Consider the following 72,089-nt stretch of genomic DNA (forward strand, 5'->3'; position numbering starts at 1 on the left):
GCACAGAGTAAGATTTCCCTTTCTGCCTTCTGATATTTGGGTGGCCATGAGACGGGCTTTGGCAGTGAAATGTGAACAGAATGTCACATGTCACTGCTGGACCCAGAATAAAGAACTGTTTGCCACATTCTGGTTTGCTTCCCTCAGTGATTATGAAGCTCAGAGATGGGACCTCCCTCAGCTTAAGCACGGAGGATGACATAGAGCAGAGCTCCCTAGACAACCTGTGATGGGCTTGTGGCAAGGGCAAGAGATGGATCTTGGCCTTTTGAGCCCCTGAGAATTTCCTGTGGTTCGTTAAGGCAGCATCGTCAAACCTGTCTTGCCTAGTGTGTATATTTATGTTTTTAAACCAACAGAGACCTGCTGTTCACTGTATTTCTTTTGAGTAACACCCACATGACAAAAGTGGCTGAAAAACAACATGGTTGAGGGGGGGTCTAGGTGGTGATATGGGTGCAAGCACTTGACTAAAAGGTAACCAGATCTAGTTTCAATTTTGCCACCACCTACCTACCTCTGGGATCCTGCAATTCAAATCATGTGATGATCTAACTTAAATTAGACTGTGGTGGTTTGGATCCCCTTGACCCTGAAATTTCCTTCACAACCATTAGCTTTTTTTAAGTGCATTTTTTTTTACTGTTTATTATAATAATAGGAGCAGGCAGATGTCAGAAATAATAACTTAAAGTTTAATTCTTGTAGAATAAATATTTACTGTGGCTTAAATTATTCTTAATGACATATCTTTTCATGACATAGTTTATGGGGTTACAGACTTCAAAATTTTAAATGTTGATATTCTACTTATTAAATATATTTATCCTATGAATTAAAAAGTTTTATCAATTTCCCACATATTTTACAGTTCTTAACTTTTAAGAAGCGATTTGGCTTCTCTGGTGACTCAGATGGTAAAGAATCTGTCTGCAATGCAGGGGACCTGGGTTTGATCCCTGGGTCGCGAAAATCCCCTGGAGAAGGGTATGGCTACCCACTCCAATATTCTTATCTGGAGAATTCCATGACCATAGGAGGCTGGCGGGCTACAATCCACGGGCTGCAAACAGACATGACTGAACAACTAACACTTTCACTTTACCCAGATAGTAAGATTTATTGGATATTATTAATCTTGAAAACATTCATCTAGCCATTTACAACATCTGGGTATGTTATAGTACCCCATTTCCCAAAAAGATCTTAACCAGCTATTTCTGTGTGCCAATTATTTTTTTAATTGTACTGTAAAATCATTATGCATAAGTAATATAAAATAGCTCCAAGTCAGAGAAGGCGATGGCACCCCACTCCAGAACTCTTGCCTGGAAAATCCCATGGATGGAGGAGCCTGGTAGGGGTCTCTAAGAGTCAAAAAAGTCAGAAAGTCAGATCTTTTGGAAAAGCATTCAGTTTTCTTTTCTAGACCTCTATGATAATATGAGACTTTTAAATTACTTTAACATGTACAAGTTAGTTTTTTTTATGTTTATGTATAACTCAGAAGGATATTCAAATGATGAATCAGATCAGCATGTTACTAATCATCTGCTTAGTTACTTATAACTTAAAGGCAAATAGCATCAATGTATAGATTAGAAACATCATCAATATCATAATCCTAAGAAGTAAGTTACCTAGTTAAAAATGAAACATGCCTTTGTAATAGGAAAGCATTATCTGAAAGACAGTGTATGATATGGCATAGTCAGATTTTGAGTCAAATATGAAGAGTCATCTGCAGCTGTTATGGTCTGCATTGCTGTCTATATAGATAATAGTTTATGTAGTCAAGACATATCAGAAATACAGCCTAACAAATTGATTGACTCACTGCACAATTATCAGAACTTTTTCTTCTCTGTAAGTTCCGTTCCGTCGCTCAGTCGTGTCCGACTCTTTGCGACCCCATGGACTGTAGCCTATCAGGCTTCTCCGTCCATGGGATTCTCCAGGCAAGAATACTGGAGTGGGTTACCGTTTCCTTCTCCAGGGGATCTTCCCGACCCAGGGATCGAACCTGGGTCTCCCGCATTGGAGGCAGACGCTTTAACCTCTGAGCCACCAGGGAAGCCCAGGTGGCAAATATGTAAGAGACCACATTTCCATTTTGTGTGTTTTCTCTTAGTAATATTAAAATTACGGTAATACATGGATCTGTGCCACAAATGGTGAGGCATATCAGTAAGTTTTATGCTAACAAAATAGCCTGGGCTAACTTGATGAGAAAATGAATCCGATTGCAGTTTGCCCATATGATCATGCTGAAAGCCAGGGGGTCAAGAACAGAAAGTAGATATGGACAAATAAATGAAGGCCGGCTGGAGAGCAGGAAGCACATCTAGTCACGACTCATGAACACTCCAGTTGGTGGCCACTGGCACTGCCATTTGTAGGTACCAAGGCTATTTTTTTACTGTCTCTGCCAGACCATTCAACATGGGACATTCAGGTTGCTGCCTTTAGACTGCACCTTGATCTCTTTTAGAAAGTTGAGGCGGAGGCTTCTGCCGTTAACAGTTTCTCAGCTGCTTGCATCTTTTGAAATCTTAGTTGGTCAAGCTTGGGTTCTGAGCCTATGGCCAAGTTACCAGGAGGGCAGGAAGAAAGTGTCTTCAGTCACTTTGGCTTCTGAACCAGGAAGCCACACTTATATAAGTTGAGAATGCCCCATAATAGGCAGTCCCTGGGTGCTGGTTACATAAAACAACCAGTATCCACCAAGAAAGCCTACCTGTGTCAATTTTCAATGCAATAGGAAGGACATACAACCAACTGAAAGGTGTATTATAAATATTTCTACTTAAAAACATATTTTTATTATTCTATTACTATTATTCTATTTATTATACTACTATTCTGAAAATAGTAGTCTTTTCCCTTAAGTGTCATGTCATAAATTAATGAACTTCAGCTTAACATGATCTCTTAATTTTCATAAACTTGTCCTCTTCTAATTATGATTATGCAAAAATTCAGTAGTTAGATTCTGCTTATTTTAAATACTGTCGTGAGGAAGTATGATGCATTTTGGAGTGATCTAAATTGCATGTTAAAGTTATAGCTCACTTTGTGTTTCAGATTGCATTCAATCACTCGTAAATACTTCTGGAGCACCTGGCCACTGGGGATAGACCAGGGTACACCGCAATCAACCCTGATTCTCGCGGAACTGATTATTTCCTTTGCTTATAATTATGTCCAGTTTTGGTCTTCCCTGTAGCTCAAACAGTAAAGAATCGGCCTGCAATGCAGGAGACCTGGGTTTAATTCCTGGGTTGGGAAGATCCTCTGGAGAAGAGAATGGCTACCCACTCCAGTATTCTGGCCTGGAGAATTCCATGGACAGAGGAGCCTGGTGGGCTACAGTCCACGGGATTGCAAAGAGTCGGACACAACTGAATGACCAACATTACTACTGCTACTACTATGTCCAGTTTTAATCCTGTGTTCCTTAGACCCTTCAGACTCAGGTGTGGGACTAAAACACTGCAGAGTCATTTCCATCCATTGCTGGGGAGTTTACTTCTTATCTGGGCAGCTATGAAACTGGCACAGGTTCTGATGTTAAAACTGAGTGAAGCGAGTCTTCTCAAGTTACCATAATCCTACGTGTTTTTCCTAGATTTGCCTTTCCAACTGAGTTTCTTACTGTTTTTAAGGATCTTATTCTTTGCATTAGCAGGTACAAGGCTCTGAAAAGAAGCAGTGCACTTGAGGCCAAGAACAGGTGTGATGTAATTGCATGAATTTGGGGCATGCATTTAAGCTTAGTTCTTCTTCCCTGGCCCCTGTCCCCATTAGTCCTCACCTGTGTGTCAGGAATGATACTATTTCAGTCTCCATTATGGAAATTCTATAGATTGGAGCGATTTTATTCACCAGCCATTCCCCCCACCCTTTCTTTTTAGTCTGTGAGATCTGAGAATAGGGCAAGGAACGGAAGGAGTTCACACTGGCAAGAAGATGGCCTGAAAAATCAGGTATCTTTTTGTCTTTAAAATATTCCTCTTATGTTCATCTTCTTAATTCTATGTTCAATCGTCCTCTTATTAAAGAAATGCATTTAAAACTTATTTTCTTCCTCTTTAATGTTTTGCATTTTTAATATGCTATGCCTAACTGTGAGGTTTTGCTTCTTTTACTTTCTTCTTTTTTCTTGATAATCTCTTTGCACTGTAGTGTGGCATATTGATCAAAGAACTCATGTAATTTTTTTCAATTCTGGAGAATTTTCATTCATTGTCTCTTCAAAACTTGCCTCATTTCCATTTCGTCCATTTTCCCTTTAGGACTTTTAGATATATGCTGGAATTCTCATTTTACAAATCATGGTAAATTCTATAATCCTGTGACTCGACCAGAAATTTTTAGCTCTGAAAATGCATGACAGACCAAAAGAGCAGAGTTACTAAGTTGCTAATATTTATCACTTGCCTTTCCTGAATAAGAATGGACTGCCTGTCCTGAAAGATACAAAATAAAGCTTCTATTTCCTCTGATTTCCTTTTTCAGCAGATATTAAGATAGCAGATGTGATGACTCTCTTGTCAATGGTAACAAAGTGTGGACAACCCAAGAATGTTGTCTTAATTGGACAACTGCCCCCACTAGTATACAATGTCCCACTCTCTGACCTTGATCTGTGTGCCGATGAAGTTTCCACCACTTACAATGACTAACTGGGTTATATATCTTGTTGTAGGGCTTTGAGTGATATGTGTGCATCTTAGCTAAGGACAGAAGTCAAGTCTAAATTACTCCGAGACAGACAGAAAAAAAAAAATTCTTGAAAACACTAGGTTTTGTGGAACAGAATACCTTACCCACCTGATCAACTTGGATCAGAGATGTTGATAAACCTCTTCCGTTTTTTCAATTTATTTTTTAAACTTGGTATTTTGTATTGGAGTATATCCAATTAACAAATCATACTGTGAGTTACAGGTGACTAGCGAAGGAAGGGATAGTTAGGGAGTTGGTATGGACATGTACACACTGCTGTATTTATAATGGATAATCAGCAAGGACCTACTGTAGAATACAGGGAACTCTGCTCAGTGTTATGCGGCGGCCTGGGTGGGAGGGGAGTTTGGGGGAGAGTGCAAACCTCTTCTGTTTTGAAATGTGATTGACAATGGAAGAAAAAGAATATTAAATGGCTTTCCTCAGCTCCTCTGCTGCTTGTGTCTGATTCAGGGTCACCTGTTCTTGACGTTTTAGGCAGAGCGTTCTATTTTAGCCCATAAAATAGAATGGGCTTCAGCTTTATAAAGTGAAAAACAAAAGAAGAATTTTAAATTAGTGATAATTTTTGGCCCCTAATTAACTGAATGGCTACAGTATTGTGTCTCCAATATTCAGAGAGGCTCAGCTCGTAACTGGGCTTATAATGTTTTTAATTACATTGAACATTTTTATTGAAGGCTTTCTATGATGTCAGCACTGAAATTTTAGTGAGAGATAATAAAAAAAGATATGTCTTCTAATAGAAAGCATCAACTTATTTACCAAACGCTTCTTGAGATCTACTGCTCTGCCAAGTGCTTGAGGGAAAATTCTAGTGTGTATAATAAGGTCTTGTATTGGTAGATGCCATGTCCTTGGCATTCAGTTCTCACCACGCCTACATAAAAGTTCACTTTGTGGGAGTTTTGAGGATGAAACAGTGTATAATCAGTAAAAAGAATGTATACTCATTGATCTTTAAAAAGCTCTCTGTGTAAATAAAACTATTTTAGAACTAACTTGAAATTAAATTGTAATTGTTTAGTCATGAGAAGTAAATGCAAGGGAGCAGGCTAGCATACACCATTCAGAAATTTGTCTTTCAAGAAATAACACAGACAGGAGGTCATTAATATTAAAGGTATTTTAATCTAAAATATATCTCTTCAACAAAAATCATCATAGCTATTTGTTCTCCATAGAATTGGTGTGTGTGTGCACGCATTCACACAAAACAAATTCAACTTACCTTTAAAACTTAAAAATTTTCAAATAATTTAAATATATTAATGTGAAATTAAAAGATTTTAAGAGGAGAGCTTTTGAAGACACTAAGCATTAAATCTGTATGTAAGCAGACTAAAGCATTTCAGTCCAATAAATTTTCTGTAATACAGTTTATCTTACATATCACGTAACGATTATATTCCACTTTCCTTGAAAGTAAGAGAACTTATACACTTTAAATGGGTTATTCAACAATGCAGAAACCTTCATAAATTATCAACTTGTAGGATGGTCTATTCATTAATGAGATAAAGTTGAGAAGGAATAAATACTTACATAAATTAATGAGAATGAAGTTTTTTTATTATACATTGACACTTGTTTTATCTGGACCTTTACTTCAGCTATGCTGTGATGTTCCTGCTCATTTCCAAACTCACTGTAGGTATGAGAGAAGTCATGTGCTGTGCTGTGCTCAGTCGCTCAGTCGTGTCCGACTCTTCGTTGCTCCACTGACTGTAGCCCGCCAGACTCCTCTGTCCATGGGATTCTCCAGGCAAGAATACTGGAGTGGCTTGCCATTCCCTTCTTCAGGGGATCTTCCCCACCCAGTATCGAACCCAGGTCTCCCACATTGCAGGCAGATTCTTTACTGTCTGAGCCTCCAGGACAGACTGAGAGAAGTTATAAATACTGATAAACTCAAATTCAGCTGTCTGCTTTCACGTGAAACACACCACGATGGTGAATCTTTGAGAAAGCACTGTAGGAACAATTCTTATACAATTATGTATGTAAAGTTGATCCTTGTTGAAGTTTCAAAGTTGATTTAATTAGTAAAAACAAAGCATTAACGTTAGTTGTTGTTTTTCTACATTGGAGGATGATTGCTTTACAATGTTGCAGTTGTCTCTGCTAGTTTTTCTTTGTAAGGATCATAAACACCTGGGTAGACTTACACCTACAATGGATAATGCGGTTATATTTTGCATTACCCTTTACTGCTAAAGCTACAGATGATTAGTTAAGCTTCTGTGAATTTTCAAGTCTAATACCTAATATATGGATCTTTTTTTTTTGGTCCAAAATATTTTATGTGTATTTTTATTTTTCTGTTCGCATTGACGATTAGGAAAGATTATTCTCCACTTGTAAAAGAATGAAACTAGAACACTTTCTAACACCATACACAAAAATAAACTCAAAATGGATTAGAGAACTAAATGTTAAGACCACAAACTATAAAACTCCTAGAGGAGAACATAGGTAAAACACTCTCTGACATAAATCACAGCAGGACCCTCCAAGACCCACCTCCCAGAACATTGGAAATAAAAGCAAAAATAAATGAATGGGACCTAATTAAAATCAAAAGCTTCTGCACAGCAAAGGAAACTATAAGCAAGGTGAAAAGACAGCCTTCAGAATGGGAGAAAATAATAGCAAATGAAGCAACCGACAAATAATTAATCTCTAAAATATACAAGCAGCTACTTCAGCTCAAGTCCAGAAAAATAAACGACCCAATCAAAAAATGGGCCAAAGAACTAAACAGACATTTCTCCAAAGAAGACATAAAAATGGCTAACAAACACATGAAAAAATGCTCAACATCCCTCAGAATCAGAGAAATGCAAATCAAAACCACAATGAGATACCATTTCACACCAGTCAGAATGGCTGCTATCCAAAAGTCTACATGCAATAAATGCTGGAGAGGGTGTGGAGAGAAGGGAACCCTCTTACACTGTTGGTGGGAATGCAAACTAGTTCAGCCACTATAGAGAACAGTGTGGAGATTCCTCAAAAAACTGGAAATAGAACTGCCATATGATCCAGCAATCGCACTCCTGGGCATACACACCGAGGAAACCAGAATTGAAAGAGACACATGTACTCCAATGTTCATTGCAGCACTGTTTATAATAGCCAGGACATGGAAGCAACCTAGATGTCCATCTGCAGACGAATGGATAAGAAAGCTTTGGTACATATACACAATGGAGTATTTTTCAGCCATCAAAAGAATGCATTTGAATCAGTTCTAATGAGGTTGATGAAATTGGAGCCTATTATACAGAGTGATGGAGAAGGAAATGGTAACCCACTCCAGTATTCTTGCCTGGAGAATCCCATGGACGGAGAAGCCTGGTAGGCTACAGTCCAGGGGGTCGCAAAGAGTCGGACACGACTGAGCGACGGAACGAACGGAACAATACAGAGTGAAGTAAGCCAGAAAGAAAAACACCAATACAGTATACTAATGCATATATATGGAATTTAGAAAGATGGTAACCTGAACCCTGTGTACAAGACAGCAAAAGAGACATAGGTGTATAGAACAGTCTTTGGGACTCTGTGGGAGAGGGTGAAAGTGGGATGATTTGGGAGAATGGCATTGAAGCATGTATATTATCATATGTGAAATGAATCGCCAGTCCAGGTTCGATGCATGATACAGGATGCTCGGGGCTGGTGCATGGGGATGACCTGGAGGGAGGATATGGGAAGAGGGAGGTGGGAGGGGGGTTCAAGAAGGGGAACACATGTACACCTGGGGCGGATTCGTGTCAATGTATGGCAAAACCAACCAATATATTATTGTAAAGTAATTAGCTTCCAATAAAAAAAAATTAAAAAAATGAAATAACTCAAAAAAAAAAAGGAAAGATTATTCTCAGACCTCTTTGCAGCTCTCTTCATATGGTGAGTTGAGTTTTTCACAAGAGTTTTTCTTGTGAAAAACTCTTCTCAAAAGGCAAACAGGTAAGACTTGAACTCCTCAGCTAAGATAACCTTCATCTATAAAGAGAAATCTTTATAAAATATCCAGAACAATTCCTGTACTCTGGGCAATTAATTGGAGGGAAGACCATAGAGAATAACAGCAATCATCTATCTTTAAAATATATAATTTGTATACAGTATTTGAACTACCGGAAGATGGGAGATCAATACATGTTGCATGTTCAGTTCAGTTCAGTCGCTCAGTCGTGTCCGACTCTCTGCGACCCCAGTATTTACCCATAAATATTGAGAAAAGAAGGTGACATATGCCATTTAAAAAACATTATTCCAGTTAATTTATCAGTTTACGTTGCCCTGAGCTTTTTTCTATTAAAATTTAAGCAAGAGATTCTCATTTAAGGAACACATAACTTCTACATTTAAAAAATGGCTTTTGAAACTAATTTTATTTTTAGTTGTCTTGGGTCTTCATTGCTCTGTGGGCTTTTCTCTAGCTGCAGCAAGCGGGGGCCATTTTCTCATTGCTGTGGAGCACAAGCTCTAGGGCGTGTGGGCTCAGGAGCTGTGGCACGTGGGCTTAGGTGCCCCATGGCATGTGGGATCTTCCCTGACCAGGGACTGAACCTGCATCTGTTACTTTGGCAGGCAGATTGTTCACCACTGAGCCACCAGGGAAGCCCCGACTTCTACATTTAAAAAGAATATTTATCATCAATACAACTAGTGATGTACTGCTGCTGCTGCTGCTGCTGCTAAGTCACTTCAGTCGTGTCCGACTCTGTGTGACCCCATAGACGGAAGCCCACCGGGCTCCCCCTTCCCTGGGATTCTCCAGGCAAGAACACTGGAGTGGGTTGCCATTTCCTTCTCCAATGTGTGAAAGTGAAAAGTGAAAGTGAAGTCGCTCAGTCGTGTCCGACCCTTAGCGATCCCACGGACTGCAGCCTACTAGGCTCCTCCATCCATGGGATTTTCTAGGCAAGAGTACTGGAGTGGCTTGCCATTGCCTTCTCCGAGTGATGTACTAGAACCAGTTTATACCAGATTATTAGCGCCAACTATCCATATGGTTTCATAATTCTGTGTTCAGTGCTGTTCCATTTGGTAGCTTCAAATCAAGGGTAGTGGAAATATTTATACTACAGAAATTAGAAGTTACTAAACCCACCACTAACTGCAGGGAGCTGGTTTACCACTATATATCATTAAATACAAACGTATAGTGAAAAAAATGTTAAATTTGCTTGGAGTCAAAATATAACATTTCAATAGGGAAACATTTTCTTTTCCAGTGAAGATTATAAAATATGAATGTGGTTCTTATCAAAATCCACTATGCTTTATTAAAATACTATCAAACTACACTGAAGTTCATCAGAAATAATAAATTGAATAGAATATGAAAAAGGAATAAACATGAAATAAAAAAGAATAAATTGGTATGTGTTGACTATTAAAATACTATGAAACTACAATGACGAAAATAGTGGGTATTGGGACAAGGATAAAAAATTTGAGTAGAGCAAAATATTATACAAGAAAATGACTGTCATCTACCACAATAACATATGAGAGAAGGTGTTAATATTTACTGTGGGAATAACTAATTGGTGTTTCATAAATTAAAATCATTTGTGCCCCTTACCTCATCAACAGTTCAAAATAGAAGAAAGTTAAATATATAACTACAGGAAAAGTAAAAAGAAATGAAATGTTCATAACTGTGTACCAAGTAGAAAACCTTCGAAGTTCTCTCCCTTCAAACTTCTGTTTCCAGAAAGTTGAAAAGTTTGTTGTTCTCATTCCAGTAACTCAAGGTTTTTTAAAAAAGAAATCTCATCAGATTGCTGAAGATACAAAGAAACATTAAAAAAAAAAAACCTAAATTCCAGAAAATGATGCCCGTTCCCAGAAAAGACAAACAGCTGCTCCCTGGCAGGACTATGGGAGAGAAAGCAGCCAAAATTTATCAGCATGTGGGTTAGTGTGACATTAAAATTCCCAAGCACCTGCCCACAGATCCACAAAGGCAACAGCCCTCATTGAGTGCCAGGAGCCCGTTAGAAGCTCTTTATAAGGAATATTGTTTATTCATCATAATAACTCTATGAATGTATTACCGAGTCTACCTATATACGATTATTTCTGTTTTACAAATAAAGTAACTGAGGTGGAGAGGTCATCAGATCAAAGTTACATGAATAGTGGAGCCAGGATTTACACTCAGGCAGTGTGACTGCATAGCTTTCAGTCTTATTATGATGCTTTTGTGTTTCTCAGTAAATACTGAGTCAAAGTTTTTTCATCAATATGGCCTGATAAAGTTATTTACTGATTGAATGAACCCGAATTTTCAAGCACTTTTCCCACATTTTCTATAAGGATGCAAACTCAAGAGATAAAATGAGATATTTAAGAGCATTGAAAAATCAGGGAAACTAGGTGGTCAGGGAAATAGATGGTTTTGTAGGTGCTATAGTTTTCTGCTCCAGAATTCTGATGCTTAAAATGTTGCCTATTTGTTTGAGATTTAACAACTCTTCTCTGCTTAAGTAGTATCCAATAATTAATTTGCATGTTAATTTAAGGTCTATCAGTATTATGTATAATTCTCTTTCCTCACTGTGGAAACCTATGCCTGGTATAGGGGATTCCCTGGTGGCTCCGATGGTAAGGAGTCTGCCTGCAATGCAAGAGACCTGGGTTTGATCCCTGGGTCAGGGAAGAGCCCCTGGAGAAGAAAATGGCAACCCACTCCAGTATTCTTGCCTGGAAAATGCCATGGGCGGAGGAGCCTGGCAGGTTACAGTCCATGGGGTTGCCAAGAGTCAGACATGACTGAGTGACTTCACTTTCATGCCTGGTATAGGGGATGGGGCAGGTAAATTAAAATTTCTACCATTTGGACCAACTCCTAGTGAAATAACTAGATATTTTTCAGAAAAAATCTAGAGACTTGACATTTTTCTGAAGCTTCTTTTATCATTTAAAACACAGGGTTTACAGTGTGTCACCCACCAGACAAACACCTACAAGGGTCACGTTTGAATAAAAATAATAACATGAATATTTTGCTTATTCAATTATTACAATCAACCTCCCAGACACCAACAGCAATAAAGTCCTTTTCAGATTTAGCAATGAGTTTGTAAAGGATTATAAAAATATTAGAACTTTCCCACATTTGATGTTTTCCCCAGATTTTATTTCTGGAAGTACTTTTTCCTAGGGGTCCCCAAGCAGAAGGAAGAAAGAATTTTGAAATTGTTGTCATGGTTTATCATTTGTTTGAAGCAAGTACAAGTAGTGAAATAATACATTAAGCTTTCCTGAGTTTGTTGTGAGTTTTCAGAACCACTTCTTGGTTTATGGGAAAAAAAAAAAAGACTCGAACAAAGAAGCAACAAAGTCAATTAATACATTTTATTAAAAATTTTATTTTTGAAGCCCATAAATGAGCAAATTCCAAAACAGCAGCAATACAATTTCACAACATTTGACATCTACTTAGCAGTCCACTTTTGCATTTTTCTTCCTATAAACAAATACACTGGGTTAAAACAGCAGTGCCCTTAACCCCAAGTTCAGTGCCTGAGTATCTCCAATATTTACTTTGAGCACATAATAAAGCAGAGGCAACTACTTTTCCTGAACATTTCATTTCCGTTCAAAGCTTAGCAATTACTTTAGCTTCACATTATTCTGTCATAAATGATAACCAAATGGCCTAAGTGGCTAAAATCATAAAACTATTTTAAGCCAAGTCAATGTTATATAAAGTTAATATAAATTGACAACTATACTGGTACATATTTGTTTTGGATCCTACTAGAAATATGCCAAAATAACAAGCTTTAGTAAAGACTGAGGTCCTTGGGTAGAGGGGGGGGAGAAGAATCATAGCATAAAAAATTATTAGGAAAACTGTAGGTAAAAAAAAAAAAAACAGCCTACAATTTAAATGGAATAAAGGAGGAAAGAAGAGCACAACACTGGGGTGATGACAATTCAGGAAAACACATTCCCCATCCATCACAGACTTGCTCACCACCTCAAGAGCACAGCACCAGGCTCTTCAGGCATTGCTACTCTCCCACTAAGTTTCTTTATGTGGAACATAAACCTACATTTATGGTAACAACAGAATTTTATAACTGCTCTTTAATCTCACAGCAAACAACAGGAAAAAATTGTTAGGGCCAGAGTGAACCTCAGAACATCTCAGTACCCCTGAAAATAGGGGCAAAAAGTGAATCATTAAGAAACAGTATCCGAAGAGCACTGTATTATCTGGTTTGATTTATAAAACAAGATTCAGTACTCTTTGATGGCAAGAGCCATAGTAGCTGAAATTTAGGAATGTTTTGATGCTGATTTTTTTTACTGATGTGGTACTCCAAGCTGTTAAGTTGGAACAAATTCCAAAATCACACTGACTTGCATCACCTCAGTTTAATAATCCAGTAAATGACAAAAAAGACAAAAAATGAGAATAGCATCATATAGCACAACAACTTCGTTTGGCTTCCTCTGGATAAAATCTTCAGTTTTCCCATAGTTTTACCTAGAAATCCAGTTGTAGAATCAAACTGTGAATCCTGTGAGAAAAAAAGAAAACATAATAGTTGGATTCTAACATTCTACATATGCATATTTGAGTAATTTAATATACAGTTATTAGAATATACTTTTAATGACATTTTCTGGAGCCTGTGAATAACTTGGATAATCAATCTGATTACTCCATGCAAAATAATTTTCTCAATAAATAAGCTCTTTCATTATCCAATAAAAATTCTTTCAGCTCCAGAGTAATTCAAAACCCCAAAGTATTTAGGTCTTATTCCAATTATGTAGATTAAAAAACATTAACAATAAAAGTAAGAGGTTTGTCTACCATCACACAGGTTTCCCCTCATTTTGTTGGAGGTATCACTCTCCAAGGTTAAATGGTTGGTTGCTTCCCAGTACAGCAAGTTATCCACTGAATATGGTTAGCAGTTAAATCTACCTTTACTTTTAAGATCCTCTTCTTTAGGGAGCTGACTTTGAAGGTCAGCAGAATCTATTAAAAGTTAAGAGACTATCATGCAGAGGTAGTAAACTGTGGTAAAGACTTCAAATATGGATGGGGAAAACTGCCACATTAAAACATAGCTAGAAAAGTCCTGAAGGCGAGAGAAGTATGTATGATTTGGAAAGACTGCCCTTTCTTAGAAATCTCAATAACCTGAGACATAAGGTCCTGACATAATGATAGCCTTTGTACAGTTCAGTTCTAGGTAGCTTAAGCACTTTATAGTTCTTCACTAGGGCTATGCAACAAAATCACCTGGCATGTAAATTTTTTTCAAAATACATATAACAAGCAACGTCCCCCTCCCTAAAATTCTGAATCAGTATATTTCAAGTGAGAAACAGGCATGGATATTTTCAAAGTTCCTCAAGTGATTCTAAATGTACAACCTTCACTAGAACATTTTCGGTGCAATATTCATTTTTAAATAGTACAATTTTAAAAGCATTTGAAGAAACTAGGGATGGTCCAGAGGAGTTTGATGTCCAAAGAAAACAGTAAGGAATGAAAAGAGCCTCTAGCAAGAAAAGGTATACCTTACTGAGCTTGTTTAGAGATAAAAGGCTTGGGGATATTACTATATTCAATCTTATTGACTTGTTCACAGTGATCCTTAGGAGATCAAGCAGAAGACAGGTTTACATTAAGTGAAAGACATTTGGTTGACTGGATATAAAGCATTTACTTGGCAGTCTGAGATCTTAAAGACGGCTTGAAATAGTCATTTGTCCTGAGTCTTTAACAGTGTTCTAAATACAAGATAAAATATACACTCACTCCTACCTCCTCCTCCTCCTCATATGGGTTAGGCAAGATGAAAAATGTAAAAATAGGGCAAAAACAACTCTTAAAGTTACTCCAAGCCAAATTTGAGAATATCCAATCAAGTTTCTTAAAGTTAAAATCATAACCACTTACCATTTCAGCTAATAATTTATTTTGATGTTTAACTTCATGCCCTATTTCAATGGAGAGCTACAAAGAAAGCATAAACATTATTACTTACCTAAATGTTTTTAAGTGTTATAAAGTAAAAACAATAATGCCATTCTAAGCATAAATATTTTCTCAAATAAAACTGCATTCTTAAAAATATAAAATATACTTTATTTTTTGCTTATTTTTCCCACTGAAATTAATAAAAACTAATTTAGAAATTCAATAGAACTGCCATATGATCCAGCAATCGCACTCCTGGGCATACACACCGAGGAAACCAGAATTGAAAGAGACACATGTACTCCAATGTTCATTGCAGCACTGTTTATAATAGCCAGGACATGGAAGCAACCTAGATGTCCATCAGCAGACGAATGGATAAGAAAGCTTTGGTACATATACACAATGGAATATTACTCAGCCATTAAAAAGAATACATTTGAATCAGTTCTAATGAGGTTGATGAAACTGGAGCCTATTATACAGAGTGCAGTAAGCCAGAAAGAAAAACACCAATACAGTATACTAACACATATATATGGAATTTAGAAAGAAGCAAATGATAACCCTGTATACGAGACAGCAAAAGAGACACAGATGTATAGAACAGTCTTTGGGACTCTGTGGGAGAGGGTGACGGTGGGATGACTTGGGAGAATGGCACTGAAACATGTATGTTGTCATATGTGAAATGAATCATCAGTTCAGGGTTGATTCATGTTACAGGATGCTTGGGGCTGGTGTGCGGGGATGACCCAGAGGGAGGATAAAGGGAGGAGGGAGGTGGGAGGGGGGTTCAGGAGGGGGAACTCATGTACACCCAGGGCGGATTCATGTCAATGTATGGCAAAACCAACCAATATATTGTAAAATAATTAGCCTCCGATAAAAAATAAAGATAAATAAATAAATTAAAAAAAAAAAAGAAATTCAATGTCCACTTTTAAATGATGGGTGTATCTAAGAAGCCGTAACAAAGAAAATCAGAAAATATTTGTAGCAGAATAAAAGTGAAGAGAATTAATCAGAATTTGTTGCATGTAGCTGAATCTGATCAATGCAACTAAATTCAATATGGAATCTTGAATAAAGGATGAAAACAAATAATGAACACTAACATAAAACTTTGTGAAATTTGGATAAAAGCTGTAGTTAATACTGTATCAAATATTAATTTCCTTTTTTTTTAAACAACATAGTATATACGGGGTTTGTAAAGTATCTTTGATATTAAGTTCACAGTTTGATATTAACTTCACATTTAAATGCTTTCTTCTCTGCAACCACCCTGCTTTTTCAATCTTTTAACTTGTTGAGGCTTTCAATGGCCAAGTCAAAGATCTCTCTTGGGAAATGTCACATTGCACTTGAAAATACGTGGGTTATCTTTTGATACTGATCTCTAACATAATTCCACAGTGGTAAGAGAACGGACACTGTATGATTTCAATACTTTCAGGCCGTCAAATTTTTGCACTTGGTCTTACATCTCTGGATATGCTTCAGCGTCTCCTAATTTATAGTCTATGGGAACTTAGAATTTGCATCCTGATGTTGTGTGAAAACTGTATAAATCTTCACTCTATCGAATTGGCTCACAGTGTTTTCAAGTATACTGTATCATTCTACTTTTCTGTCTATTCATTCTATTCATTTTTGACAGTTTGATATTGAAAATTCAACTAAAAATCTCAATCTACTTAAAAAATTAATTGTAATATAGTGGAAATATTATTTCATTCTGTATTTTCCAAGTCTCCTATAAAGTTACCTTAGTTTCATAATTAAAAAGAAAACTAATTTAGAATCTCTATTCCTTCTCAACTATAGACATTGTCTCCCTGTTCTTCATTTTTATTTAATCTTAATATTCAATTCCATCTTTTAATTTAGATACATGTTTCTCTCCTGTCCTCTTATCCTTGAATTTTTTTTCTCTCTTTATCTCATTCACACAATAGCATTTGTTTGCATACTTCTTCATTTACATTTTAAAAATGTTATCTAAGTTCCCATATTATCAAGTACAGATATAAGTAATATTTTCCTAATGAATGTGACATTACTTTGAATATATGCCTAATTATTTCGTTAGATTCTAAAGGTGTTGTTTCTTTAAAATCTGATAATAAATTGGAAAAAATTTACAAGTTAGTGTTATCCACGTCATGAAGCTATGCAGAGAAGTATCATAAGTGACTACAGCTGCTATTCAAATCAAAACCTATCCAATACTTCATATGACAAATTCATCAAAGACTTCACTTCTAAAATAGCTGAATAAATACACTACTACCAAATCTTGGAAACTACTAAAAATTATGGTAAACCACTGCAAATATTGTCCTCAACTTATTTTGTGTGGAAAGTATCCGGGGTAATATTAACACAAACCATTCTAGGAGTCTACAGATCAGAATATAAACTTTTCCCCAAAATTTAACAATTCAGAAGTAATAAAGCAACTCTGAAATTAGCCAGCCCAAATAGCCTAACTACTTACTGTCATTCATGCCAGGGAAATAAATATGCACGAGAAAAAGGCTTTCTTTTAACAAGGAGCCTAAATTATCAATATTGGAATTTTAAAAAATCATTTAATTCTTAATTTCCTCCAAAATGTTGTATTTTCTAAGTTATTAACATTATACAATATTGCTTAGTTCATAGATCAACTCCTTTTGATTTAATATGACCTTGAAAACAATACTCATTTCAGGAGATAACAGTCTCTAGGCTGAAATACAATTCTATTTTCCAAAGACTAATGAACTATCAATTAAGTTTTGGCAACATAAGCTTCCAATGAATGCTCTATAAGTGTACCACACGTTTATTTTAATGCATAATCAAAACTATGTTTTTGTAATTCCTTTATTTAATACATATTAACTCATTACACTATAAGGAAATATGTTAAGTGCTATGTAGAATGTAAAACTAAGTCCAATAGAAAACCCTGTATTCTGATAAATTTCTTTTACATACAAATAATTCCAATGCAGATCATTATGCAATAAGTGCTACAGAAATGGTACAAATGATCTGATGTTCGTAAGGAAAAGATTAGGTTTGTGTGGTGATCAGGTGAAGCTGGGAGGAGAGAAGGTGAAAGGAAGAGATGGAGCCTTTGAGATGGGCAAGGCTTCAGCCAAGGTCAGGAGTGAGAGGGCGCCTCAGGCACGGGGACTGCATGACCCAAGATACAGGCATGGGAGGGTCGCAGCGCGCACAGGACGCACGGGACGCTCAAAGCTGTCTGGCGGAAAGCACGCACACATTCTGGAGGTGCGGGAGGCAAGGTCCAAAAAGCTGCAACAAACTCTGCAAAACCTGTCTCATCAAGCGACAGAGAGTGAACTTCATTGCTTACATCATGGGAGGCCACTGAAGACTTCTGGGAGTGTAGAATGCAATTTAAAAGACACTCTAAAAACCAAAAAGATGACTGTGACGACTAGTGGGTGCAGCTCAGACCAAAACATATAAAAATGGGAAACAGGTTAAAAGGCTTTCCCACTAGTCCACTGAAGAAAACCGGGGTATAGTATTAGAAACAGGAAGGTCAAAATAGGAACAGTGGAGAGAAAGAACATAGGACTTGGTGACTGACATGAGGTCCAAAGGCAGAAACACAAAAGACTGCGATCTGTAGCTTCTGAGGCCAGAAGAAGAAAAGTCAGAAGATAAGCTGCTTGGGGGTGGAAGGTGGAATGCTCTGAGATATTACTACATTGTAATTGTACTGTAGTATTGTAAAATACTACAAGCAGTATTTTAGATTTAACTGCCAAAAAACGCTGAAGTTTAAAAAATATATACATATATACCATAAGTTTTGACTGACTACATTTTCTAACCTATACTCAGATTGTGTTTAAATTTTGAGTTATGTTGCCAAAACTTAACTGCTATCTCATCAGTTTTTGCAAAGTAGAATTGTATTCAGTCTGGAGACTGTTACATTCTGAAATGAGTATTATTTTCAAGGTCTTAACAAATCAATAGGAATTGATTATTGAACTAAGCAATTTCATATAATGTTAATAATTTAGAAAATACAACATTTGGAGGAAATTAAGAATTACTTGAGTTTTAATAGCAATATTGATAATTTAGGCTCTTTATTAAAAGAAAGCTTTTTTCTCATGGAAATTTCTTTCCCTGGAATAAATCACAGTTGTATTAAAGAAAGTACAGTACTTGGATGCAATCACAAAAACCACAGAATGATCTCTGTTTGTTTCGAAGGCAAACCATTCAAGATCACAGTAATCCAAGTCTATGGCCCGACCAGTAATGCTAAAGAAGCTGAAGTAGCTGAAGTTGACCTTTTAGAACTAACAACCAAAAAAGATGTCCTTTCCATTATAGGGGATTGGAATGCAAAAGTAGGAAGTCAAGAAACACATGGAGTAACAGGCAAATTTGGCCTTGGAGCACGGAATGAAGAAGGGCAAAGGCTAACAGAGTTTTGCCAAGAGAACACACTGGTCATAGCAAACACCCTCTTCCAACAACACAAGAGAAGAATCTACACATGGACATCATCAGATGGTCAACACCAAAATCAGACTGATTATATTATCTGCAGCCTAAGATAGAGATGCTCTATACAGTCAGCAAAAACAAGACTGGGAGCTGAATGTGGCTCAGATCATGAACTCCTTATTGCCAAATTCAGACTGAAATTGAAGAAAGTAGGAAAACCACTAGACCATTCAGATATGACCTAAATCAAATCCCTTATGATTATACAGTGGAAGTGAGAAATAGATTTAAGGGACTAGATCTGATAGATAGACTGCCTGATGAACTCTGGACGGAGGTTCGTGACATTGTACAGGAGACAGGGACCAAAACCATCCCCATGGAAAAGAAATGCAAAAAAGCAAAATGGCTGTCTGAGGAGGCCTTACAAATAGCTGTGAAAAGAAGAGAAGCGAAAAGCAAAGGAGAAAAGGAAAGATATAAGCATCCGAATGCAGAGTTCCAAAGAATACCAAGGAGAGATAAGAAAGCCTTTCTCAGTGATCAGTGCAATAGAGGAAAACAACAGACTAGGAAAAACAAGAGATCTCGTCAAGAAAATTAGAGATTCCAAGGGAACATTTCATGCAAAGATGGGCTTGATAAAGGACAGAAATGGTATGGACCTAACAGAAGCAGAAGATATTAAGAAGAGGTGGCAAGAATACACAGAAGAACTGTACAAAAAAGATCTTCATGACCAAGATAATCATGATAACGTGATCACTGACCTAGAGCCAGACATCTTGGAATGTGAAGTCAAGTGGGCCTTTGAAAGCATCACTACGAACAAAGCTAGTGGAGGTGATGGAATTCCAGTTGAGCTATTTCAAATCTTGAAAGATGATGCTGTGAAAGTGCTGCACTCAATATGCCAGCAAATTTGGAAAACTCAGCAGTGGCCACAGGACTGGAAAAGGTCAGTTTTCATTCCAATCCCAAAAAAAGGCAACTGCCAAAGAATGCTCAAACTACTGCACAATTGCACTCATCTCATATGCTAGCAAAGTAATGCTCAAAATTCTCCAAGCCAGGCTTCAGTAATACAGGAACCGTGAACTTCTGGATGTTCAAGTAGGATTTAGAAAAGGCAGAAGAACCAGAGATCAACTTGCCAACATCTGTTGGATAATTAAAAAAGCAACAGAGTTCCAGAAAAACATCTATTTCTGTTTATTGACTATGCCAAAGCCTTTGACTCTGTGGATTACAATAAACTGTGGAAAATTCTGAAAGAGATGGGAATACAAGACCACCTGACCTGCCTCCTGTGAAATCTGTATCCAGATCAAGAAGCAACAGTTAGAATGGACATGGAACAACAGACTGGTTCCAAATAGTAAATGGAGTACATCAAGGCTGTATATTGTCACCCTGCTTATTTAACTTATATGCAGAGTACATCATGAGGAACACTGGGCTGGAAGAAGCACAAGCTGGAATCAAGATTGCCAGGAGAAATATCAATAACCTCAGATATGTAGATGACACCACCCTTATGGCAGAAAGTGAAGAGGAACTAAAAGCCTCCTGATGAAAGTGAAAGAGGGAGTGAAAAAGTTGGCTTAAAGCTCAACATTCAGAAAACTAAGATCATGGCATCTGGTCCCATCATTTCATGGCAAATAGATGGGGAAACAGTGGAAACAGTGGCTTACTTTAATTTTGGGGCTCCAAAATCACTGCAGATGGTGACGGCAGCCGTGAAATTAAAAGATGCTTACTCCCTCAAAGGAAAGTTATGACCAACCTAGACAGCATATTAAAAAGCAGAGACATCACTTTGTCAACCAAGGTCCATCTAGTCAAGGCTATGGTTTTTCCAGTGGTCATGTATGGATGTGAGAGATGGACTGTAAAGAAAGCTGAGCGCCAAAGAATTGATGCTTTTGAACTGTGGTATTGGAGAAGACTCTTGAGAGTCCCTTGGAATGCAAGGAGATCCAACCAGTCCATCCTAAAGGAGATCAGTCTTGGGTGTTCATTGGAAGGACTGATATTGAAGCTGAAACTCCAATACTTTGGCCACCTGATGGGAAGAATTGACTCATCTGAAAAGACCCTGATACTGGGAAAGATTGAGGGCAGATGGAGAAGGGGACGACAGAGGATAAGATAGTTGGATGGCAAGACTGACTCAATGGACATGAGTTTGGGTAAACTCCAGGAGTTGGTGACGGGCAGCGAGGCCTGGCGTGCTGCAGTCCATGGCATCACAGAGAGTTGGACACGACTGAGAGACTGAACAAAACTGAACTGAGGTGCTTTATTATCTCTGAGTTGTTAAATCTAGTGGGAAAGCTCATATCACTGAACTATACAGTTCTGTGGGACTAAATCCCCTATGCCAATAAAAGTATACATTTTTAAACTTTTTATTTGTACTGGAGCACAGCCAATTAACAATGTTGTGATAGTTGCAGGTGAACTGCAAGGGACTCAATGGATACACAAGTATCCATTCTCCCCCAAACTCCCTTCCCATCCAGGCTGCCACATAACATTGAGCAGAGTTCCCTGTGCTACACAGCAGGTGCTTGTTGGTTACCCATTTTAAATATAGCAACGTGTACATGTCTGTCCCAAATGCCCTAACTATCCCTTCCTCCCATGAAAAAAACATACATGTATATAAATGTACAAACTAAAAAGTGTATGTTATATACTTACAGATTTTATAGCAGTTACTTTGTTCCTCAGACTTTCCGTGAGTCTCTCGTTCTCCTCTTCACAGGCGCTATACCCACTATTAGGATAGCCATAGTTGCCATAGTTGCCAGGGGGCACTCCTTCACCTGCAAGGAGCAGTCCCGAGCAGAGTTGGAGCAAAAACAAGTCCCTTCTGAAACCCTGACTAGAAAGAACCGAAAAAGACCCCTGGAGGGCGCTGACAGGCAGACCAGGTATGTCTGTAATACACTCCAAATGAACTTTAAATAGTGATAACCAAATAGAGTTCAGAACAACTCTAATAACCTCTCTTAAGCAAAGGATACTGAATTCAGCTCCATATGCATTTGTTGACTGCTTACTGATTGCCCCCAAGACTCTGAAATAGACACTGATATATAAGCATATTCTGGACCTATTTCCTGCTCTCTAGAACTATACCATTAAACACACACACACACACCCCTAAAATTAGTAACATCAACTACCTATGGAAGAAGCCCGGCTTGAAGGGAAAGGCAGAGACAGGATAATACAACAGGATGGAGTTTACGGCAGAGGGAAGGTCCTTTATGGGCATCTCTTTTAAACAGAAGAGAGCTAGAATAACTTATGGAGAATATTAACTGAGATTTAAGAGGCAGACTCATTAATTCTTCAACAAATACTTGAGAAACTATCATGCGTCAGATCCCTTGTTCTTTCTAGGTGCTATCAATACTTTTCAGAGCTCATCTAGGGAAGAGCATTGGGAAACAGGACAACAGTCCCAGGCATTGCCCATATAACTTGATATTCATCAGGCACTCCAATAGGTGGAGTGAGCCTTGAACAGTGAATACATATACTAACATGCTGGAGGACTGAGAAAGGAAAGCATGGTTGCGCTAACTGCATTTAAAAGAAAAAAAAACAAAACGGTTGACAATCTTCTCAGTGAAATAAGAGAAAAATCTGTCTTTGAAGAATGGTGATCTTTTCGGGGAAAAAACAGTAGAGAATAATGGAGGAAAATAACTGGGGTTGTACAGGATTACTACAGGGATAAAGCAATTGTGGCTGAGGCAATTATACTGCAGTGTGATTTTTCACCTGGATGTGTGATTTTTCTGCAGAAAAACTGATCAGCCTATGTCAGCCCATGAGAAGCTGGAGGGTTGGACTGAACAAGAGTTGGAGGGGAGTGTTGGGGCTGCTGAAGAACAGAGCCCCAAGATGCTGAGATTCCTCGTCAAAAGAGTAGGTGATTCTGGGGACTAGACTGGACAAGGATGTACGGGCAATGGAAGCCTGGCACTACGGAGGAGAGGCTAGAGGTCCTTGTCTACTCAGAGTGAATGAAGTGGCACACAGGAAGATGGAAGGGCAGAGTAGCAGGCAACACCGGCGACTGAAGGCAGTGCTGGAAAGCGAGCAGAAAGCTCTTTCCAGGCACAGTAAAGCTCTCACGAACTCTAAAAAGCAAAACCCTCTTTGGAATTCTTACAGCTCTGACTATACATAACACTAATATCACGCTCTGGACTGCACTCCAAGGGCAGAAACTAAATTTGCTCTGCTCATGGCTACAGATCTCCCCAAAACATATACATACAGTAAGGCATAGCCAGTAAATACTTGTAAATGAACTAATTAATGAACCGAATCTGAATTCAGTTATTCAGCTTTGAATGTGTCTGCCTTTGTCAACAGTGGGGTCATAAGCTTCTTTGAGGACAAAAGTGGCGTCTCATCCTTTTTCTGTATCCCTGTATCTAACAAGTACTTCAAGCAGTAGACACACAATCTCCATCACCACGAAAACCACAACAAAACATTAAACAAGTGTATTACTGAGGAGAAAGAACTGCCTTCCTCAAATTTCCCTCAACGGCTGATCCATCATCTACAGAGTTCTCTAAGTGTGCCATTGTACAACGCAAGGACAAGTGACTGGACATAATATTTCCCTCTACTCAACAATTAAAAGAATCATTCAAAAAATGCATTCTCACCCTATTCATCAATGATATGCTATACAAATTCTACTTTAATAAAGACCAAAATCCTTAAAGGAAATAAAAATATCTTCATATTTTATACGATTAATATGCTACAAAAATGTTCACCCATTAAGTGATTACTGACTGGTTGAATTAACCACTTGACAACTTCCCCAAGGAATTCAGATCTAAATTAGAGGCTATTTGTTTCCATTTCCTTCATTATTATTTTTGCATATCTTATTTTTATTTTTAGAGTTCTACACTGCTCCATTTATTAAAAGTGAAATTCCCATTTTATTTATTGTCCAGAAATCTTTCAAAGCACCTTCTCCTATTAAAGAGTTAATCTTCCCTCACACCATCATCCATCCCCAATATTAAAAAATATATATATTAAAAGTTAGGAGTTGTTATTCCAAGTTTAGCCATTTCTTCTGTGTGACTTACTGGCATGAAAATTTGTAGGAAAGCTAATCCTCAGACTGTGTCCATAAACAAATGCTACTTCTGGATAGTTTCTATCATAAATGAACAAAGTCACTTAGACAGTCATGTGAACTGTGGGCCTGGAGAGGGAAATAGCAACCCAGTCCAGTACCCTTGCCTAGAAAATTCCCTGGACAGAGGAGCCTGGCGGGGCCTAGGTCTTGGGGTCACAAAGAGTTAGGCCCAACTGAGGCACCAAGCATGCACATGAAGTGCGGGGGCTTCTCTACATGAATATTTATCAGATTCATGACCCCAACACACATTGATACTTAAAAAAAAAGGTCTTATCATATCATGTCACATCACACCAATATAATTTACAACAACAGACACCTAAGGAATCACCTTTCCTCCTCTCAACTACAGGGGAATTTAAAAACAAACTAAAAAAACAAAAACACCACTCTATCCCAGAGATTCTAACTTAGTTGGCCTGGGCTGGGGTCCAGGTATTCAAGCCTTGAAAGCTCTCTAGGTGATTCTAGTGTACAGTCAGGACTCAGAACCAACATCTTTCAAGTTCCCCTCTCTGCAATTTCACAGCATGCTGCTGCAGGAAACTTTCAAAAAGGCCCAAAGACCTTCTGATGAGATCCAAATTCTTTGACGTGGTACTCAAAGGTCTCCACAACGTGGTTGGTTCTGGTTCTGTCTCCTACTTCAACCATATTGGTTTAATCATAATCCCTTAAACACATCATTCATAATTCTAGATTCTAGGCCAACAACTGTTTTGGAGCAAGGAGAGGGTCACCCTTCCAACTGAAAACAAACTCTCCTACACTTTGCTATTTAAGCTGCAGTTGAGGCGTCTATGTCCACACAAATTACCAAGCACTCTCTGTGAAATCCCTGGGACATTCATGGCCTGTAGAACTTATTTGGTATTTGGTTGTATAGCTACCACCTTGTACTATAATTTATTTTTGTACATATTTCTACTACTCAACTAGATTAGAAGTTTTGGAGAGCATGAACAGAGCTACACAGAACTGCGTCCTGAATGACTCTTTGTAATCCCATGGACTGTACCCCGCCAGGCTCCTCTGTCCATGGGATTCTCCAGGCAAGAATACTAGAGTGGGTTCTTTCTCCAGGGGCTCCTCCTGACCCAGGGATCTCGTGTGCACCTCCAGCATTGGCAGGTAGATTCTCTACCACAGGGAAGCCACAAAGGACTGTATACCTAGAGCTTACTCAAATACACATTAATGATAAAAAGGAAACTCATTTAGGCATATAAAACTAAACTTGTTCAAAATGAGTTATCTTTTTTCTCTACAATTTACCCAATTTTCCTTTTATGACCCAAGTATTCACAAAAACTACATTTTTCAAGAGCTTTTTCTCATACTACAATTTACTAATCAATGTACATGCCTAGAGTTACTGGCAACTTTCACTAACTTTAAATACCTGACACTTTTGAAAAACTTTTTTTCCACCGAATTATAAGAACTGAAAAAGGTAACAAACATTATCCTTTTACAAGTATTTTATATATTTTCTCAGGTATACTGTATATAAATATGGCAGGTTTCTTCTTTTCTTTTCTCCCAGTCATCTCTTACTAGTTCCAGAACCAGAAAATGCTGTTTGAAGGCTCTGTGCTGTTAACAGCCGATTGTAAATCCTTGTGCCTAATTTGTTCTGCGGCTTGGTGAACTACTTCCTAGGTCAAAAGTCAAGAACAAATGCTAAGTCACCAGGTATTACTACATTCTACCGTCTTACCAGGGGAACAAGGGTCAGATAAGAAATGTTCTGGGTAAAATGGCCTTTGACTCCGAAGATCCACATCACCGCCTTTAACAAAAATGGCACGTGTGTTTACCTGTGTAACTCACTGTTACCAGGCTAATACGATTACCATCAGTGCGCTTTGCATGCAACACTCTTCAAACTTCACTTCTGAAGAAACTAACATTACGTCCAGTAGAAAGAAGCCGAAGACAGACTTCAGCAACTATGGAAACTCAGCAATTTCCATAACCGCGCTCAGTCAGCAACACTACAAAAAAACTCCTCACTGCGTTGGCACCTGTACATACCTCACCCCTAGTTCACTTTTCCATCTAAACCTACCACCCATAACTTGAGACAGAACCAAAGTTAAGGAACCCCCTAGGATCTGGAACAAATGGTGGTGTTTGCACTTGACACCACCTCCAAAGACCCCTCCATACACCCTGCTCTCTGTCTCAGATTCCAGAGACAAGAGGCCAGTCCGATTTACCCCACCCCGCGCCCCTGAGCCCAGCACCGCCAGTTCTAGGGTCCCGGAACCTCGAATCTCAGCCCTCTTCTTACCCAGGCCTGCACGCCTCATCCTGCCTGAGGAGCGGGGGAAAAGGCGGGCAGAGGGCTGAGTAGGAAGAGGCCACGGGCCACCTGGACCGCGTCCTCAGGACCAGGGCCCGGCGAAACAGCAACTTCTTCCTCCAGGGCGCCACGACATCAGTAGAGTCTAAACACCGCGCTGGCTGATGGCGTCACCCGAGGCGCTTACTGGCGCCCTGCGAAGCGGCTAGAATGGCATTCTGGGAAATATAGTTCGCTGCCGAGGCCGAGCGCGAGGCCGGGACTGGGGGTGAACCCGGGTGAAGAAGTGGGCGGGGCTTCCGGCAAAGGGGCGTGTGCCGCTTCAGCTGCCACTCAGGACGCGGGACTCAGACTCCGGACCTGGGGCGCTGGATCTCCGCTCCTGGACTGGCTCTTTCTCTCAGCTGCCGGACCCGGAATTTAAATTAGTACATCTGTCCTTCCCAGTCCGTGAGAGGATGGATAACTTCTCTTTCCTGATTCCGCCTCTCACTGCCTGTCACCAAGAGTTAGTTCAGGTAAAGTCAAAGAAAACTTAATCCCAGTTTCTGGTCTCACACATAAGTAATCTGAGACCCATTGAAGGGACGGAAGAGGGGTAGCCATTTGGTGCCCGGGTCACCCAGTGATGTAGAGTAACACCAAGCCTCTAGTACTAGGATCCTGCTCCGTTGAAACAGTCGATCAAAGTAACTGGGTCTCCTCAGAGGCAGTGGAGATTCATTTCCGTTACTGAGTTTGTTGCATTTCTAGAAAGAATCACGGCTATTAGTTAAGGGACCGAAGGACCTCTAAACTTCCCCCTACTTAGCTCTTTTAAACTTACACAAAGGATACCAGAATACTATTTACACATGGTAAGGTGCCAATTTAAAGAGTTTATAAGCTTATTGGTGGAGATGGAGCAGTATTGGAATGGTGGTTATTCCTAAAATTTCATTGTACCTCACAGGATTATGGTGAGCATTGAATGAAAAATTAAAAAAAAAAAAGGAATCTGATACACAGTAGATGAACAAAAGCCATTGGATCCTTGCAGTTTTATAGTTGCTGCTGTGTGACACTTAGATAATCTCTGTACCAGAGATTTCAGTTCAGTTCAGTTCAGTCGCTCAGTTGTGTCTGACTCTTTGCGACCCCATGAATCACAGCACACCAGGCCTCCCTGTCCATCACCAACTCCCAGAGTCCACCCAAACCCATGTCCGTTGAGTCGGTGATGTCATCCAACCATCTCATCCTCTGTTGTCCCCTTCTCCTCCTGCCCTCAATCTTTCTCAGCATCAGGGTCTTTGCAAAAGAGTCAGCTCTTCACATCAGGTGGCGAAAGTATTGGAGTTTTAGCTTCAACATCAATCCTTCCAATGAACACCCAAGACTGATCTCCTTTAGGATGGACTGGTTGGATCTCCTTGCAGTCCAAGGGACTCTCAAGAGTCTTCTCCAACACCACAGTTCAAAAGCATCAATTCTTTGGCGCTCAGCTTTCTTCACAGTCCATCTCTCACATCCATACATGGCCACTGGAAAAACCATAGGCTTGACTACATGGACCTTGTTGGCAAAGTAATGTCTCTGCTTTTTAATATGCTGTCTAGGTTGGTCATAACTTTCCTTCAAAGGAGTAAGAGTCTTTTAATTTCATGGCTGCAGTCACCATCTGCAGTGATTTTGGAGCCCCAAAATTAAAGTCAGCCACTGTGTCCACTGTTTCCCATCTATTTGACATGAAGTGATGGGACCGGATGCCATGATCCTAGTTTTCTGAATGTTGGGCTTTAAGCCAACTTTTTCACTCTCCTCTTTCACTTTCATCAAGAGGCTCTTTAGTTCTTCTTCACTTTCTGCCATAAGAGTGGTGTCATCTGCATATCTGAGGTTATTGATATATCTCCCAGCAATCTTGAATCCAGCTTGTGCATCATCCAACCAAGCGTTTCTCCTGATGTACTCTGCATATAACTTAAATAAGCAAGGTGACAATATACAGCCTTGACATACTCCTTTTCCTATTTGGAACCAGTCTGTTGTTCCATGTGTTCCCTTATAGTTTCTCAATAGGAACATTGACTATAGTAGTGGCAGAGTGAGTCTCTGCCCTAAGGTTGTTTTTGTAAAACACACACAAAACCATTTTTTGAAACTTTATTTTATATTGAAATACAGTTAAGTAACAATGCCTTTATAGCTGAGGTGCACAGAAAAGTACCTCAGCCACACATATACTTGTGTTTGTTCTCCCCCAGACTCCCCTTGTATTCAGCCTGCCACATGTTGAGCAGAATTCCCAGTGATATACAGTAGGTCCTTGTTGGTTATCCATTTTAAATATATGGATTTAAACTGTGTACATGTCAAAAAAATTCAATTTTTAATAAAAGTTATTAACCTGGGAAATAAGCTTAATCCAATAATGTTTTGAGAGGAAAACAGTCTTCATAAAAATATACAACCATTCTCTAAAAACATGAGAATTTAATGAAGATTTTATCAGAAATAGTTATTCCAAATAAACACTGAATTTTCAATATGAGAATTGATGGCATTTTAACTTACAATCTGTGACAGTTCCTTCTTTTGTAAGAAGTACATGTGTTCTATAATCAAAACATGTCAGAAAAATCATCTTACTTAGAAAGCTTTCTCATACTAATGTAATTTTTAAATTGAGCGTTAAGTTTACCAAAGCAGACTGTTTAAATTACAAAAGTACTTATCCTCTTAAAAACTGCTTCCCCTACATTGTACTGTGCTATGCTTAGTCGCTCAGTCATGTCCAACTCTTTGCAACCCCATGGACTATAGCCTGCCAGATGCTTCTGTCCATGGATTCTCCAGGCAAGAATACTGGAGTGGGTTGCCATGCCCTCCTCCAGGGGATCTTCCCAACACAGGAATCCAACCTGAGTCTCCCTCATTGCAGGCAGATTTTTTTACCATCTGCACCACCAGCGAAGCCCAAGAATACTGGAGTGGGTAGCCTATCCCTTCTCCAGGATAACTTTTGACTCAGGGATTGAACCAGGTTTTCCTGCATTGCAGGCAGATTCTTTGCCATCTGAGCTACCAGGGAAGCCCCCGTGCTCCTACATTATAGGGAGATATAATAATAAAATGTAAAAGGGAGAAAAAATAAAATAATGAAAAATATTAAGAATATAATGTCAGACAGTCAAAGCTTGTTTTTATTGAGCTGGTGACCTAAAAATCCAAATGGTTACTTTCTCCTTTCTGCAAAAGAAGTTCTGGTTCATGTGCTCTTTCAGGGTTGTCAGGGCCCACACTTACTCAGTCATGGACTTAACACACTTGTACTCACTTTAAAGTGAGTTTTGCTGAACTTTCATGCGTTATGGGTCCACTGGCATTCTGTGCTCATGGGGCGCCACGTTTGTTACATGTGAATGAGATGGCAAGGAATGATAAACATGTATATTGCACTGGCCCTTGTCTGCAGAGATAAACCCTCCAAGGAAATGGGACATAATTGGTAGATAAAAAGGAAGAGAGTGAGGGAATATAGAGGACATACATATCCATACAAGGACTACTTTTGTATATGATGTTAGGAGGTGTTCTAATTTCATTCTTTTACATGTAGCTGTCCAGTTTTCCCATCACCACTTATTGAAGAAGCTGTCTTCTCCATTGCATATTCTTGTGTCTTTTGTCAAAGATAAGGTGCCGAAAGATGCATAGGTTTATATATGGCCTTTCTATCTTGTTCCATCTGTATTTCTGTTTTTGTTCCAGTACCATACTGTCTTGATGACTATAACTTTGTGGTATAGTCTGAAATCAGGAAGGTTGATTCCTTCAGCTCCATTTTTCTTTCTCAACATTGCTTTGGCTATTCAGGGTCTTTTGTGTTTCCATTACAAAACTTTTCAAGGTAACATAACTGAGAAGTGAAATTTTCAGGGAATCAAGAAAATAGAGTATATGATGCCCCAAGCAAAAGGAACGAAGAAATGGAAGGGTTTGTAGTTGCACCATTTTCCAAACCACCCACCGGGTTGGCTTCTGTCTTCAGTTCAGTTCAGTTCAGTTGCTCAGTCGTGTCCGACTCTCTGCGACCCCATGAATCACAGCACGCCAGACCTCCCTGTCCATCACCAACTCGTGGAGTTCACACAAACGCCCTTCCATCGAGTCAGTGATGCCACCCAGCCATCTCATTCTCTGTCATCCCTGTCACCTCTGGCCCCCAATCCCTCCCAGCATCAGAGTCTTTTCCAGTGAGTCAACTCTTCGCATGAGGTGGCCAAAGTATTGGAGTTTCAGCTTTAGCATCAATCCTTCCAGTGAACACCCAGGACTGATCTCCTTGAGAATGGACTGGTTGGATCTCCTTGCAGTCCAAGGGACTCAAGAGTCTTCTCCAGCACCACAGTTCAAAAGCATCAATTCTTCAGTGATCAGCTTTCTTCACAGTCCAACTCTCACATCCAGATATAACCACTGGATAAACCATAGCCTTGACTAGACAGACCTTGGTTGGCAAAGTAATGTCTTTGCATTTTAATATGCTATCTAGGTTGGTCATAACTTTCCTTCCAAGGAGTAAGCATCTTTTAATTTCATGGCTGCAATCAGCATCTGCAGTGATTTTGGAGCCCAAGAAAATAAAGTCTGACACTGTTTCCACTGTTTCCCCACCTATTTCCCATGAAGTGATGGGACCAGATGCCATGATCTTAGTTTTCTAAATGTTGAGCATTAAGGCAACTTTTTCACTCTCCTCTTTCACTTTCATCAAGAGGCTTTTTAGTTCCTCTTCACTTTCTGCCATAAAGGTGGTGTCATCTGCATATCTGAGGTTATTAATATTTCTCCCAGCAGTCTTGATTCCAGCCTGTGCTTCTTCCAGCCCAGCGTTCCTCATGATGTACTCTGCATATAAGTTAAATAAGCAAGGTGACAATATACAGCCTTGACGTACTCCTTTTCCTGTTTGGAACAAGTCTGTTATTCCATGTCCAGTTCTAACTGTTGCTTCCTGACCTGCATACAGGTTTCTCAAGAGGCAGGTCAGGTGATCTGGTATTCCCATCTCTTTCAGAATTTTCCAGTTTGTTGTGATCCACACAGTCAAAGGCTTTGGCATAGTCAATGAAGCAGAAATAGATGTTTTTCTGGAACTCTCTTACTTTTTCCATGATCCAGCGGATGTTGGTGATTTGATCTCTGGTGCCTCTGCCTTTTCTAAAACCAGTTTGAACATCTGGAAGTTCACAGTTCACATACTGCTGAAGCCTGGCTTGGAGAATTTTGAGCATGACTTTACTAGCGTGTGAGATGAGTGCAATTGTGCAGTAGTTTGAGCATTCTTTGGCATTGCCTTTCTTTGGGATTGGAATGCAGACTGACCTTTTCCAGTCCTGTGGCCACTGCTGAGTTTTCCAAATTTGCTGGCATATTGAGTGCAGCACTTTCACAGCATCGCCTTTCAGGATTTGAAATAGCTCAACTGTAATTCCATCACCTCCACTAGCTTTGTTCATAGTGATGCTCTCTAAGGCCCACTTGACTTCACATTCCAAGATGTCTGGCTCCAGGTGAGTGATCTCACCATCATGATTATCTTGGTCATGAAGATCTTTTTTGTGCAGTTCTTCTGTGTATTCTTGCCCCCTCTTCTTAATATCTTCTGCCTCTGTTAGGTCCATACCATTTTTGTCCTTTATCGAGCCCATCTTTGCATGAAATGTTCATTTGGTATCTCTAATTTTCTTGAAGAGATCTCTTGTTTTTCCTATTCTGTTGTTTTCCTCTATTTCTTTGCATTGATTGCTGAGGAAGGCTTTCTTATTTCTCCTTGCTATTCTTTGGCACTCTGCATTCAGATGTTTATATCTTCCCTTTTCTCCTTTGCTTTTCACTTCTCTTCTTCTCACAGCTCTTTGTAAGGCCTCCTCAGACAGCCATTTTGCTTTTTTGCAAATCTTTTCCATGGGGATGGTCTTGGTCCCTGTCTCCTGTACAATATTCGAACCTCCGTCCAGATTTCATCAGGCACTCTATCTATCTATCAGATCTAGTCCCTTAAATCTATTTCTCACTTCTACTGTATAATCATAAGGGATTTTATTTAGGTTGTATCTGAATGATCTAGTTATTTTCCCTACTTTCTTCAATTTCAATCTGAATTTAGCAATAAGGAGTTCATGATCTGAGCCACAGTCAGCTCCTGGTCTTGTTTTTGCTAACTGTATACAGCTTCTCCATCTTTGGCTGCAAAGAATATAATCAATCTTATTTTGGTGTTGACCATCTGGTAATGATGAACCATAGGTGAGTGAATTTTATGTGACTTGGTGGGAATAGGCAGTAGAAAAATTTTTTATCATGGTGAGCATGATATCAGAGAACCTTAAAGATAGTGTGTGATTGCAGAGATAAGACTTTTTCTCATGTTTCACTCTGAGATATTTTCAATCTTCCAGCATTTTGGGAAATGACTCCTTCCTTAATGTCAGTGAATCAGTGGCTTTGATTTTTTTTTCCTGAATATCTGGACCCACGGCAGAGCTAAATTTCAAATGGCACTTTTCATAGGCTTCCCTTATGATAGTCCAATTTTAGAGACATTCTTAACTTTTATAAAACAGTGTTTTGGGTTAAAGATGATAGATTTACTTCCCATTGCTTAGAAAATATCAGTGTATGTTTCAAAAGACTCTATGTCTCAAAGTTAGAAACCAGAGTATCTAACTTACAAATTGCTTTACAAGGTAATATTTTTTAATGGACACTAAAGTTAACAATGAGTAAAGCAGAGACATTACTTTGCCAACAAAGGTCCGTCTAGTCAAGGCTATGGTTTTTCCAGTGGTCATGTATGGATGTGAGAGTTGTACTGTGAAGAAAGCTGAGTGCTGAAGAATTGATGCTTTTGAACTGTGGTGCTGGAGAAGACTCTTGAGAGTCCCTTGGACTGCAAGGAGATCCAACCAGTTCATTCTAAAGGAGATCAATCCTGGGTGTTCATTGGAAGGGCTGATGCTGAAGCTGAAACTCCAATACTTTGGCCACCTCATGCGACGAGTTGACTCACTGGAAAAGAGTCTGATGCTGGGAGGGATTGGGGCGGGAGGAGACGGGGACGACAGAGAATGAGATGGCTGGATGGCATCACCGACTCTGTGGACATGAGTTTGAGTGAACTCCGGGAGTTGGTGATGGACAGGGAGGCCTGGCGTGCTGTGATTCATGGGGTCGCGGAGAGTCGGACACGACTGAGAGAGTGAACTGACTGAACTGAGGAAGACAGAATTTCACGGTGGACATTTTTGAATCCAGCTGCACAAAGCACTACCTAACTTCTTTGTGGGATGACCAGATGCAGCTGATTTTGTCCCTCTGGGGCGATGTGGTGCCTCCTCTCTGTATCACTCACCTAGTTTACTCTTTCTTTGAACATTGGATTCCTTTAACTGTTACAGAACAAAAGCCTCTGCACCATGTCGCTTTGATGGTCCATTTTGATCTCTGTACCACAGTATTCCCAGTCCCAGTTTTCTGGAAGAGAAAATCTGATTGGTCAACCATGGATAAGGCATCCCTCCCTGGTTGGTCCAAGTAGTTGATGCTGAGTGTTAGGGATTCCAGTATTTTGGGCAGAGCAGATTCTCCAAGCACGAGCAGGGGTAGGGGGAAAGGTTATTTCTTAGTACATTAAAGTACGTGTGTGGTTTGAACACTTGCATAAAAGGTATTGATATCTGATCTGAGTAATAAACAGGTTTCATAGAATAGCTTAGCGCTAGGTGCTCACCCACATCACCGAGGCCTTTATCGCTATCATAAACTGGCCATGAAAGTTATGGTTTGTTAGGTAAGGTGATGATTTGTGTTCTGAACACTGACGTGGTTAGCCACATGCTTTCACTCCCATTTATCTTGTGTTGTTGAATTTTCTTTATTGCAATTAGAAGACCGTCTTCTCTTGGGAGGCAAGGATAAAGACCTGATCTTGTTTGAAGCAGATCTTTACGGGAGACGCTAAGAATTTGATTTTTTTCTCTTATCAAAGTCCTCCCTCCACGGCCTCCTTTAACATTCTCTATAAATAGGGCATCGAGGTCAAAAACATAATCTGAACAATAACTATTAGCAAGGAATTATGTGGAAATAGCAATTCTTACAGAGCAAATTAGAAAAATTGATTTCGTAGAAACAAGGGAGTGAGAATTTGCCTTCATAGCCCCAACACCTCAAACTTTATTGAAGTGTGAATATGGCACTTCTGGGCCTTTAGCCTGGATGTCTAGTTCTAGGCTAGTGTGAATTTTTCTAGCTCAATTAGAAAGGTTTGAAAGATTTTAAAAGGTATTTTTAAATGATAATATGTTACATAAATATTCATGATTATGCAGTTCTCTGATATCTGGACCATTTAGAACTTTCTTCCATTAAATAATGACTTTTTTTATTTGCTACAGGTGCCATCCATTAGCTAGTGACCAATGACATCCATTATGCATGGTCATGAATATTTATCTAGTGTCTTATGCCTGTACCAAAGAGGATAGGAAAAGGGGAGTTAGAGAGAAGCTTTTCTTCCACACCAGATGACCAGCTCAACTGAAGAAAATAAACGGATCCATCTTCAGGTAAGACTTCATAAAGGCAAAAGATGCATGCTCAGTTGTGTCCAACTCTTTGAGACCCCAGGGACTGAAACCCACAAGGCTCCAGTGTCCATGGGATTTCCCAGGGTTGTTATTTCCTTCTACAGGGTATCTTTCTGACCCAGGGATCAAACCTGGGTCTCTTGCATTTCCTGCATTGGCAGACGGGTTCTTTACCCCTGCACCACCTGGGAATCACAGGTGAAGCTTCATCCATTAATATTCTGCTGGGTCAGGATTAGCTTAACTGTTGAAAGAAAGCACATGACAGACTCTAATGCTAGTGGAATAATGGAGTAGTTTGCCAGAGTCTATTAATACATCTCTTTATCTGGAAGGCCTTAAGACAAGGTCAGTCCAAAATTTTGCTCAATATCTGTGGGACTTAAGAGTTACTCACAGGCAGCCTTCTGAAGAATTGTCTGTCTCCATTTTTACCAGCACTAGCTTTCCCTTCCTCTCCAAAACCAGCTGGTCTTATGCAGATAACACCACAGTCATCACTCAGTGAATGGATGGGAGAGAATTGGGACAGACAGTGAGTAGCCAGCCATGTGTCACTTATCCGCAGACGTTACTGACATTCTACTCTATTGCTCTAGACCTGGCCCCTTTCTTCATTTCCAGTAACTTATTTCTACCATCCTTGTGAGCATTTCTCTTTGGATATCCCGCCATCAACTCAAACGCAATCACTATCTACCCCAAAGTAGTTTGCCCTTCTGATTGTCTGCCCTTGTTAATGATATCATCAAGCCTCAGAACCTCTCAGTCACTATGACCTTCCCCCACTTTTCCAACACTATCAAACCAATGGCCAAGTCCTCCTGAAATGTCTTTTTAATGTGCAGCTTTCTTTCCATTTCAAAGCTAACAACATTATTTAAAGTTTCAAACACCTCGAATCTTGCTAGGGCTTCTTCATTTCCTTGCTTTCACATCCACTCCCTTCAAACACATCAGACTAAAATGTCCAGAACTCTAATTTTGTCTTATCACTGTTTCCCCCCGTCTTTTTTTTGTTGTTGTCTGAATTGGGTGGTTTGTGGATTCTTAGTTCCCAGACCAGGGATGGAACCTGGGCCCCCTGCAGTGAAAGCTCTGAGTCCTAACCACTGGACTGCCACAGAATTCCTGGCTTACCACTGTGTAATGGCAGTTGATGAATTCTGCAGGATTTATTAGGGGGAGGGGTGGAGAGTTATGTTTGAGTTTCCCTCAAGTCTCTGAAGATGCCCGGAAAGTGGTGGCTGTGTCTGGTCTTCAGTAGTCACAGTTTTGGGGAACAATGTAATAGACGTCTGAATCTGTCTAGCATTGTAAATTATTAGGGTTTAGTCATTCACATATCTCTACTTTAACTGTAATTAGTTTTGTGTGTGGTATGAGATAGTAATCACGTTCGTTTGTTTCCTATACGGATACCCGATTTTTCCATTACCATTATTATTAAAAACACTGTTCTTTTCCCATCTCCCCCAGTTCCTTCTCATAAACCAAACACCCCATACCTGTAGCCTTTTTATACAGCTATCTATTTATTCCCTTGATCTATTCTTTCATCCTGGCTTCAGCAACACACTCTCTCTTTTTTTAGAAATGTGTATGTATTTGTTTCTTTATTTGGCTGTGCTGGGTTTTAGCTGAGGCATGTGGGATCTTCAGTCTTCGTGGCGGCATGCCGGGTCTTTAGTTAAGGTATGTGGGACCTAATTCCTTGATCAGGATAGAACCCAGGCCCTCTGCACGGGGAGCGAGAACACACTCTCCTAAATAGGTTTATCATAAGACTTAGTAAAAATAAGTCCTCCTGAAATGTTCTTCTTCATCGAGGATGTTTTAACTAAGGCCCCTTTGCATTTCCATATAAGTTTTAGAAACAACTTGTCAAGTTTCATTTTAAAAAATCCTGTTGGTATTTTGACTGAGCTTGCATTGCAGTGGGGGAACAATGATATTGTCAACATTGGGTTTTCCAGCTCTTAAACACAATGTGTTTTTCTAATAATATTGAGTTTCCTCGATTTCAAACAATAATGTTCTATAGCTTTCTGTGTAGACATTTTGAAAAATTTTTGCTAGATATATCCCTATGTACTGATACTTTTGATGTTGTTACAAATGCTATCTTTCTTAAGAATTTCATTTCTAATTGTTGCTAGTGTATAGAAATGCAATAAAAGTATTCTGATAGATTACCACTGCTTCAGACAATCAAATCGTCTATAAAAAGTAGATTTTATTTGTTTATTTATAATCCCTAATCCTTTTTCTTTCCCTATTTTTTCTTTTTTGTATTGGTTAGGATCTCTAGTACAGTGTTGAACTTATGTCCAAAGTCAAGGTGAGGACTTTCAATATTATAACTTTGCATATAAATATTTTCTTAGATACCTTTTATAAATGCTTTGTCAGATTCAAGAATTTTATATTCCTATTATCCAAGATTTTAAAAAAAAATCATTAATGGCTGTAGGATTTTATTATATTCTTTTTCTGAGTTTTTTGAGATGATCAGCTTTTGAGTTCTTCTTTTAATGTGGTGAATTAAATTAATTTTTAAATATTAAACCAACTCTGCATTCCAAGAATAAAATCAATTTGATCATGATATAGTATTATTTTTTCATATACTATTTACTTTGACAATATTTGTTAAAAATGTATATATCTTTATGAGAGAAATTTGCCTGCAATTTTACTTTCTAGTTATGGCTTGTCAGGTTTTATTGTCAAAGCTAGCCTAATTCCTCACATATTTGGAAGAATTCATTGTGAAATCATTAACATCTGATGATTTTTCACCTGTTTTCTTGAAAATATTTATTAAGGGTTACCAATGCATGGGTTCAATATCTGAATCACCTGTGGGTCTGTTTATATTCCCTTTTTTCTCTTTGTTTTTAGTCACAAGTCTTGTTAGCATATCTATTAATTCTTAATTGAATTGCAGAATATATGTAATGTCACTTCATAAAATTTTAATATTTTTACTGGAAAAAAATCACACATTCAGCCTTTTTCATCTCAGTATATGGTGTGATGCATTTTCTGGTTTGTTCAATGCTTTCAAAGCACAAAATGAATTCTGCTTTGGAAATATGCATGGGCCTGAAGCATCAAAGATTTAGATAAACAGATGAGAATCTCAGTAAAAATTAAAATGGAATGAGTTAGTATAAAGACAGAGCATATCTATTATACATTTGAAAATTAAAATACCCATAAAATTGAAATCTGCACTAGTAAAATAAAATGATTCTCAAACTGATCCACCACAAATTTCTGAATTGGTTCTGTTACAAAAAGAATGGGGGTGAAATTAGCAAACTTTCCTTAAACTTTTAAAATTGAAATAGAACAGAAATCCACACCTTAAAAATGTATTTATTTTCTGTACTTTATGGTGAGTCAAACAGGTCTGTTAGGAACTATGAAATGTTTCATATAAATACAAAATTTTAAAAAACCTCTTTCATGAAAATCCTTAAGACAAACGTATAGCTCAAAAGTAGTTATTTTGTCCCCCACCAGCCCCACAGGGTTTAGTTCAATTTTATAGAACACAGTTTTTATGTTTATCAAACTGTCCAGCTATTTTCAGTTGTATTTGACATGCATTTAATTTCTGTATGTGTTGGGGAAGATGGAGGACTCTATTTCAGACCAGACAACTTCTTTTGATACCACTAATGACCTTAAATTTTAAATTGACTTTTACTTTTTGTACAACATTCATACAATGTAATTAAAATACGCTGTACACAAACTGAAATACAGTAGGATGGCTATATAATGGTAGAAAGGGCCTGTGCTCTTTTTGTCATGCCTTCCATTTCCAGAATCTCACATTATTATATTTCTTAAAAAACCATTTTGCTGAAGAAATAAAGTTGATTTACCGAGGTGTACTGTGGATGCTGATTGCAGCCATGAAATTAAAAGACGCTTACTTCTTGGAAGGAAAGTTATGACCAACCTAGATAGCATATTGAAAAGCAGAGATAGTACTTTTCCAACCAAGGTCCGTCTGAGAGGCTATGGTTTTTCCAGTGGTCATGTATGGATGTGAGAGTTGGACTGTGAAGAAGGCTGATCACCAAAGAATTGATATTTTTGAACTGTGGTGTTGGAGAGTCCCTTGGACTGCAAGGAGATCCAACCAGTCCATTCTAAAGGAGATCAGTCCTGGGTATTCATTGGAAGGACTGATGCTAAAGCTGAAACTCTAATACTTTGGCCACCTCATGCGAAGAGTTGACTCATTGGAAAAGACTGATGCTGGGAGGGATTGAGGGTGGGAGGAGAAGGGGACGACAGAGAATGAGATGGCTGGATGGCATCACCGACTCGATGGACATGAGTTTGAGTGAACTCCGGGAGCTGGTGATAGACAGGGAGGCCTGGCGTGCTGTGATTCATAGGGTTGCAAAGAGTCGGACATGACTGAGCGACTAAACTGAACTGAACTGAATTAGAAATTAATTTTTTCTTTTCCAAAAACACCTTCTACAAGCAGATTTATTCCCTGCTTATTTGTTAGAAGTAGAAAAGGTTGCAGCTTCCATGGCTTTTTCCCTCTTCAGATTTTTTTCTAAACAATGTAAATGGAACGTATTTGTAGAATGTACCAAGATTAAGTTTTTTAGTTTTTTTAAACTAAGGCTGTGATTTAAAAACAAGAAAGTTAGCACATTTAGTGTTAATGACAAAAAGCAAGTATGGAACATGTAGAGTTGAGGGGAATGCATTTTTGCCCCCAGTTATATAGTGAAGTGAAGTGAAGTGAAGTCGCTCAGTTGTGTCCGACTCTTAGTAGCATTCAAATAAAGGAATGGGACTACATTTTCATATCAAATACCTAAAGCAGTTGCAAATACCTAAACAATTGTTTTACAATTTGTTTTTAAATGGCAGTAATAAATTCTTTATTTGTAAAAATTCCAACTTATAACCAGAACCAAATCAAATGTGAACCACCAACTGTCCAGAATTGTAGGGTCTCTGTGGCCCACAAAAGGTAAAAAGGAAGAAAGAACACTTTTTTGGGGGGAAGTGGGGAGTATGTGCAATACACACAGACTGCTTAACTCACAGCAGAACAAGCAAATCATGTCCTCTGGAAAATAAAAAAAAATAAGCAAAAGCAAATAACCCTACATCTCCAAGGCAGTTAGCCAGCATTCTTTTAGTGTTCCAAGTAAAACCAAAAAATGAAGGAAGGAGCAAGGAAAGTATTGAATCATTTCTGGTTCCTTGTAGCCAGTTTCTCACTCTAGTCATAAATAGATATGGAGAGCTTTCCATGGAATTACCAGATATTAATTTTAAGAAATGTAATTTTATTCTGGTAGGCAGTTATAGCTGGTTAAGCTGTTCTGTTTTTGATCTGCTGTTACTTCTAGAGATAGCCCCTTCAGGCTCTGGTTCCTTCTGGACCTGGGCCATTGCTCCCTGGTGAACTCAAAATTCCATCTTCCTGGAACCATCTAATCACTGTGTTCTTTGCTTAAAGGATTAGCCTTTAAGAAGCTGTTTTCTGCATGGTTTCTCAGAACCTCTCACCATGCTTTCACTGGTTAAGGGGTCAGTAAATGCAGTGAGGGCAGGATATCTAAAGAAGGGTGGACTTCCTTTTCTGTCGGTTCCCTTTTTTCCTGGGATCTCAATCTTTCAAGTCCTGATTGCCCTGAAAGGCTCTGAACTCCAATTACCGTCTCCCCAGCCCAATGAGAGAGAAGACTCTTGCAAGTTCTAGGTTACCACTTTCTGCTCAGTCTCCGTGCTCCCATGCAGTGAATCCGAAGATAAAAAATTTGCAAAGAAAAAGAATGATTGATTTAACTTCATAAAACTTTGAAACTTCTGCTTGCCAAAATAGTTCAAATGAGTTATATCAGAAATTGTATCTGTTGAACTTCCCTGGTTCAGTGGGTAAGAATCTGCCTGCCAATGCAGGGCACGCGAGTTTGATTCCTGGTCTGGGAAGTTTCCACATGCCTGTGTTCCACAGCTACTGAGCCCTTGAGCCCTAGAGCGTGCACACCAGAACTGCTGAGTCTGTGGACGGCAACTCCTGAAGCATGTGTGCCTAGAGCGCATGTTCCACAGTAAGAGAAGCCCGTAAAAGGCTCAATAAGAAGCTTGCTCCCTGAAATTGGAGAGCAAACCCTGCTTGCTGCAACTAGAGAAAGTCCGCTCAAAGCAGCAAAGACCCACTGCGGTCAAAAATTTAGAAATGTAAATAAATAAATAAAAATTTAAAAAAGAATTTGTATCTGTTTTCCTAAATTTTATTCATCCCTTCTATAGTATATAGTTGTTCATGTAACAGCCCAAACAGGACTAAATTTCCCCATCACATTTGCCACTAAGTGTGGTCAGTGATTGCATCCAAGTACTGCATTTTGGACTCTTTTGTTGACCATGATGGCTACTCCATTTATTCTAAGGGATTCCTGCCCACAGTAGTAAATATAATGGTCATCTGAGCTAAATTCACCCATTCCAGTCCATTTTAGTTCACTGATTCCTAGTATGCCTATGGTTACTCTTGCCATCTCCTGTTTGACCACTGCCAATTTGCCTTGATTCATGGACCTAACATTCCAGGTTCCTATGCAATACTGCTCTTTACAGCATGGGACCTTGCTTCTATCACAAGTCACATCCACAACTGGGTATTGGTTTTGCTTTTGCTCCATCCCTTTATTCCTTCTGGAGTTATTTCTCCACTGAGCTCCAGTAGCATACTGGGCACCTACAGACCTGGGGAATTCCTCATTCAGTATCCTATCATTTTGCCCTTTGATACTGTTCACGGGGTTCTCAAGGCAAGTATACTGAAGTGGTTTGCCATTCCCTTCTCCAGTGGACCACATTTGGCTGTGGTCCATGTGATCAGATCGACTAGTTTCCTGTGATTATGATTTCCGTGTGTCTGCCCTCTGATGCCCCCTCGCAATACCTACCGTCTTCTTTGGGTTTCTCTTGCCTTGGAGGTGGGATATCTCTTCACAGCTCCTCCACGAAAGTGCAGCCGCTGCACCTTACCTTGGATGAGGGGTATCTCCTCAAGGCTGCCCCTCCTGACCTTGAACGTGGAGTAGCTCCTCTCAGCCCTCCTGCACCCACGCAGCCACCGCCTATTGGACGTGGGGTAGCTCCTCTCGGCAGCGCCTCTTTGCATGGTCAGTTGCGCTGGGGCCCTTGTCTCTCGCGTCTGGGCCGCCTGTGCCGGCGTCTTTCGCGTTTCTATTCATTTCCAAGGCAAACCATTCAATATTATAGTAATCCAGTCCTATGCCCCAACCAGTAACACTGAAGAGCCGAAGTTGAACAGTTCTATGAAGACCTACAAGAACTTTTAGAACTAACACCGAAAAAAGATGTCCTTTTCATTATAGGGGACTGAAATGCAAAAGTAGGAAGTAAAGAAACACCTGGAGTAACAGGCAAATTTGGCCTTGGAGCATGGAATGAAGCAGGGCAAAGGCTAATAGAGTTTTGCCAAGAGAATACACTGGTCATAGCAAACACCCTCTTCCAACAACACAAGAGAAGACTCTACACATGGACATCACCAGATGGTCAACACTGAAATCAGATTGATTATATTCGTTGCAGCCAAAGATGGAGAAGCTGTATACAGTTAGCAAAAACAAGACCAGGAGCTGACTGTGGCTCAGATCATGAACTCCTTATTGCCAAATTCAGACTGAAATTGAAGAAAGTAGGGAAAACCACGAGACCATTCAGATGTCCTAAATTAAATCCGTTATGATTATACAGTGGAAGTGAGAAATAGATTTAAGGGACTAGATCTGATAGAGTGCCTGATGAACTCTGGACGGAAGTTCGTGACAATGTACAGGAGACAGGGACCAAGACCATCCCCATGGAAAAGATTTGCAAAAAAGCTAAATGGCTGTCTGAGGAGGCCTTACAAATAGCTGTGAAAAGAAGAGAAGTGAAAAGCAAAGGAGAAAAGGAAAGATATAAGCATCTGAATGCAGAGTTCCAAAGAATAGGAAGGAGAGATAAGAAAGCCTTCCTCAGTGATCAATGCAAAGAAATAGAGGAAAACAAAAGAATAGGAAAAACAAGAGATCTCTGCAAGAAAATTAGAGATTCCAAGGGAACATTTCATGCAAAGAAGGACTCGATAAAGGACAGAAATGGTATGGACCTAACAGAAGCAGAAGATATTAAGAAGAGGTGGCAAGAATACACAGAAGAACTGTACAAAAAAGATCTTCATGACCAAGATAGTCATGATAACGTGATCACTGACCTAGAGACAGACATCTTGGAATGTGAAGTCAAGTGGGCCTTAGAAAGCATCACTATGAACAAAGCTAGTGGAGGTGATGGAATTCCAGTTGAGTTATTTCAAATCCTGAAAGATGATGCTGTGAAAGTGCTGCACTCAATATGCCAGCAAATTTGGAAAACTCAGCAGTGGCCACAGGACTGGAAAAGGTCAGTCTTCATTCCAATCCCAAAGAAAGGCAATGCCAAAGAATGCTCAAACTACCGCACAACTGCACTCATCTCACACGCCAGTGAAGTCATGCTCAAAATTCTCCAAGCCAGGCTTCAGCAATATGTGAACCGTGAACTCCCAGATGTTCAAGCAGGTTTTAGAAAAGGCAGAGGCACCAGAGATCAAATCGTCAACATCCGCTGGATCATGGAGAAAACAACAGAGTTCCAGAAAAACATCTATTTCTGCTTTATTGACTATGCCAAAGCCTTTGACTGTGTGGATCCCAATAAACTGTGGAAAATTCTGAAAGAGATGGGAATCCCAGACCACCTGACCTGCCTCTTGAGAAACCTGTATGCAGGTCAGGAAGCAACAGTTAGAACTGGACATGGAACAACAGACTGGTTCCAAATAGGAAAAGGAGTATGTCAAGGCTGTATCTTGTCACCTTGCTTATTTAACTTATATGCAGAGTACATTATGAGGAACGCTGGGCTGGAAGAAGCACAAGCTGGAATCAAGATTGCTGGGAGAATATCAACAACCTCAGATATGCAGATGACACCACCCTTATGGCAGAAAGTGAAGAGGAACTCAAAAGCCTCTTGATGAAAGTGAAAGAGGAGAGCGAAAAGGTTGGCTTGAAGCTCAACATTCAGAAAACAAAGATCATGGCATCTGGTCCCATCACTTCATGGGAAATAGATGGAAAAGTAGTGGAAACTGTGTCAGACTTTATTTTCTTGGGCTCCAAAATCACTGCAGATGCTGATTGCAGCCATGAAATTAAAAGACGCTTACTCCTTGGAAGGAAAGTTATGACCAACCTAGATAGTATGTTAAAAAGCAGAGACATTACTTTGCTAACCAAGGTCCATCTAGTCAAGGCAATGGTTTTTCCCGTGGTCATGTATGGATGTGAGAGTTGGACTGTGAAGAAAGCTGATCGCCGAAGAATTGTTGCTTTTGAACTGTGGTGCTGGAGAAGACTCAAGAGTCCGTTGGACTGCAAGGAGATCCAGTCAGCCCATTCTAAAGGAGATCAATCCTGGGTGTTCATTGGAAGGACTTATGCTAAAGCTGAAACTGCAATACTTTGGCCACCTCATGAGACGAGTTGACTCACTGGAAAAGAGTCTGATGCTGGGAAAGGTTGGAGGAGGGAGGAGACGGGGACGACAGAGATGAGATGGCTGGATGGCATCACCGACTCGATGGACATGAGTTTGAGTGAATTCCGGGAGTTGGTGATGGACAGGGAAGCCTGGTGTGCTGTGATTCATGGGGTCACAGAGAGTCGGACACAACTGAGCGACTGAACTGAACTGAACTGTGGTCATTGAAATATAAGTGAAAGCAATGCAGGCTGATTTCAGTGCTAAGAATCATGAAAGGCCAATGTACTTCCCCCATGCTCTCTTCCCACCTCAGCTGGAGGTAGATGATGGTAAGGCGGATGTCACAGATGCTTGGATCTTTTTCTAACAGTAAAGTCACAGGATCCAGGCATCTAGGTCCCCAAATCACTTCATTGAAGAGCCATTATAAATTTAGAGATCTAGTTGTTACAATGATTTAGTCTATACTTGCTAAAATGTAAAGATAAAGCTATAAATGGAAAATATATGTTTTCAGAATATATAACTTGCTATAATTTGAAATGAGCCTTGAAATTCAATTAATAAAAGAAATATTTCCATAAAATTAGAATAGAGGCAATTATCAAAAGAAGGTATTTTTAAGTTAACAATGATATTCAAACTAACTACTGAGATTAATACCACGTATTAACAACAGGGTCTGGTATATAACCTATGAGATAAGCAAAAAAAATGTTAATCAAGTGTCCAGTGGTTAAACATCCAACAGAAATATGATATTGATGTTGATATATGATGTTGATTGATGATTCTATGCTTCTATTTTTTTATTTGGCTGCACTAGTTCTTAGTTGCATTACTTGGGCTCTTAGTTATGACATAGGGGATCTAGTTCCCTGACTAGGGATCGAACCTGGCTCCCCTGCGTTGGGAGAGAGGAGTCTTAACCACTGGACAACCAAGGAGTCCCTGTGATTTTATACACTGAAGCAGAAATAGCATCCTGACATTTTTTTCCGAAGGAGAAAATGATTGTAAAATGATGTAGCCACTATAATGTTCATTTTATCATTAAAAAAAAAATCCCAACAGAAAATAACATTAGTGAGACCAACCATATATAAATCATGCCAGTATCATAAAATTTTATTTATAACATATTTCGAGTATTCTTTGTATGAAATGTTATTCTTATGTAAATATATACATTTAACCTATATGGATGTGAAAGTTGGACCATAAAGAAGGCTGAGCACCAAAGAATTTATGCTTTCGAATTGGTGCTGGAGAAGACTCTTGAGAGTCCCTTGGACTGCAAAGAGATCAAACCAGTCAATCCTAAAGGAAATCAACCCTGAATATTCACTGGAAGGACTGATGCTGAAGCTGAATCTCCAATACTCTGGCCATGTGATGCGAAGAGCCGACTCATTGGAAAAGACCCTGACGCTGGAAGAGATTGAAGGCCGGAGGAGAAGGGGACGACAGAGGATGAGATGGTTGGATGGCATCACCGACTCAACAGACATGAGTTTGAGCAAGCTCCAGGAAATGGTAAAGGACAGGGAAGCCTGGCATGCTGCAGTCCGTTGGGTCACAAAGAGTCAGACATGACTGAGCAACTGAACAAAAACAGCAACGTCTGTGTGTGTGTGTACACGTGAGTGTGTATAGAGATAGGAAGAGAGATGTAAGAATCTGAAAGATATTTACCAAAATGTGTACGGTGATTCTCAGCTGTGATGGTGTTCCTGCTTTCATGTCTGTGCCTCTTTGAACTTCCAGCAACACATCATTATCACCCAAAGTCTGTAACATACATTAGAGTTCACTCCTGGTGTTGTACCGTCTGTAGGCTTGGACAAATGTATAATGACATGGATCTGACACTGTACTATTGATAGCTTACGGTGTACAATGTCGGTGTGGTGATCTCCAAAGAAGATTTAGCTTCGGCACCAGGGACCAGGCTTGATCACTTAGAGCTATTGTGTAGCAGAGTTTTATTAAAGTATAAAAGGGGACAGAGAAAGCTTCTGACACAGATACTAGAAGGGGAACAGAGAGTGCCTCCCTCGCTAGTGTTAGCCAAGGAGTCATATAGTTTTTGATTAATTGTTATAATAAATCAAAAGAAAATCTCATGTTTGTGAAAATTTTACCAGACCTACTCCCATAATATACATTTTAAGATATCAGGATTAGTCAAAGGTTTTCAGGAAGGAGAAACTGTCCTCAAGCAGGATACATTGTTATTATATAATCCTAGTACAGAGTTTAAACTGAGTTGTTTGTTGTGCAATCATCAGTTCTGGGTTTAAAGAAAAAAAACATTTTATGTGGCTAAGACTAAGGGATGTAGAGGGAAAAAAAAAAAAAGTGTTTGTCCTTTCCTCCTCCTTGAGAACCCCAGGCCCCTTTCTCCTCCTCGGGGACCCCAGACTTCTTATCAGTCTGCCTAGGAATTAACTCACCATCACACAGTTTTACTGCCTGAAGAAGCTTATGCTTTATAAAGTGAGAATTCTTTGATTAAAGCCACAATCTCCTTCTCTCAAAACAATGGACTTGGAAAATGGACCTACATGGACGTTAACTTTTCAGGTAATGTCAGGAATTTCAGGCTGCCTAAGAACCTCTGCACTAGCTCAGAGAACTGTATTTAAACCCAAAATAGTAGTCCCTTCTAGAGTCTTCCCAAGGGCAAACTAGGCAAGTTATCTTATGTACCAGTGATCTTCCTGGGTGTCTTTCAGAACATTTTAGATGCCAGAAAGGAAATATTTCTGCATTGCAATTTCTGTGTAATGTTTGCTCATAATGATAAATTATCCTTTAAAAATTATTATCATATCAGATAGATAAAAAGTAGTTTGCCTGGGTAAGAAAAATAACAGAAACTTTCCTTTCTCCTACTAAAAGCTCTTCATCTATCATATAGCTTTCAAGAATAGTGACCTTTCTTCTATTGATATTTCTGGCAGAAATCTTGGAAACCTCAGCCTAACTAAGTATTCCCAGCAATAGATAAATCATTATTAGGAAGTGAAATGGGCACTTTGAGAGTTGGATATGTCTGCTCGTTACCTGTTTAAAAGTTTTGGAGGATGTTCATTTTAATATGATCCCAGCATATGTTAGTGGCTTATTTTTGTTTTCATTCATCTCCTCTGTCAAAATTATGATTTTAGTTCATTTGTTTACAAATGTGTGTCTTCTGGAGACCCAGTCTGCTGAATGCCATCCTGCTCTTCACCATATTCTCCTTCACTTTCTTACTCAGATCCCACTGTAGTTTGCTCACCTTTTTAAATGTCATGCTCCTGTCATGCCCTGGGTCTCCACCTGCATATGTTGTTTATGGAACAACACATGTTTAGAGTGTTCTTTCTGTTCTTTCACCTCTGATAAGTTCATGCCATCTGTAGTAAGCAAAATGTCATTCATTAAAAATGACAGTATCCTAACTTCCAGGCTTCCCCGGTAAAGAATCTACCTGATGATGCAGGAGATGCGGGTTAGATCCCTGGGTCAGGAAGATCCCCTGGAGAAGGAAATGGCAACCCACTCCAGTGTTCTCGCCTGGAGAATCCCAATGACAGAGGAGCCTGGCAGGCTACAGTCCATGGAGTTGCAAGAGTCTGACATGACTTAGCAACTAAAGGACAACATTCTTAACCTCCAGAACATGTGTGTGTGTGTGTGTGTGTGTGTGCATGTACTCGTTTGCTCTTAGGGGTGTAAGTGCAGATAGAATACAGTTGCTAATCAACTGACCTTAATTAGCCTGGATTATCCACATGGGCCCAATGTAATCCGAAGGATCCTTAAGAGTAGATGAAGAGAGTCAGAGGACAGTGAGACCCTAAAGAAAGGCACATGCATGGAGATACAGTGTTGTTGGTGTTGACCACAGAGGGAGGGAACCAGGAGTCAAGGATGCGTGCAGCCTCAGGGAGCTGAAAAGGGTGAGGACACAGATTCTCTTAGAGACTCCAGGAAAGAGTTCAGTTCAGTTCAGTTCAGTCGCTCAGTCATGTCCGACTCTCCGCGACCCCATGAATCACAGCACGCCAGGCCTCCCTGTCCATCACCAACTCCCGGAGTTCACTCAAACTCATGTCCACAGAGTCGGTGATGCCATCCAGCCATCTCACTCTCAGTCGTCCCCTTCTCCTCCCGCCCCCAACCTTTCCCAGCATCAGAGTCTTTTCCAGTGAGTCAACTCGTCGCATGAGGTGGTCAAAGTATTGCAGCTTCAGCTTTAGCATCAGTCCCTCCAATGAACACCCAGGATCGATCTCCCTTAGAATGGACTGGTTGGATCTCCTGGCGGTACAAGGAACTCTCAAGAGTCTTCTCCAACACCACAGTTCAAAAGCATCAATTCATTGGCGATCAGCTTTCTTCACAGTCCAACTCTCACATCCATACATGACCACGGGAAAAACCATAGCCTTGACTAGACGGACCTTTGTTGGCAAAGTAATGTCTCTGCTTTTCAATATATTATCAAGGTTGGTCATAACTTTCCTTCCAAAGAGTAAGCGTCTTTTAATTTCATGGCTGCAATCAGCATCTGCAGTGATTTTGGAAAACCCAAAAAAATAAAGTCTGACACTGTTCCCACTCTTTTCCATCTATTTCCCATGAACTGATGGGACCAGATGCCATGATCTTAGTTTTCTGAATGTTGAGCTTCAAGCCAACCTTTTCACTCTCCTCTTTCACTTTCAACAAGAGGCTTTTGAGTTCCTCTTCACTTTAGAGTTCTGCTAATGCTCTGATTTTTATCTCGTGAGATCCATGTTGGAATTCTAGTCTAAGGAACTGTACACTAAAACGTTATGTGATGGTTTCTACCGAACATCAACACGAATCAGTCATAGTTTGCTCTCCTACCTCCCTCCCCATCTCACCCCTCTAGGTTGCTACCGAGCCCCTGTTTGAGCTCCCTGAGTCACACAGTGAATTCCCATTTGCTCTCTGTTTTACATATGATAATGTATGTTTCCATGTTACTCTCTCCATACTCCCCTCCCTCTCCTTCCTCCCCACCACAGAAACGTTTATAAGTCTGTTCCTCCAGATAGTCAGGTTCCCCTCTTAGACACTGCATTAGCACAGCACTTACTCATTTTGACAGCTTAAAGCTTGTAAAATAGCCATAACTAAAATGCATTGTTTTACAAACTTATGGTTGCCATGGGGGAAAGAATGGGGAGAAGGGATAGTCAGGGAGTTTGGGATGGCCATGTGCACACTGCTGTATTTTTACTGGAAAACCAACCAGGACCTACTGTACAGCACAGGGAACCCTGCTCAATGTTAGTGGCAGCCTGGATGGGAGGGGAGTTTGGGGGAGAATGGATGCGTGTATACATATGACTGAGTCGCTTCACTGCACACCTGAAACTGTCACAACATTGTTAATCAGCTATACTCCAATATAAAATAAAAAGTAAAATAAAGTCTTGTTTTATTGTGTGTGTATAGCCATTTTCCCCTGCTGGTATGTGAACTGCAGGGTGTGGTCCTTGTCCTCGTGCTTGCCACAGAGTAGGTGTCATATGAGTGTGTGTTCCAGGATTGACTTTCCCCATTCCTTCCCTAAGTGTACGCACATCCAAAGGAAATCAGATCAGTTCCCCCAACAAACTCACGGGACAAAGAGAGTCACCTCTCATTTAGTAACCCATTTAATGCATATGGTATTTCTTTTGTCTGGGACATCAGTTCAAAAATTGTGGTCCCCGGACCCAGCAGTTCCAGTGTAGCCTTGGAACTATGGCATTAGGGTCGATCCCTGCAATGGGTGTCCAGATGATGCCATGAACTAAAATTTAAGAACGAAGGCTCTAGGCCCTGCTCACAGAATTTCTGACTTAGGAGGTCTCCAGTGGGGCCTCAGAACTTTCCCACCAAATTCTTAAGAGATTCTGATGCTGCCGGGGCTGGGAACTCAGTGTGAGAATAACTAACCTAGCCTACGGGTAGGCCATTCTGTCAGTAGAATTTGATCAGAAGGGATCTGACAACTTAATCTTTATCCACCTACTGCTCTGTGGTCTGTGTGCCATCCTTAGCCAGAGATTGTCACTGTCTTTAGATCAAGATAATGTGATCCCTTATAAAGTCCGGTCTAAATCTCTATTAGAGTGATTGACAATTAGATTGAACAATCCAATTGAAATATCTAAACATATCTTGTTTTCAGTTGTACATAGTTAAAATTGCTTGATTTTTCTAAAGTCACAATAGTCCTTTCAAAGATTAATGAACAGTGACTGTAAACCAGTTTGCTTGGCTCTAAAACTCACTGCGTAATGATTTTCTTAAGGATGAATGTAAAATCCCCTGATGTTGTATTTCTGACATAGTGACAGCAGTCACTTATAAAATATTTAATAATGTGCTTTAAACAACTAGGAAAAACAACTTACTGAACATAAATTACGTTTTAAGTAATGATTTGGTTTAATGAAAGATTAATAATATATAGAGTTTACAGATGGTTTTGAAGTTAGTTTTCACCTGAACATTTCTGTAGCTAGGAATGGCTGTGGTACCCATCTTTTGGAGGGAAGTTCCCTGTGGAAAGTTATTGTCTTAAATCCACATGCCAGTGCTTATGAGAGTGACAAGGCAACACTCCAACACCCACGGTGACACACGATGACCTCTTAGACTGATTTCAAGGTGCAAATAGGATCCCTCTGTCCTTTAGTCACCTGCCTGCTGCAGGAAACAAGGCTTACATTTCACAGTTGAGGGAACCAGTGCTCAAAGTGTCAATGACTCTGGACAGGTATCAGATTGCTTTCCATCCTCTGATAATAGATTCCATTTGAAAGAGGATGCAGTGAGAGCCTAAGAGAAGAGCACCCCTCCAGGAAAACCTGGGAGACAGAAAGTGAACAGAGGAGAATAAAGACATACCTAGGCGTGAAAGTGCGGGGAACAGGACTTAGCTGAAAAGCTTCAGTGTTTTGAAACAAGTTATTGACTTAAAGCAACGCTAAGGAGGTAATTAGGCTGGGAAATTAAGCATGGATTTATTAAGGGACTTCCCTGATGGTCCAGTGGTTGAGAACTTGCCTTCCAATTCAGGGGGTGCAAGTTTAATCCCTGGTCTGGGAACTAAGATCCCTCGTGCCTTGGGGCCAAAACACCAAAATGTAAAGACAGAAGCAACACTGTAACAAATCCATAAAGACTCAAAAAAAGAATTGGTTTCTTAAAAAGCATGCAAGTTAAATGAGGCAGTTATTAACTGAAGAGAAAATGTAAATATGTTACATCTGTCTCTAATGAACAGTGAATACTAAGTTATGCTGATATATAACACGATTTTCTATAAAATCATGATATAATTGTATTGGCTAGGAAGAGAGGAGGGGATGAGCATCTGTAACTGGGCTATATCCACCCACATATCATTTAGAAATATGAAAATAAATACAACAGCATAACCAAGAGCAATCATACAGCTGAAAGCGTTCAAGGTGATGGCTCTGCAGAGTGGAAGCAGGGTGACCTCATGGCAGGCTGCAGGTGTTTTATAACGACCCTTCAAAAATAGTTCATACATCAATAAAATATGTCTTCAACTGAAGATGGTGATGTTGTACTTCGTTATTTTGATTATTTCAGAGGTGACTTGCACATTTATTCTGAGGTCACTTTTAGAAAGAGTATTTGCGTCATTTATTTTTAAGAAAAAGATTATCGACAACAAAATTCAATCAGTTCTCTTTAACCTTGAGGGTTGAGTTCTAGCTCTTGCTGCCTCCCAGCACTGTATGAACTTGGGCGAGTCCTCTTGTTTAACCTCCCTGAATGTTAGCATCCTCATTCGTTAGAGTTACTGTGAGGGTTAAATACAGTTAGGCCGGTAAAGCACTGGGATGATGTCAACCACTCTGCTCGCCATACCTCCCTTCCAGTATCCTGTAATTTAAATCACCTAGGCACAGAGACAGCTTTTAAGTCCATGTCCATAAGTACAGAGAACGTTTATGTGACTTTGGAGTATCATTAGCCATATTTTCATTGCTTTTATATTTAGAGCATCTGTTTTATTATGTTTCGTTGCTATCTGCCCCAATGCCTTCTAGCTATATGGCCCTAGCTTCTTCATCCCGTTTGATAGTTTCTCCTTCCAGAAGCACTTTCCCAGGGACCCTTGTCATTCTACAACTTCACGCCAGATGGCCACATCTATTTTCATGGTGTTAACAACCATACAGTGGCAACTTCCACGTTTGTATTTCCAGCACAGACCACTCATCTGACTTCCAGATGTGTCCATCCATCCAACTGCCTGTCTGATATCTCCTTTGGGATGAATTCAGGCATATCTCAAACTTAACCTGTCTAAAACCAAACTCCTAACCTACTTCCCCTAAATGCTTTCTTACACCCTTTCCTAATTTCAGGAACAGTACTTTAACCATCCATTAGCACATCCAGAAACTTCCAGTTCCTTGACACCTCATACTTGGGAAATTATATCCTGCCCAAACCCAAGATCCTGTCCATCAACATAGGCTGTTGATTTTACACCCACTCTCAAATCCCTCTCCTCTTGTCCTCCACCACCATTACTATCTAGACATTCCACTCCGTACTTATACCATTCCAGCTTTCTGTTTTATACATATCCCTTCTTGCACCATAGCATCCATTTTCCATAGAATATTCAAAAATTGTTGGCCTTTTGTCACTATCCCTTCCTCTGATATAAGGACATATTTTGTTGAATAAATGAATATTTATCTGGGGTCTACTTAAGTACTTTTGAATCATATGTGTATACTAAATCCAATGATGTTTATAAACTATAAAGCAAGCCTTAAAATGTCTGGTAATGTTGACTTTAATACTTTAGAAGTAAATTCCAACTGTGGAAAGCTCTTCCACCTCTTGAGGGGAAAAATCAGATTCAAATATATGAGAAAATAGAAAAATAAGTTTCGGTAGGAGAGAGACAACATTTTGACCCTTGCTATTTGTAACAGTGTTTCTGGGTTGTTTTGTGGGGGAGTGGTTTTGGTGCGTTTTCTTGGCTTACGTTCTTACTTTTATCCCTTTGGGTTTCTGAAGTAGCTATTTAAGGCATTTGATGTCAAGGCAAAAATAATTTATCTTCTGTGGTAAAAGAGAGAACACATTCATTAGTTTAACTCTGGAGAGGATTAGAATTCAACCATGTGTGATGAACTGGCAGATGATCAAAACAGGGGCTTCCCTGGTGGCCCAATGGTAAACAATCTGCCTGCCAATATAGGAGTCATGGGTTCGATTCCTGATTCTGGAAGATTCCACATGCCGAGGAGCAACTAAGCTTGAGTGCCACAATTGCTGAGCCCCATACTCTGGGACCTGGGAGCCACAACTCCTGAAGCCCGTGTGCCCTAGAGTCCATGTTCCACAAGAGAAGCTACGGCAATGAGAAGCCCACACTCTGCAACTAGGGAGCAGTCCTCACTCACTGCAACTGGAGAAAAGCCCGTGCAGCAACGACGCCCCAGCACAGCCAGAAAACACAATAAACACGAAAATGAAAAAGGACATGCAGCACAAAGAACAGTGGGGAAGTATTCACGTAAGTAAAGAGAAAGAGGGGCCAGGAGCGGCAGGGGTCAGGGTCTAGGCGCCGGCCACATGAGAGGAGGGAGGAAAGCCTGAGTCCAGCTGCACTGCACGAGACCGCGAGGCACCACTGGGTGGAAGGGCAGAGTCTGCAGGGCCCGCTGGAAAGCAGGCTTTATGGGAACCGTGAAACAATTATTCCATTATGCTCCACTCTGAGCAGACCTAGAATATTCTGCTTTTTCGGAGAAGCAGGATGTGGGAAATGTGTGTGGGAGTTGGAAGGAAATCCACAAATATGAATAAATGCTGAGAACATTCAATCTGTATGGATTATTTCCACATGAAAATCCCGAGGTTTACAGAAAGGGAAGTGAACTCTTTGGGAGCTGTATCTTCCCATTTTCAGAAGGAACCTCTTCTAAAATCACTTGCAGTGAATCCGTAAGGAAGCATTCCTTCAGAGTCCTAGTCTGGTAGACTATCTGGGTTGCACTGAGGACCTCATTGGAGGGAGTGAATTGCCAGAGCTCTGTGCTGTGGAGGAGCTGACGGAATGCGTGAAGCCACTGTTCAGCATGACGTCTGTCTGTATACAGCGGTTCAGCTGTCATGAATGATTCGAGCGTGGGTTGATGATTGTTCATTGTGCTAGTACAAATCAAACGACACGACTGAGAGATGTAGTATTTGCAGTTATTCTGTGGGTCCGGAGCATCCGAGAAAATATATGAGTCATGGGAAAAAAAAATGTTGACCTCAATCTGACTTTTAATGATGTCTCTTTTTTAATGTCAGTATATTATAGGATTCTCTAGAAGATGGAAACGCTTTGACTTCCTTAGTCTGGCTACACAGGGACCTTTTGGGCAAAGATATGGAATAAGTTTGAAAAGGATAAGAGAGCAAAATCTGTAATGGGAAGGTGGTCATTCCAAGAAATGAGGTTCCTCATTTTCCTTTTAGTATCTATCTTGAGAATAGTTTTTCAGTTTTTAATACTATAACAAAAGAGAATGACTCCCTCCTCCAGATTATACAGCCATTTCTATGTCTTTTCTTATCATATTAAATTGCTGACAACACAATCCAACCAGCCCACCATTTGCAGAACACTGTGCTGTGTGGCTGATGTTATAATTAGGACACTGAGAAATGTGTGCTCTAATGAAAGGCTATGCTGTGATGCAGGGTATGTGGGGTAGGGGACAGAAGGCAGGAGGTGGTGACCCATCTGTGGGACCCAGACGACATCCTGTGCCTTTTGAAACTTTTTTTAGCAAAATAATTTTAATTAGCAAAAAAACTATTGTAACAGCTTTGCTTACTAAACATGTAGTCTCAGCCCTCAAATAGTGTATAGCTATGAAATCAGATGATTTATTTCTCAGACGTTGGTGGAGGTCTAAGTTCATAAAGGATCTCAACAGTGCCTTCAAGTTTGTTTGCCTCTTATCACCTTTTGCATTTTATCTTTCATCACACTTTGCAGAGGCTCTGTGATGCTCTTTTAGACCTCTTGTAGGGAGGAGTCTTACTGGAAATCTACTTAGTATTTGTGTCCTAAAACTGCTACCTCATATGGAATGATTCAGCATCATTCCTCCTGAAGTATGAATGGTGTATCCATTGACTTACAGCTTTTAAATGCCTGCAGTTCAAATCTTGTTAGTTATAGACAAACTTCCTATGTTCCTGTTGCTTGTTGACTTATTATTGGGAGGGGGTAACTGGGCTGTCGCACTGCCATTCCAGTGTTCTCCAAGACCAGTTCAGCTGGAAGATCAAGTATCATAATCCTCTCCTATGGCTCTCAGTTCTCACTACCCAAAGCTGTATGCTGGGTCAACAAGGGCAATCTACCAAATGACAGACATTCCTCAGGATGTAGGTATCAGCATCAATATAAAGAATTTTTTATAGAAGCATAGAAGCAGAGTTTGTATTCATTAGGGTTCTCTTGATCACAATTCAAATGAACTGAAACAAACAAACAAAAACTTTAGCTCACTTAACAAGAAAGTCCAGGAATGATGCCTTCAGGCCCAAGTGTACCCAGAGTTTCAAATCTTCTCTTTGAAAACGAGGGGACGGCAGACAGAATAGTTTGTCTTCCCCTCCATTTATGTTCCTGTTTGTCTCTTCTTATCTCTGCAGGATAGTCTCTTTACTTTTTGTTACAGTTTCTTCCGTGTGACCAGAGAAGATAGCCATTTGCAACCATAGCTTCACACCATCCTGGTTTGAGAGCTGGTAGAAAGAAAGCAACATTTTTCTCTATGCTGCTGCTGCTGCTAAGTCACTTCAGTCGTGTCTGACTCTGTGCGACCCCATAGACGGCAGCCCACCAGGCTCCGCCGTCCCTGGGATTATTCAGGCAAGAACACTGGAGTGGGGTGCCATTGCCTTCTCCATTGGTGTGTGTCAATCCCAGGCAAGACTCTCCTTGGTCCTGTTTGCAAAATAGGCTTATGTTTATACTCAGTGTGCCCAGGGGAGTCGGGTACTGGGACTGACCATTACTAAAGCATAACTGATATCCCATCAGAAGCGGATAGAGTGCAGGAAGTATTTTCCAAGGAATCAGAGGACGGGAGGAGGTAAGTATGCTAAACGATCGAAATGATAGATGCTGTAGTTTTTTGCGTGAGTTGTCTCTCATTAGAGCTCTTCTGAGACTAGATATCAAGGTAGCTTGCAAGCTCTCTGACAACTCTCTGACAACAATATCCTACCATGATTTGATCAGTAGAATGGTTAATTTTAAATGTCAACTTGACTGGGCCATAGGGTGCACAGATATTGGCCTAAACATATTCACTGAATGAAAGCAGATTGCTCTCTCCAATGTCAGTGGGCCTCATCCAATCTGTTGAAGGCCAGAATAGAACAAAAAGCAGAATAAGAAAATTTTCATTCTCTCTGCTTGACTGTCTTTCCACTGGGACATCTCCTTCAGCCTTCAGTGCTTCTGGGTTCATTGGATCTCCTAGGTCTCCAGACTGCCAACTGCAGATCTTGGGACTTCTTAGACTCCGTAATCCCATGAGCACCACCCTACCCTCTGTGTATATGTGTAATGTATATATAGGCTTCCCAGTTGGCACTAGTGGTAAAGAAACTGCCTGCCAATACAAGAGACATAAGAGATGCAGGTTCAATCCCTGGGTCCGGAAGATCCCCTGGAGGAGGGCACAGCAATCCATTCCAGTATTCTTGCCTGGAGGATCCCATGGACAGAAGAGCCTGATGGGCTACAGTCCAGAGGGTCACAAAGAGTCAGACACGACTAAAGCGACTTAGTGTATATATATACACACACACATATATATAATTATTACTTGTTTTTTTGGAGATCCTCAGCTAATACAATTAGGGATATGTGTGTGGCAAAGGGGAGAAGGAATACCTGGACTACAAAATCAAGTTTTATGTGTTATGGTTTAGCTTCAATTTAGGGGGACATTTTTTCTCATCTTCCAGAAGATAAACTGTAATCTTTTGTAGGGTGACTTTTAAAAATTAAGTGAGAGATTTTTATTTTGCATTTATGCTTCCAAAAACAATTTTAGATATTATCACCAGCAAAACTCTACCAAATAGCATGAAATGTTAAAAATTTTTCTTATCTCTTACATGATGTGATCCAATTAAAATTCACATTGCTTTTCCTACAAACTTAAGAAAAACCACAGAGGAAAAATCCAATGCATTAATATTCCATGAATACTGGTTATAGGTAAATCTAACAATTTCCTTTCAACTATGTACTAGGATTAGAATAATATCATGTAGAAAAGACAGTTCTGGTTTAAAGTTACAACCCATGAAAATTATTAAATTGTAAACTTGGCAAATAACATTTTCCAATTTCTAAAAGATGTTTAAAAATGAATTCAGAAGGGCATCAGTGGAAAAATAGAGGAAACACTCTTACTTTGTGACAATACAGGAAATAAATAACACTTCTAAAATGGTGCAGTGCCACATCATCAACACCTCTTGCATGACTTTTATTAACATGCCCCTCCTGAATGTGTCTGTATAAAATTTCTTGTAAGTTTGATCTGAGGATCAGATTTGGTATCACTTGTATAATTACATGGGAACAGGTAGAGTTGACTGATTTGATTTTTCCACATGGGCTGACTTTTGTTTGTTTGTTTGTTTTGGTTCTCCCTAATGAGAAAAGAAAAATAAAGCATACTTTTTGGAACTGTGGCTACAGAATTAGCCATATACCAGAAAATAGGGTGTTAGATTTCCTGTTGTACTTCTTAGAACATAGATGTACAATTTAATATGTAAGATACTTCAGGTTAATTGCAGTTTATATCCATGTACATGGTATTGAGGTTCTAATTAATTGATAGAGTACTAGGTAGAATAGTTCTTATACTAATTTCAGGCATCAACCAAAATTGAAAAGAAAAACCAGCAAACCTTCAACTTCCTGAGTGATTTTGGAAATGGTCTCTGAGAAATAAATCTCAGATCAAGTGATTAAGCCAATCCAATCCATAAATGGGGGAATTATCTAAATAAATCAAGCTGGCTTGCCTTTAATTATATAAATGGAATTTAGGGACTGATTGTCTCACATCAGAGTTTCAGTCTAATCTTATTATGTTTTAATTTTTATTTTTGGTTGCACTGAGTCTTCATTGCTGCACACGGGCTTTCTCTAGTTGTGGCGAGCAGGGACTTCTCTCTAATTGCAGTGTGCAGGCTTCTCACTGTGGTGGCTTTTCTGGTTGCTGAGCACGGGCTCTAGGCGCACGGGTTTCAGTAGTTGCAGCGCTCCGGCTTAGCTGCCCCCACGGCAGGTGGGATCTTCCCAGACCAGGGGTTGAACCCGTGTCCCCTGCTTTGACAGGGGGACCCTTAACCACTGAAGGAGCAGGGATGTCCTGCACTCAAATCATTACTGCCTGAAATCATCCAGTTGAATTCACTTCCCCTTGTTCCATATAGACCCGACAGAAGCGGGACTCTGGAGGGCACCTATTTTCATTCAGTGTTTCAGATCCCATAGCAATGGTCTTTTATCAGTGAAACAAGATGAAAGAAAAACATTTATAAATGCAAGCAGTCCCCTGGACTGCTCAACTGACTGAATCTGATGTATTGAAAAGGGCCCTCCCCTTTTCCCTGTGGGGAAAATAATAGAGATGATAAAAAGGGCAGGGACATAAAAAGGGAAAGTTCCTGGGGTACCATCTGGGATGGAAACTTCCCTGACTGAAGGGACCTGTGACTAGAAAAGTGAGTGTGGCATTCCATGGCCAAGACCCTCAAGCACAGCCCCACGCACACACCATAGCCAGTCTTCATTCAGGTGATGGGGGTTTCGAGGATATTGCGTGAAGTCAATTAGGCCAGGAACTCTAGGCTTTTGAAACTGTAGTCCACCCCTCTTCCCACTCTCAGTTCAGTTCAGTTCAGTTCAGTCGCTCAGTCGTGTCCGACTCTTTGCGACCACAGGAATCACAGCACGCCAGGCCTCCCTGTCCATCACCAAATCCCGGAGTTCACTCAAACTCATGTCCATCGAGTCGGTGATGCCATCCAGCCATCTCTCTGTCGTCCCCTTCTCCTCCTGCCCCCAATCCTTCCCAGCATCAGACTCTTTTTCAGTGAGTCAGCTCGTCGCATGAGGTGGCCAAAGTATTGGAGTTTCAGCTTTAGCATAAGTCCTTTCAATGAACACCCAGGATTGGTCTCCTTTAGAATGAACTGGTTGGATCTCTTGCAGTCCAACGGACTCTCAAGAGTCTTCTCCAGCGACACAGTTCAAAAGCATCAATTCTTCGGCGCTCAGCTTTCTTCACAGTCCAACTCTCACATCCATACCTGACCACGGGAAAAACCATAGCCTTGACTAGACGGACCTTTGTTGGCAAAGTAATGTCTCTGCTTTTTAATATGCTATCTAGGTTGGTCATAACTTTCCTTCCAAGGAGTAAGCGTCTTTTAATTTCCTGGCTGCAATCAGCATCCGCAGTGATTTTGGAGCCCTCACCAAATTTCATGTAAAGCAAAGGTAAGTTGATATCATTGGGTCAACATGATATAATCAGCTTTTTTTAATATATATATAAAAGAATCAACTTCTGGGTTTGGTTTTATGGAGCATCAATTTTATAAGAACTTCAAGAGAACTGTTAAATAAGTAAATAATATAAAATATAATGTGTTGCATGAATTTTTAAAGTAAACCTGAGCTGGGCGAAGACAGTTTCTGTCTGGAGGTGTGTCATTTCTGGCAACCTCCATACCCTCTGAGGCACACGTGAACTCTCTGGCCATAAGGAATGTATTGAAGGATAAATTGAGGAGCACTGGAATAAACCAAAGGATCCCTCTAGTTTATGCTTTTGTCTCTAAATCTCATAGAAGAGTAGTACATTTGAAAGAGCCCTGGAAACCTATACTTCCATACTCCTACTTTAAAAAAAAAGTCCAGATCATGCCTTATCTATCTGGCCAATTTCAGGTGCTCCTGTTAAAGTTCTGTCACATCTATTCTAAGATATGAGAAAATCTAAATAACTTTCAATAACAACTTGACACTGTTCTTTAGTAGTTTTGTTTTAAAATAATTTCAGATTTACCTAGGAGTTGCAAAAATAGAACAGTTCCCATATACTCTTGGAGAAGGAAAGGGCAAATCACTCCAGTATCATTGTCTGGAGAATCCCATGGACAGAGGATTCTGGTGGGCTGCAGTCCTTGGGGTTGCAAAGAGTCAGGCATGACTAAGTGACTAACACATATACTCTATCATCTAGTTTCCCCTAATGCCAACATTTTACATAATCATGGTACATTTATCGAAACTAAGAAATTAATATTGGTACAATACTATTGAACTATTGACTTCATTCAGATTTCCCTAGTTATTTCACTAATGACCTTTTTCTATTCCAGGATCCACTTGCATTTAGGGGCTATGAATTTTTGCTTTTCCCTCTTTGTCTTTAAATAACACAACATTACTATTAAAAGTTTTGATCTTTCACAGTTATCAAAAGTTATTAATATCTTCCTATCATTTAAAAAAAGTAGTATTAAATTATTGCATTAGGCTGCTGTTTGAAATCAATAAGAAATTTATCATGAAAAAATTTAAACTTGTGTATCTCAGGAAGATTGGTTAAAAATCAAACTGCAGCCTTTTCAAAACAGCATAAAATCTCTTTACATCTAGAAAAATCCTTTTCACCTAGGAAATGATTTTCTGATCAGCTCAATTTCATTTTCTACAGAAAAGTTCTGAATTTTTCAACCCACAGCTCAAACTAGTCCTTATGAAACAGATTTTGAGGTGCTTGGAGGCAAGGATCTGTTCCTAGCCTTTTCTGTATCCATAACATTGCCTTAAATGTTATAAATATTTGTTGAATTAATGAATACATGTAATTTCCTAGGATATTCAGGCTGGAGAAAATTTGAAAACCTGACACTGTCAGATTAATTAGACTCCAGAGCCTTCACCTCTGACTGCCTTTGGGATGTTTTGGTGTAGACAGTGTCAGAGAGATTTATACGTGATGCTTTACAGACAGCTTCATGGAAATGTCATGAACCCTTGTAGAATACTTACTGCCAGAAACTTGCCAAGTTTTAAACGTGTTTCTTTTTTTCTGAATGAACAAGAGCCCTTATCTTCTTAAGAATGTGCAATCAGAATATTATAGAGAAGTCAAAATATTGTATGAAGCATTGGTCGTATCCTGCTTAGTTGCATGTAAGCAGTTTCCTAGTAATGAAGGCACCATTCAACACGCAATCATTCCAGACATAATGCCATTTGTAGCAACAAGGATGGCCCTAGAGATTGTGACAACTGAGTGAAGTAAGTCAGAGAACTATTGTATGGCATCCTTTATATGTAGAATCTAAGAAGAAATGAGAAAAATGAACTTACAAAGCAGAAAGAAACTCAGAGACTTAGAGAACGGACTTATGGTTGCTGAGGGGTGGGGAGTAAGGATTGAGGGGGAGGGATAGCTTGGGAGTTTGAAATGGACATGTACACACTGCTATATTTAAAACAGATAACCAACAAGGACCTACTAGATGGCACATAGAACTCTGATCAGTGCTGTATGACAGCCTGAATGGAGGGGAATTTGGGGTAGGATGGACACTTATATATGTGTGGCTGAGGCCCCATTGCTGTTCACCTAAAACTATCACAACATTGTTAATCAGCTCTGCATGTGTGCTTAGTCGCTAAGTCATGTCTGACACTTTGCGACCCCGTGGATTGTAGCTCTCCAGTTTCCTCTGTCCATAGGATTTCCCAGGCAGGAATACTGGAGTGGGTTGCCATTTCCTTCTCCAGGGGATCTTCCCAACCTGCAGGTGGAACTTTTACCCCTGAGCCACTAGGGAAGCCTTAATCAGCTATATCCTAATACAAAATACATTTTTTTTTTTAAAGCAATCATTCTGGGGCTCTAAATTCTGAGATGTATCACGTGTTAGAACAGATTATGCCCAGCGGTCACTCTGGGATCTCAAAGTACCTGTTTTTTTTTTTTGGTTTATTTGTCATCTTTTCCTCTCAACTCTGGAAAATTTATAGATAGACTAAACATGTTTGAATATTCTCTTGATGTTACGTACAAATAGTTGTTTATATATTTTGTATATTAATAACCTGCTGTATCAAAAGCATTTATGTAGGAATGTCTTCATGTAACTGTAAGCACAGAATGCCTGCCAAGTCAAAATAATAGTTATTATTTTTTTAAGCCCAAGACACTTATAAATCTGAACAGGTTGTTGGCGCAGTTAATCCCAAAATTTAAATCTTGTAGGCATTAGTTTCTTATGAGTCTGTCTTGTCCAGGCAGAGTGTCAGCTGTGTCATAATGTGAATTGGGCCTCATATGTCATATATCGCACAAAACACTGAGAAGACAACTGCAGAAGAGGTGCCGCAAGTCCGCGTCTGCTGCATGAAAGATTGTGGTGTTGGCCATGATCCTGGAACTGCTATGCCAGCAGCCGGCCTCGAGATTTCTACATGGTTAGAAGATATTACCAGGGAAGAGTCTACCTAACATGACTCAGTGAGAGGTGAACATATCAGTTTGCCCCTAAGAGGATCGTATAATCAAAACTGTGGTTTTTCCAGTAGTCATGTATGGATGTGAGAGTTGGACCAGAAAGAAGGCTGAGCACCAGAGAATGAATGCTTTTGAACTGTGGTGTTGGAGAAGACTCTTGAGAGTCCCTTGGACTGCAAGGAGATCAAACCAGTCGATCCTAAAGGAAATCAACCCTGAATATTCATTGGAAGGACTGATGCTAAAGCTGAAGCTCCAATACTTTGGCCACCTGATGCGAAGAGCTGACTCATTAGAAAAGACCCTGATGCTGGGAAAGATTGAAGGCAGGAGGAGAAGGGGACGACAGAGGAAAAGAAGGTTGGATGGCATCACTGACTCAATGGATACAAGTTTGAGCAAGCTCCAGGAGATGGTGAAGGACAGGGAAGCCTGGAGTGCTGCAGTCCATGGAGTTGCAGAGTCTGACACAGCTAATTGACTGAACAGCAACAGTAAGCTTTGTTGATTTGTCTAGGTGTATGCCATAGAATTTGAAGCAGATTTGGACATGGTTTAGATTAGTAGTAGACAAACTTTTTCATGAAGCACTAGGTAGTAAATACATTCAGCATTGCAGATCTCTCTCAATATTACCCAAGTCTGCTCTCATAGCTTGAAAGCAGACAGATAATAATATTACAGAAACAAACGAGTATCATTGTTGTCCCAGTAAGACTTTATTTATGAAAATAGGTGAAGGGGGCTCTATTTGGTCCTTGGGCTATACTTTGCCATCTTGGTTTAAAATTGAAAATGCCTTGGGTCTTTCCCAATGCAAACCCTAATTTGGAACAAACAAATGGATTTAGAATCCTTAAAATAACACCTATGTTGATTATACCTTGCTGCTTTGCTCTGCACTGACTGCTGCCAGCATCTTAATTTGCAGATGGTCTCCTAACATATGGGCTTCCCTGGTGGCTCAGATAGTAAAGAATCTGCCTGCAATGTGGGAGACCTGGGTTTGATCCCTGGGTGGGGAAGACACCCTTAGGAGGGAATGGCAACCCACTTCAGTATTCTTGCCTGGAGAATCCCATGGACACAGGAGACTGGCACGCTACAGTCCATGGGATCCCAAAGAATCAGACACGGCTGAATGACTAACGCTTTTGCTAACATTCAACTAGCATATGGAATATGAAGAAAAAGTCTATTTTGACTCTGTACCAATTATTTTAATTACAAACAGATGACCAATGGTAGTGGCCTACTCAAAAATGTTTATTTCATTTATGCAGAAGCAGTGCAAAAAACCAACCTCAATTTAGCAAGAAATATTTGAGGAATGGGTTTATACCTTAGCATACTTTTGGTGAACATTGGGTTAATCTGGCTCCCATTTATGTCTTGTTTTCTGGTGGCTCAAATGGTAAGGAGTCTGCCTGCAATGCAGGAGACTCAGGTTTGATCCCTGGGTATGGAAGATCCCCTGGAAAAGGGAATGGCTACTTATTTCAGTCTTCTTGCCTGGAGAATTCCATGGACAGAGGAGCCTGGTGAGCTACAGTCCATGGGGTAGCCAAGAGTTGGACATAATTGTGCAGCTAACACACTTACCCCTTACTGGTAAAAATATTTCTTTCCTATCTCAGTGAAATGGGTTCAGTTGGCCTTAGGAAGCGGGACACCATGACCCTGTCATACAATCTTTGCTTATTTACATTTCATCTTTGCCTTGCCTCAACATTTATTATATACCTTAGAGGGAGGAGGAGGAGGAAAAGACCAAGAAGCATATGTAAATCAACCTCCCTTGTGTGCCATAATTAAAAATGGGAATTACATAGATTTAGCATAGTCACAAAATCTGTCCTTTCCTTTCTGGTGCTGGAAAGTGCTTGGGCTGGGTGGAATGAGACTTCTTTACAAGCATTCCGCTGCCTTTCAGGCAGCTTCTATTAGTAGACATTTACTTGATGGTTTCTATGAATCAATCTGATCAGGTTTAGCCAGAAATCACTTGCTCTTGTGCTCTGTCTAATAATAGTTGGCATTTGATATCAATTGCTGAGATGTCTCTGCCCACCCCCACCCCCGCCCCTGCCCCGCACACCCCTGGCAACAGTTGAAATTAATTTGGCTTTCTTCATGCTGTGCTTATCCTTGTGGAACATTATATCTTCTTAGTTCTTGACATATTGGTTACTTGATGCATGTATGTGTGTGTGTGTGTGTGTGTGTGTGTGTGTGTATGTGTTAGTCACTCAGTCATATCTGACCAGGCTGCTCTGTCTGTGGACTTCTCCAGGCAAGAATACTGCAGTGGGTTGCCATTTTCTTCTCCAGGGGTTCTTCCAGACCCAGGAATTGAACCCAGGTCTCCTGCACTCACTCCAGGCAGATCCTTTACCATCTGAACCCCCAGGAAGCCCATTTGATGCATGACTTGTGCTCAAAGTCTTCCTTCAGTGGGACAGCCAACCTGATCCCAATGAAGAAACAACCCGGCAAGGTGGTCCGGCAGGTTCAGGCAGATCGTGAACCAAATCTCTGGTCTGCAGGATGCTTGGTCTCCTTGTACTGCTCTCCCCTAGTTTGGGATGAGACCCTCAGAGGGGCTGTTGTGCAAGTAGTGATTTATATTAAGAGGCTATACATTCTGGTAGGAGGAAGAGAGACTCTGTGATTTAATAGACCTGGTTTTGCATATTTTTAAATTTTGGCTCCTCTTATTTGTAGGACCTGGAACAAGTCATTCATCTTTTTGTACCTTAGTGACTTTGTAAGGGCTTCCTAGGTGGTTCAGTGGTAAAGACTCTACCTGCAATGCAGGAGATGTGTGTTCGATCCCTAGGTTGGGAAGATCACCTGGAGAAGGAAATGGTAACCCACCCCAGTATTGTTACCTGGAAATCCCATGGACAAACGAGTCTGGTGGGCTATAGTTCATGGGGTTGCAAAGAATCAGACTCAACTGAGTGACTGAGCATGAGCATGACTTTGTGAGAGCAGAAACTCCGTCTACTTCATAGATTCTTTTGCTGTTCAGGGAGCATCCATATGGCAGCATGTTCACATCAGCCTGCCAGACACATAGTAGGTGCTTCGTAAGTTTTGCTTTGAAGGAAATGTGTTTCCTACAGACTCTGCCCAAAAGGAAGGGCTGTGACTTTTTGGAGAGATGTCCCCTTCCAAGTCCCTTGACTCAAGTCACCTGGACTGAGGGAAAGGTGAGCCTTCTCAGGGTCCCGGGTGCGTCACTAGTAATGCCTTAGGGCTTGTCATACCAAGTGTTCATGTTTGGAAGCTTGCTGAGTCTGGTGTGTTTCTGAGGCTTTTGTGTAATGGGCTTTGTGTAATGCTAATAAACACACAAACCTCTTTATAAACATGTTCCATGTGGACCCCTGAGGCTACAGTGCTGATGAGCTTATTTTTTTTGATAAGAAATAAGATGAACTGCAAGCACCCAATTAGAGAGGCTCAGTCAGATCACTGGAGGTTTTTAGGCCTGGACACAATAGAAGAGCTTTTGAGAGGCTGGGGCAAGATAAACCATAATGAGAGAGACACTGAACTTGCTTTCATTCTTTGCAGCGGCTTTGTTTGTCCTCCCTGCAGGCTCAGAGCTGCGCTGCTGGGACTGAACTCGTTTCCCAGCAAGCTGTTTTTGTTTCTCACTTGCAAGTCTCTGTGAATGGATCTTGGAAAGGCAAGCACCCTAGTCCCCAGGAGTGCAAAGGGTTTGACAACACAATGAGTAGCAGTGGATGCCTTTTCTCACCTGGATGAAGCAAAGTCTCTTGCAAAAGACACTCCCAAACTTGGAATAGTCCTAATCCAGTAATCTCACCCTTGTCAGGTTAACAGAGAGGATGAGACTGGGGAAGTCATGCTTTTTAGGCTCTGTTCTTGTCCACAGCTTACAGTTCAGAGACCACTGCCATATGTGTATCTTTTAAGATCAGTTTGTGGGTGATGGAGTTGCAAGCAGATGATGGGGAAAAACATCAGAATAAAACTTCTAAGGATAATGAGTCAATCACCTTGAAGTGTGCATGTATATGCTAAAATTTCAGAACCAAAGCTGTTCCTAATCTTAGTGTGATTGAGATTAGGGCTATATCTCTTTAATGACTTAGCCAGCAGAATTCTGATTACATGGATCCCTTCCTAATCTTCCTGTAATTGTACTTCCCTTGCTGGAGTTCCCATGGTTGGTATATCCCATTGCATGCACATTTATGGTATGCTTCTCTTTTGGTCTTTATTTAAGTTTACAGATAAAGACATATTAATACTTTGGGCACAAAGTCCCTGATGCTGGGAAAGATTGAGGGGAGGAGAAGGGAGTGATAGAGGATGAGATGATTAGATGGCATCTCTGACTCAGTGGACATGAGTTTGAGCAAATAGTGAAGGACAGGGAAACCTGGTGGGCTACAGTCCATAGGGTTGCAGAGAGTCAGACACTTCTGATCAACTGAGCGCACACACACACACACACACGCAACACTGGCTAAACCCTGTACCAAGTGCTAGGATTCCATAGTGAACAAAGCTATAGTCTCTTACAGCCATAGCAAAATAGTGAGATGAATGAGTAGTCATAAACTGTGATCAGCCCCATGGATGAAAAGTCCAGGCTATCACAAGAACTGTAGCTGGGTAGCCGATAAAGGCTAAAGAGTCAAAGAAGCTCACCTCAGGAAGGATCCTATGGACTAAGACGTGAATGATGAAGTGAGTGCAAAATGGTGATCATTCTGGGTTGCAGGAAGAACATGTGCAAAGGCCCTGAATCAAAAGGAATTTGGCATATTAGAGGAGCTCAAAGTGAGAGAGTGTGACCAGAAAATGGAGGGTGAAGAAAAAACAGGAGATGACTTTAGAGGGGTTTGGAGGGTGGGGCACTGGCCACATCAAATAGAACCAAAGATGTTGGGTTCTTATCTTTAAATCAATGAGATGCCATTGAAAGGTTAATAATAAAGGTTAATAATAACAAGAAAGAAATTTTTTAGTAAAAGATCATGATGGCAATATACAGAAATCTATTGAAGATGGACGTAAGCTGGTTTTAAAGTATGCCTGCAATATCTTTGATACCCATTGCTTCTGGAAATGGAGCTTAATTCTCCCTCCCTTGTGTGTGGATGGGCTTGGTGACTGTCTCTTAAAGAGTAGGACATAATGGGAGTGACAGTGCTTCACTTCTAAGGCTAGGTCAAGAAAAAAAATGTGTCCTTCACCATGCTCTTTAATCATTTGCTCTGATGGAAGCCGGCTGCCATGTTGTAAGGAACTTAAGACTTTGAGGCAAGAAACTGGGAACTCCTCTCACAGCCATGTGAGGGAACCAAGGCTGGGAACAAACCCTCCAGCCACGCTCAAGCCTCCAGATGATTCTAGATGATGCCTGCCAACATCCTGATGACTCAAAGCCAGAACAAGCCAGCTTAGGGACGCCCAGATTCCTGACTCAGAAACTGTGTGAGATAGTGTTTGTCATTCTGAGCAGCTAAAAATTGGGATAATTTGTTACATAGGGGCTTCCCAGGTAGCTCAGTTGGTAAAGAATCCACCTGCAATGCAGGAGATCCTGGTTCAATTCCTGGGTTGGGAAGTTCCCCTGGAGAAGGGAACAGCTGTCCACTCCAGTATTCTTGAGCTTCCCTGGTGACTCAGATGGTAAAGAATTTGCCTGTAATGCAGGAGAATTGGGTTCAATCCCTGGGTCAGGAAGATTCCCTGGAGAAGGGGATGGCTACCCACTCGTTATTCTTGCCTGGAGAGTTCCATGGACAGAGGAGCCTGGCAGGCTACAGTCTATCGGGTCACAAAGAGTCATACATGAATGAGCAACTAAGCACAGCACAGCCCAGCAATAGATAATGTTGGAGGTAAAAGCAGAAATAATGGTAGAAAGTTCCTTCGGTAGTCCAGACAAATGATGATGATGTTGTCTTGATTTAAAGTGGTTGCTGTATTCAAGTTCAGCAACTTTACTTCCTCTTTGTGAGAATACCCCATGAAGACTAGAGCATGCCCACTGGACAGCTGTGGATGTGGATCAAAACCTAGTCTTTGCTACTCAGTTAAAGGTGACCTTGCACAGCCTTTCACCAATAATTTTTTTTATTCATGATGGAGTCAGTATCTCTTCCCTTTTACCTTGATAGTGGTAGTTTAGTTGCTAAGTCATGTCCAGCTCTTGCAATCCCATGAACTGTGTAGCCCGCCAGGCTCCTCTGTCCATCAAGGCAAGAACACTGGAATGGGGGATTTCCTTCCTTTTCCAGGGCATCTTCCTGACCCAGGGATTGAACCTGCATCTCATTGGCAGACAGATTCTTTATGGCTGAGCCACCAGGGAAGCCCCTTTTAGCTAACATAGAGGCAATACATGCAAAGTCCACAGGGGAGGTTTTGGAATATAGTAACTGCTCAAAGAGTATTTACCTGCCAGGTTTTATACTACCTGTATAGGTAGTAATTTCTCTCTCCCAATCTTGTTCTTTGCTATAAGAGTAACCCCTTTAAACACTAGGTCAATTTCCTCAAATTACATTCAGAAGCTTCCATTATTGTAACAATAGACTTTCAGTTCTTTGGCTTTGCGTTGTCCTCTGGCTTCTAACTGGAGGCACTGTCTTGCTGCCTGTGTGAACCTCTGCTCTCTGTGAATTCATCGTCTCTTCTGTTAGTTTCCTTTTTCGTGGCTTGCGATGTTTGGTTGAGGCACTTCATTTCTCATACCCTCATCCATATGTTGTGCCTAATAATAGATGCCTGCTCTTCCTTACTGTTCAGGAAAAGCATAAGCAAAGTTGTTGCAGTGTGACATCATTTGCACACTCATTCTAGTTACAAGAAGGCCTTGCATGCATGCTATACTTCCTGCAAATGTGTTTATGAAGTGAGATAGCCACCAAAGGGCCTCTCCCTGTGTGTGTCACCAGCCATGAGGTAGCGTTTTAGACCTCAGCTCTTAGAGGATATTAACTCACTTTCAGGACATCGAGTCCATCAGTCTCACCTCTTATTTCCCAGCACAAGTTTGAGATGGGGTTAATCACTGCTGATGCATGCTCAGTCACGGTGTATTGCATAATTAACCTCAGGCAGTCTGTTGCCATTCACACAATAATCCAAAGCAGCTACTGGTCTACACTTAGATCCAGAGAGGATAAAGAGCCCAAAACTCCTGCACAGACCAGGGCAATGGCGCCCCTCCTGATGGCTGCAGAGATAACCTCAAGTCCCCAAACTGGTCTGGACCCCACTACACGAAGGAGCCTGAGAGATGGGGATGTTTGGCCCACACTGAAAGCACCCTAGATCTTCAGTCTTAAATAATGCCTACTTATGTAAAGTCCAAGTTGGATAGCCCTCCCAAATTGACTCAAATGTATGTGGGCATAATTTTTCACCATCTTTGCCCTCTGCTAATAATAACAGGGTTTTTTACTTTTGGTAAAAGGCCCTTCTGAGGCCAGAAACATGCCTGAAACATGACTTATGGGTCTCTTCTCCCTCTCTGCTGCTGCTAAGTCACTTCAGTCGTGTCCGACTCTATGTGACCCCATAGACGGCAGCCCACCAGGCTCCCCCGTCCCTGGGATTCTCCAGGCAAGAACACTGGAGTGGGTTGCCATTTCCTTCTCCAATGCGTGAAAGTGAAAAGTGAAAGTGAAGTCACTCAGTCGTGTCTGACCCTTAGCCACCCCACGGACTGCAGCCTACCAGACTCCTCCATCCATGGGATTTTCTAGGCAAGAGTACTAAGCCTCCTTTAAAAAAGAGAAGCTATCCAACAGAGAGGCTCTTTACTTTGCCAAGGACCCAGTCCAAAGTGTGTTAAACCTTTATTTATTTTCTTGTTTAACACCAAAACATCATTTTAGTTAAGCTGAAGTATGGTAGTGACTTTGCAATATGGTGTATGGTGACGATTTTTTATTAAAATCTCTGAAATAGTTTCATGTTCATGTTTCTAACAGAGAGATCCTAAATTTCTCAGCATAATTTTGCATATGAAACATAATTGCCAGTAATTTCACTGCTCTGTGGAATTATCTATACCCTTTAACATCTATCCAAATGTGAGCACCACAAGTTCTTTATATAATGTGATTTTGTGACATAGTTGATTTTTCAGTGGCCTCTGAACAGAAATCTTATTATTGATCGATGTAATTAAGATGCTGAGTTCCAGCATTCAAAAAATGTTTCAAGTTTTTTATTGAAATAAACTGAAAAATACTAAGTCCTAATTCTATATCTCATTGAATTTTAATAAAATGAACACATGTATACATCCTGTTTTAATTTTTAATTATTTCTTTGTAAATCATATAAAACCCTGATAATTTTTAGCTTTGCTTTAAAAGATAAGCATATAAGTTGAAGAATGCTAATTGTACTATTGTGTATTGATTTCCTTAGACATATTTTAATTAAACTGCTTATATGTTGGTGTCCCTCAATA

The 72,089-nt window shown here is 40.1% G+C and overlaps 1 protein-coding gene across 1 annotated transcript; it reads right to left on the bottom strand.

Annotated features, from left to right (window-relative positions):
* Positions 1 to 12,123: 12,123 nt before the first annotated feature.
* BET1 (Bet1 golgi vesicular membrane trafficking protein) lies at positions 12,124 to 26,884 on the bottom strand. The gene is made up of 4 exons (XM_055420437.2): positions 26,707 to 26,884; positions 21,923 to 22,047; positions 14,702 to 14,758; positions 12,124 to 13,304 (listed from the first exon to the last, which is right to left on the bottom strand). The coding sequence occupies exons 1-4, from the start codon at positions 26,723 to 26,725 to the stop codon at positions 13,149 to 13,151; spliced, it is 357 nt and encodes a 118-aa protein (XP_055276412.1). The 5' UTR covers positions 26,726 to 26,884; the 3' UTR covers positions 12,124 to 13,148.
* Between the last annotated feature and the right edge of the window lie 45,205 nt (positions 26,885 to 72,089).

The sequence above is a fragment of the Moschus berezovskii genome, chromosome 3 (genome assembly GCF_049115385.1).
Source record: "Moschus berezovskii isolate FMDL1 chromosome 3, NW_MosBer_1.0, whole genome shotgun sequence".
Lineage (NCBI taxonomy): Eukaryota > Metazoa > Chordata > Mammalia > Artiodactyla > Moschidae > Moschus > Moschus berezovskii.

Bases quoted from the DNA above. Each gene is read 5' to 3' on its own strand.
- BET1 (XM_055420437.2), bottom strand. The intron at 14,759-21,922 runs GTAAGTATATAA...CTTTCTTTGTAG, and splicing joins AAGTAACTGCTATAAAATCT to CTCTCCATTGAAATAGGGCA. The intron at 13,305-14,701 runs GTAAGTGGTTAT...TTTTTCTCACAG, and splicing joins ATAAATTATTAGCTGAAATG to GATTCACAGTTTGATTCTAC.